Below are 72,089 nucleotides of genomic sequence, written 5' to 3'. Positions count from 1 at the left end.
TATTGGCTTTTCTTTTATGGACAAACAGCAAGCTCAGCATGAACTGTTTAAAGCTTGTTTAAAGTTGGGTTAAGATTAGGTTCAAATGTAGAGTTTTGATTAAGAAAGCAGCAATGATGGTTTCCAGTAGGTGATGAATATGAGATAGTGTGAGGACCTCTAAATGAATGGAAAGTCATCTGAATGGGTGGGAATAGTGCTGGATGTGTATGTTTGTGTGTATGTATGAGGTGATGGTGTGCACATAGGTGCTGACTGCACTGTTTCACGCCTCACCAAGGTGAACGAACACAATGAAGAGTGATTTATGCTTTGATTCGTTACAACTCAGTTTTGTGGCTTTGTCAAAGCTGAAACAACAGACGTAGCACAGGTCTGTTCTTGCCTCCTCTTTGTCTTTATCAGTTTCATAAAAAATATGTAATTTAAAAATGCTTCTGTGAGTTTATGTGCATCAAAGAGAAGTGATGCTTTTCCTACTGCGTGTTGAGCGATTGCCTGACTGGGTCTCACTGCGGTACAGAGCCCCTGCTGGCATCAGTATTAGCATCTGGGGAAACAGTGTGTGTTCAACGTGTATGAGTGTGGGTGTCCTGTAGTCTCAGACTAATGATGTTTTTGACCCGCTCTTTGTCTCGAAACAAAGAGCAGCTTGTGGCCACGCTCCTTGTGGTCACGCACATACTAATACACACTTTTGAAAAGACAGCTCTAACTGTGAGTGTGTGTGTGTCTGTCTGTGTGTATGCCTTTGACAGCTGCGTCCATGTTAAGGACTCTTCATTGAGATGCATTGCAATTATTGGCAATGTTTTCTGAAGCAGCTCTTCAAACAGGCCCCAGACCTCCTCAAATCACCTCTACTTCGGTTCGCGCTTGTTAAAGAGACGCGTGCGCATGTGTATTATTGCACAGAACATGTCTGGGGATGTAATCTACATAAGTGATGACTCAAGAGCGCAGACACATTTTGAGGTAATTATGTCTATTGGTCAATGTTGCCTGCACACACACACACACACACACACACACACACACACACACACACACACACACACACACACACACACACACACACACACACACACACACACACACACACACTCGCACTCAGTGGGGGTCGGCATATGTGCTTCAATTATCTCCCATGTCACAGTGTGCTCTCACAAACCAGAGCTGGAAATACCTCAGCAAATAGCTGTGGACAAACAGATGTGGGCAAATGTCATATTCGCACATTTAGTGAGTGATCAGCTCCAAACATAAGCCTCATTAACACATTTGCATTTGCATACTCACACACACGCTAAACAACTATGTCTGAGATGTAGATATAAAGAGGTGATTTTCTTATTGGGTGTCAAGCAGACCTTCCAGGTCCAACCTGAAACCCAAGTCAAGGTCATTGTTGTTAGCTGCTTGTATACAGTGTACAATGTACATTGTAGCAAAGCACTGCGTATATGGTGCAAGGAAAACATTAACATGTAGGTGAATTGAAATATATTCGTTTTTTAATGCTTGCCTGTTTTATAAATTTAATCAGCAAGTCAAATCATTTCAGAGCTTCCTTAGTTGTTATTCAAACACTGACTTCCATTACTGTCTTCTCAGCCAGTTCCAACAGATGTGTGTGGTAAACTCCAGCTTTCATGCAGCTTGTGCGACGTGACTTGCCAATAGCTTCTGTTTACACCTTTTCACCCAGTACTAACAAACTAATCCAACTCAAAAACAGGTCAGTCAATCGATAAACTTTTTTCCCCCAGGTTTCTTCCCATTAAAAGGGTGTTTTTCCTTCCCACTATCACCAAGTGCTTGGTTATAGAAGGTTGTCTCATTGTTGGGCTTTAGTATTGCAGGGTCTTTACCTTACAATAAAAAGAACCTTGATGTGACTGTTGCTGTGATTTCTGCTAAATAAGAAAATAAATTAATTAATCAAACTGAGCTCACAGAAGCATCTTAGGCTCCTGGAGGTTTTTCTTTATATCAGATATTAAGATGTTATCATGTTGCCTAGCAACCACATAGTAACCTACTCACAAGCTTTGTAATGTTTTTGCACCTACAACACCTGAGAAAAGCATTGTGTCATTTTAATTTCCCAACAGCGACATCTCATTTGTAGCCACAAAACCTTCATTATGCATGATTATATTATGATATCACCACGTTGCCTAGCAATCACCTAACAGCAGTTTGTAAAACTCAAATCAAGCTCATTCAACAGGACCATTTAATGTTTGTTAAATGCAAGGATTTGTAATTGAATATTAATTTGAATAATTTAGTTTATTGAGCTATTAGTTTAGAATGTACCACCACATAAGTTTATTATGATTGATGGCATGTAACGTTGCTCTGTAATAATTTATTTTTTATTTATGTTGATTACATAGCCACACACAGTCTGCTATCACCCACATCTAATACAGGAGAAATGTAGGAGGTGGCTTTACAGTTTGAGCACCTGTAGAAGATTTGACTGGTTCGATGGCAGTTTTATAAGATGATCTAAGCAAATAGTAAGAACTGTAACAAACTGAAATCATCACTTTTGATTGAAGGGGACTATGATCACAGAATCAGAACTGCATTTGGCAAATTTAAGGGTCAATGCCATGCAGTGATATGTTTTAAATGACCAGGGCATCCATAGATGTTGTTTTGCAATGTTGCAAATTTACCAAACGTAAAAATGTAAAATATTTTTAACATTCGATTGCCAAAAAAATAGAATCAGGGATTTCCTACTTGTTACAAAGCATATATTTCACAGTTTAATCAAACCAAACAAGTTGGCTTCATAGGCTAGAATCTAGCTTTACTGTTAAGCAATATACTTTATTGCTCATGCTTCTTTTGTCACGATAATTTCACTGTGTGCACAATTAATTATGCAATGAAATTATCTTGATAAGTACTACTTAAAAGATGATGCAGACTTTTGTTGGAGTTGTGTTGCATTGGGTGTGCCGGTTTGGGTTGTACAAGGGATTCTAACGCACATTTAACAATATTAAACACACACACACACACACACACACTATTTTCTTAAGGGTCTGGCAGCTAGTCGCCCATCTGGGACTGAAGATAACCCTCCGGTACCCACTGGTGTAGCAGTGTGGAGTGTATGTGTGTATATGTGTGTGTTTATATGAGCTTGTGTGCACAGCTAACCCTTTCTTTCTCTCCGTCTCTCCCTCTTTCTTTCTCTGTCGTCTGGGGTTGCAGAGGACACAATGTGTTGCTGAGCACCGGACTTCAACATCTGTGCAGAAATCTGTGTGTGTCTATATGTGTAGTCAGGGATAGCTATGGGAAAGGATTAGGACAGCTTTAAACAGGCTTTGTTTAATAAGCAGCACAACGGCTGCTCCGGGTGGGAAACCACCTACTCCCGTACACACACACATATACACACATATGCACACACACACCCATGCAGAACACTACACCCACATAGTAAAGATAAGAATATAGGCTAAAATTTGGACCACTGGTTTCTTATGGTGGAATCTGGGTTATGGTCAGTGCACTGTATTTATGTGTGCATGTGATGGTGTGTGTGTCGGTGTGTGTTTTAGTGTGTTGAGGTTCTGTTCCAGGGATTGGGGTGCCTGGCTGTGGTAATTGGGACCGATGGAGCTGAAAGCAAGGGATGAACCAGGGGATAAAGGATGGATAAAGGAAAGGATGGAACTGTGCACATTGCCCAAGGAGCTTTTTGCTGATTGGCTCAGAGTGACCGCCTCTGTGTGTATTCATGTGTATGTGTGTATGTACGTGTGCATTTTTGTGCGTATGTATCCCTGCAGATGTGCGAAGCTTAGCAATTTTCTCAGCGGACCAATTAGATGCAAGGAGTTTGGTCCCCAGGTGTGAAAGCCTCTTCCTGGTAATTCGGGAGCTTGATTAGTGGGTGTTTTAACTGTGTTTTAACCAATGTGGCTGTGGGTGTGTGAATTTGCTCGCGCCCTCTTCTGTGTGTGTGTATAGGAGAGAGATTAAAGTTGGTTTTCAGCAATTTGTGCTTACTTTTGAGGCTAAATCTTTGCGCCCGATTCTAGTCAGTGAAGTGATGCTAATTCAGCTAACGTAGCCCCAAAGAGGAGGAGATGAAACCCATCCCTCTACTTAATGCATGCAAATGGATTCCTCATTCAGAGATTTCACTATCAGAACATTGTTTCTCAACTAGGTCAGTGGAATCAGACAGGCATAGATATGGAGCTAAAGGCATAGAAGGACTTAAAGGAAGAACTGCAGCAGTGCTGTTATCCCACAGAAGCAGCATGCCAGAAACAAGCCCTCGAATAAAGGTAATAGTTAATGAAAGTGTGATGGGGCTGTGTAGGAAAGAAGAAAGAGGAGGCAATGATAGGAATGAAGAGGGCCAGATGAGAGAGGTGAGGCCTGCCTCTGAACACCACTCCTGGGAACATAAATGCTTCTTCTTCAGTAAACAGTGAATAATTCATCTAGTTACACACACACACACACACACACACACACACACACACACACACACACACACACACACACACACACACACACACACACACACACACACACACACACACACACAAAACTCAAAAATCATATTCATGTCATAGACAGGCCATTTTTACAGCAGACAGACAGCCCAAGTCAGTGTGGAGCTTTTATTATTCACTAGCTCATGAACTCTGCAGGACCCTTCACTTTTTGACTGTCTGCACGTGTGCACATGTGTGTATTTGGGCCTGGGTGTGCGTGTGCACGCGTGCACAATTTGTGTTTGTGCGTATTTGTGGCATGTAGCAGTTCCATTTCTCCACATCTGTGAGGGTGAAAAGGAGGACAGAGAAGAGAGGCACGCAACGTTCCCCTATCCGTAACCCCGAGGCGTGCTCATGCAACACGCGCATGCACGCAGAAATGGCTTCTCTGGCTTTATCCCAGAAGCAAGTATGAACTTCCATTTTGCCAGGACCTCCTGTATATATAACAGCAAAAAAAATATCGATCCAGGGTTCCACAATTTACCCACATATTTCTCACACATGAACATGTGTTCACAAACACATGGCATGCAGACACAAACAGCGCAGAGGCAGCATTGTGAAGGTGGAATTCTTTTGGACACTCAAATACTTTAATTCCAGCTAAAACTTTAATTCCTATTTGTTACATGCAGATAACTTATTGTAATTCTGCTGCAGAATAAAAAAACATTTTAAAAATATCTATTTTATTCCTAACTTCAGTCTGTGAATTGTTGTTATGCTAATGTCGAGAAAATCACCACAGCTGTGTGCTAAGGTGTCAGACTCTGTCTCTTTGCAAAGCGAATGAGGAACACTGTGAGAGACAATAAACGCTAGTGTCTTTCATTGCTTTTTGTTCAGTATTTGATCACAGGAGTATTTCACATTTTAAACTGAACCAAATATGAAGCGAGTGCCTTGACATGGTAATGAGGTACATGAGGAGGAAATGAGTTTGACTCTGAGTAAGTTCAGTCTTGTCTGTATGTGTGTGTGTGTGTGTGTGTGTGTGCGTGTTGTATAAAATGAGTGATGTGTCTGATCCTAACCTTTGCCCCAGAATGCTATGGACACCTGTCTTCCCACGCAAGATTCTCCAGGACTCTCCTGTCCAATGCAGGCCTGATTTATTAGACCCCAAGGGCTTCCTCCTGCTTGCTTTCTGTCTGTCTCATATTCTTCCTCTTTCTCCCTCTCTGACACACACTCACATATACAGACACACAGACAACCATCATGACAGACCATAGAGAGAAAAGGAGAGAAATGGCTCCTGTCATTTTTCCTCTTTTAACTGGAGCTCTGCAGCATTCTCTGTCATAGAGCCCCTGAGGGGAGGACATCCAACAAAGGGAGAACCTTTCACACTTTATTGTCTTTTACCACAGAGAGCTCATATCTCTTTTCTCACACTCTCACTCCATCTTCCTTCTTTTTCACACTTCTCTCACATTCCTTCTATTCATCATCTTTACCACTTTTCCTCAGTCTCTGTACATCTTTTTCCATATCTATATTTCATAACTTATGGTTTGACAATGCCCTTTGAGTATGCCAGCTTGTCAAAAATACTGAAAGGCCGAGGGGGGGGGGGGGGGGGAATGGGGGCAGAGCATAGAGGAAGGCAGAGACTGCAGAGCAGCTAACAAACATATTGAGTTGGAGGGAAAAGAGCTGGACCTCTGTCTCAAACCAAACAGCAGTCTGTCAGATCAGAGGGATGTTTAAAATGCTTATATACAGGTGCAGCTCGAACAGCAATCTGCACTTACAAAGCAAGAAGAACTGAAGTGTGCTCGAAGGATCACACGATAATAAACCTATGGGCTCAAATTGTGGTCATAAATATTTTGTATTTGTAAATCAGTTTTGTACTTGCAAATCAGGATTTGTATGTGTAAAAAGAATTTGTGTGTGCATAAAAAAGATTTGTATGTGTAAAAAGAATTTGTGTGTGCATAAAAAAGATTTTGTATGTGGACTTAGCCCAAAAAAATACGTGTGAAACTCTGCAAGTTGCAAGTACGAATTTTGACCCTACTTTTCTTCCTTTCATCTGATTGGCCAATGTCATGTCAATCACAAATTTAACTATCCAATCAGAGAACAGATGGGGTTGGCTATTGGAGGGGTGCTTTATGGAGCTTCAGGTCCTTGAAGGGAATAAATGCCCCTTTACATGCCAGCCCAGCGTTTTCCTTCATCACCATCACCTTTGGTTTACGTGCCTAATACAGGGACTTCCACAGCCTTTTCAACAGCGCTGCGGAGCGCGGAGGGGGCAGTGTTTTGGAAATGACAGTCGTCACTAGTGGGGATAGTTACAAAGCTTTCTTTGTTATGAATTAGCATACATGTTTTTATTGAACATTTGAAGAACTAGCAAAAAAACCAAAATCTTCTAGAGGACAAAGTCCGAGATAGAAACGACAAGGAGCAGGTGCATCTAGTACAGGTAGAGCTGCTGCAAAAACTCACAGAGCTAGTGATGTTCGATTCGTGAACGAAACGTTCAATGCTCGAGAATCACTTTACTGACTCGTGAATCATGATTCACAAGCGCAATTGACTCACTGACTCATCCCTGTTGCTGTTAGCAAACTAATTCCATTAGTAGAAATACATCTAGCTTATAATTAAAATTGTGGGGGGGAAAAGACAACAGCCAGTTTCTTAACAAAAACATTTCTGCTCTGAACTGGAAGAAAAAACCCTGAGTAGAAGCTCACATCAAGACAATAGCTCCTCGGTTCACAGTAGCATTGCTCAGCTAACATGCTAACAGCACATTTGAGTTACTCCCTCCCTCCCTTGCTGTGCTGAATCATAGAGTAAGCGAATCACTCAGGACTCACTCACCCCCTCCCTCCTGGCTCACAGCTCAAACAAGTACGAATCACTGACTCACTCACCCCCTCCCTTCCTGTGCTGAATCGTAGCATAGACCAGGGGTCAGCAACCTTTCACATCCAAAGAGCCATTTGGACCCGGTTTCCACGCAAACGAAAACACTGGGAGCCGCAAATACTTTTTGACATCTAAAATTAAGATAACACTGTATATATTGTTTTTTACCTTTATGCTTTGTGTGAACAACTAAGGTGTGTTGCTTATGAAATCCTTGAAGTGCTACAGAGAAAATTACATTTTATTTATGTAATTAACACATTTTGAACTCTTAAAGAAATATAACAAAAGGAAAGACACCCAGCTGAACTAAAATGATCCAGCAAACAAAAACTGTTGTGAGCCGCCTCCCTCATATAGCCTTTGGGCTTTTGGAGCCTTGACCTGACTTTTAAAAAATAATTGGAAAAAAAGCACTATGCTGCTAAAAGATGAAAAATAGATATTTGCAAAATTCTGCCTAAATATGTATTTTACCTGGTTAATGTGTGTGGCGGGGCGTGGTCTGCAGCGCCGCTGCAGGGGAGGCGACGCACCTGAACGGCACCCGCAATCACGCCTCGCCGCCTTAACGTCTGTGCTATCTATGCTGTTGTGTTGGTATGTGTCGGGCTGTGAGCTGAAAAGCTACAACCGGCTGTATGTGTACAGCAACTGTGTGTGAAAAGTGGTCAATAAAGAGATGCTGAAAAGCATGTTCATGCAAACAGCGTCGGGTCTGCCGTAGTATGTTTACAATGGAACTTCTGCTCCTGAACCTGTAAGCTGTCATCTGTGAGGCGTGAGCGGTGTTTGTTTTTAACATAGTTCACGGTGGAGACAGTGGCGTGTCTAGAAAATTTTTGTTGGGGGGGCCAGGTAGGGGCACAGATTTGGAGAAGGGTGGCAGATGTAATTGGCAGATAATGTTTAAAAAAAAAAGTCTACCAACCATTAACCATAATTCAATAACCCTATAAACCTAATAACCGAATGCGCTTTTAACTCTTATTAGAATGAGATTTTAACCACTACGGTGCAAAGTTTTTAGATACTGCGTTGATAAAGTACAAGAGATACAATCAGTGCTTTGTCAGTGTTTACTCAGCATTCAAGGAGAGCAATATTTGCATAGTATTTTTACTGACATATAGTGCACATATGTTTTGGGCAAAAACATTTTTGAATATTAAAATACGAACATTTGTAACAAACAATTGACAAATTAGCCAGTTCCAATGTGAAACTTTATCTGCCTATTAAAAAAAGAAGATAATCTTCTCACAAACTGGTGTTTGATTTTGAAACAGGAAAAAAGTGGGGAAACAACTGAAAAGACTAACATTTGAATAACACCTGAAAGCAAGTAAATACTTTCTATACTGCCTTATGGTAAACTTTGGTAATATTGATAAAGAACAACACTGACTGATGATGAAATACAGTCAGCTGGCATGGTGACACTGCCAGTATTAACCTGCAGGGCTGGACTGGGACAAAAAATCGGGCATTTTGACTACAGACCGGCCCACCAGGTATTAAAGCCATAAAGCCTTTGAATGAAAACAAATGCTGTTGTGACAGTGATGTACAGTCTTGTTGGTATATGTATGATTTCTATACATTTTACGTCAGATAGAAACTTTGGTTGTAAGATTTAGATAATTATTTAATAAAAGCTAGATATTTTAAATGAGAATAAGAAAGAAAAGTATTTCTTTGTGCCCCCCTCTCTCGGTTAATGCCCTACCTGGCCCCCCTGGCAAAACTTTCCTAGATCCGCCCCTGCAACGTTACCAGCTGTCAGCTACCTAAAAAAGGATCCTGGTGTTATTTGTCTCTCAGAAACAGTTCATAACTTCCCTTCAACTCATTCATGTCACCTAAAAGGTAAACCTGTTTCTCCATCACCTGTTCAGCTCTGATGATTCAGTAAGGACATCTCCTGGTTTCATCTTCTTGTTTCCCTCTCACCAGATATCCAAACCGATATCATGACCAGCAGGTTTACAGCTGTGGCTCCAGCAAACATCAGCTGATACTAGAAATTAATATTAAATAAATTCTAACAACAGCTGATCAAGCTTAAACGTGCTGCTGTTGTTTAGCGCGACATCTGCTGGTTTCCTCTTTCTGGCGCAAAGTGGGCGATAAACAAACGAGAGAAAAGCCGATCAGCTGATCATTGATCAGTTTCATGATTGAAGTAGCAACAGGAGAGGGAGGGGGGGAGAATGAGAGGAGAAGAGGCAGCTGTGCAGCATAAAGACAGAATAACTCCAGCTTTGTGCCTTTTTTTCATTATAGCGAAAGTCCGGGGACAAACTGTGTTTCTTCTCAGCTCAATACGAAACGCGTAATATTTTTTCTGAATGAGGGACCATTCCATTTTTTTAAGGAGTCGTTGGCAACTCTACTAACTAACCTTATGAATAAAATACCCAGCTGTATAAAAACTCCGTCAAGCTGGCTAGAACGCAGTATGAGTTATTGCAACTGAGGGTAAAAAGTCAGCACAACGAAAATAAACTCCACCTAAACTTGGTTTATATCTGACCCAGATAGACTGCAGGTCATAACTTCCTAACCTGAAGTTCAGTTCACCTGACACTCGGACTGGCGGCTGCCTCGGGGCTCTCCTCCTGCCTCCCCTTCCCTCATCCACCTGCTGGCCTCTGTGGAAGCTCCGCCATAGCCAGCACCAAACAACTGAGTTATTTTTACACATCGACCTGCATCTGGCCAATCCACCACCTCTCATTGTTTATGCCGTTACAAAAAAATAAATAAAAAATAAGTCACCGGGCATATGCCTGGCATGCCCGATGGCCAGTCCAGCTATGTTAACCTGCAACCAAATCTGCAGCTCCATACAGCAATGTTATGACTTAGATTATATCTTATAACTCATAACGCATTACCGTCCCCTGGCTCACAGCTCAGTGGACATTTAGATGAGAAAATATATATTTGACACATTTAAGGAAAATACTAATAAAATAAAATAAAAATTAATAAATGTTCCCTTTTGCTTTTCCTTTTTGCTCTATAAAATAATTGTTCAAAATTCTGAAAAACTGCTGTTCACAAACGCTGAACTTAACTTGCACTTTGTTCTCTCCCTGTTAAATACGGCAGCTGGCCCTTTAGTTACTAGAACACTTTGCAACAGACTGCACACAAACAGTTTCTGTGTTTGCTGATGTTTGTTGAGCTGATAAAAATGTTGCATCGGAAAAAAAAAACGTATTTCCTTAACGTTCACTCCTCTTGGGCAGGGCTAGCTAAATGCTAAAGTATCACACAACTTACAGACACCTGCACTCATTCCAGCACACTCTGATCCCCGAGTATAAACGCTATAAATTATACTGCTAACGAGCCTGTATTGAAAGTGTAATGAGTAGAAAGTACAGATATTTGTCCAGAATATGTAGGGAGTAAAAAAAAAAAAGTTGTTAGGAAAAAAAATACTCAAAGTATAGATACCTGAAAGTTATACTTGAGCACAGAAACAAAGTTTTTGTACTTCATTAATTCTCACCTCTGACATTATGCTAACACAGACCTGAATGCTCCAGAGCAGCAGCTTCCCAAAACCTCTGCTTTTTTAAGGTGGTCACACTTGCTGATGATCATTAAATCGACTCCATGTGATTAGAGGGGCCTGGCTGCTACTTACCATCTTAATTCCTGTGGAAGCAGTTAAGGTGTACTTAGCTTTCTTTTTCATGACTGTACATGTGGACTCCCTTCAGCAGTACTGCTGGTGGGTGCATGATGTGGACAGCTACTGGCAGCAGCCGAGCAAACAAGCTGTAATGTTGCTTTCAGTGCACTGCATTCAAAGCACACACTTCATGGCACCCATTCAGCGCTGCTTGAGCGAACAAGACTCACGTCATATTCTTCAGTTGCAGACTCTGTTTGTTCAGTTAACCTTTCTCTGAAAACATGAATGAGTTCAATGCACAGCACTGGCTTCAAGGCATGGCGTGATAAATGGGTTTGTTGATAGCTCTGAATGCTCCCCTAATACACACAAATTCTTGCAGGGCCACAGGTGACCTCATTTGATTTACAGTACATGTTCCCTGATGAAATGCATGCATTTATGTGCATTTTCTTCCAAACTGAAGCTGGGTTGGAGCAGCGTTTACTCCAGTAGAGTTCTTAGTGCACAGCAGGAAATCTATTGGGCAATTTGTGGACTTCGGTATTGGCTTTTTGTATTTTTTTCACATGGTTATTTAAAGTAGTTCAGTAAAATGAATAATTTATTTGCAGGGATATGGAGGAAAGCACACTGCACTGCTCGAAATTACAGGAAATAATATCCTATTTTGAAATATGAGTCATACGATTGGAATCATCACTTTAAAATCGAACAATTACTCAGCTTCAAATTTGACACATAGATGATTCACTGCTTTCATAATGCAGGCTTCCTTTATACATCCGAATTTTCTCCAAGGTGCATAAATAATTTCTAAAAGTTTTCTTTTCAAATAATTTTTTTTGTTTGTTTTGAATTTGAATTTGATAAAATCCAATTTTCATCTTTCCCTTTGTCAATCCAGTTTTTAATCTTTTGTCGGTTTTTTCATTGTCCCGATTTTAGCTGCAGTGCCATAATCTGATCATAGAGAGAACAAATGATTTCAGAAGATAAGTTGCTGAAACAGACAAAGGCAGAAAAAAACAAAACATATTCAAGATTAAAAAGCCTTGCGTGGTAATAACACAACCAAGACTTCAGCTTGTAGCTTTGCAAAAGAGACAAATTCATGTTTTTATCAATAATGTAACATAACTTTTCCATCGTCCACAATAAAATACTGCAAAACTATAAAATAAATATAGAGATCCCTTCATGCTGCTCCCAGTGTCTCCATGCATGAGTGTATACAATTCCTACTATGCACTTGCAAACCAACCACAGTTCAAGTTGTGTACGGTGTAATGTGCGCACACATCAGTGCGCACACACAGACATCCAGTAGGACCAGGGCAGGGGTTAAAAATGGCTCAGAGCGACTTTCATCTGAGGTAACCGTTTCCCTGTGGACTTCTTGCCCTTTTGCAGCCAGCACAATTTCTCTGAGAGAAGAAACTCACAGCACCATTATTTTCATGTTCCACGCAGGAGACAGAGAGCTTCAGGAAGTAAATGGCTTGACACAGCTGGTATCTTCTGGTCTGAGTTGGGGGTAGGCTAATCAATACCACCAAAGGAGATCAATCCCGCTGTGTATCTCTGAGTGGTTTTCATGCTGCGTGTATTTGTGTGTGTAATTTTGCAGGTGGTCATGGTGTTGTAGCTGTTATAAGACCTAATGAGAGACCACCTGACAACAAAGCTTAGGGTCTGCATACTGCCCAAGCAGTTTTTAGTTTTTTTTATTGTGTGCACCATGGATTCGTACGCGGGGGAATGTGAATGTGTGTTACATCGGTTTGTGTTTGCATGTGTGAGTGTGAGAGCTGTACCCAGGTGCACCGCCTGAAGGTTGGTGGGGTGAGCAGAGAATTTGTGTATCCGTGTGTCTCAGTGTGTCTGAAAAGATGACAGGGTACATCAGGGGGATTTTTTTCCCAAAACCCCAGAAGAAGGAGGTCAAATTCAAAATACAGAGTGTGAAGGAAAAAAACGAAGAAAAAGAAAACAAAGAAAGAATAAAAAAAAAATGCAGACTGGGGGCATTTTTATGCAAATACTGATCAGTAGAATAGAATAGAATAGAATAGAATAGAATTCAACTTTATTGTCATTGCACATGCACAGGTACAGGGCAACGAAATGCAGTTTGCATCCATCCAGAAGTGCTTTAGTGATATAGATATATTACAATATATATTAGCAATAATATAGAACTGACACTGGAATTTTTACCAAAATTTGTTCAATCACTAGAAAGAATAATCTGTACTGAATATTGCAGGGAGAGAACAAAAACATATAATCAGTATGTTTCTTTGTTTTAGTTTTTCTAATTCACATGGTCATAAGCTTCTCATGCTGTCATTTCTGTGTCAGTTTCCCTCTTCTTAAACCCACAGTCGTGGGTTTTTCCATTGTTTTCAAGACGTGGACTACATTTATGATTTTGAAAAGCGAAGATAATGAGATGCTGCACAAACATAAAGATACAGAGAGAAGGGAGACACCTGCAAGGCCGATTGCCTGCCCTGCTCCATTATTCTGTTTAGCCCCCTGGTGACTGGGCGTGTGTGTGGTTGTGAATGAGCTTGTAAAATAACGGGAGAACACACATGCGCACACACATGCACGTGCATCCTGCAGCTTTACAAAAACATACACTCTTGCAACCATGTGCAGACACAATGGTGTCTGAATATTTCTCAACACTCGGGCCTTGAGGACAGCAGGATAAATCATGTGTGCAGATATTTGGGTCTCAGGCCATCTGAATAAGCAATCAGCGAAAGCTGTGGGTGACGTGTGAACATGCATGTGTCCGTTTTTGCTTTGGCTTCAGTTATATTTGTGGAAATTTATGAACTGAAAGGCTAACCATGTGTTTTTTCTCAAGAAAAAGTCTGAGCGCTCGTGGTTGGTGTCATTTCTGCCCAAATACATGATAATAAGTAGTGTAATAAAATGCAACATGAAACTGTGGGCCAAATATTCAAAATGATGTATGATTTTATAAAAATACATGAACTGAAACTTCAGCTTTTATTTCAAAAAATTCGCTGCCCTCCCCAGGCAGTAAGCTCTCATTTAGTCCAGATTTTACTTTGTGATATAACATGCGTTTCAAATCTGTCTCAATTAATTAAACCGGCTTATTATCATTTTGCCCCAATGCTTCATCCTGATAAATGGTCAGTCCTCAATGCTAATTTATGTGTCTTTTTTTAAAGATGGATTTAAATGAGGAAATCAGACATGAAAATTATCCCTGATGGATGACGCCTTTTGAGCTTTGATCATGGAGCCATTTGCTCCTTTCATTAAACTGGCCTGCTTTCATCTGTCTTGACATAAACACCAAACAACTAAACAAGTTCTGAAAAATGAGACCTCAAGTCAGATTAATGATGTGGAAGTCACACATTGTTTATAGAGGCCATCAATTAGAAAAAAAAAAAGTTATTATTATTACTAAATACTTTAAAGGCGGTAAACAGTAAGACACATTATACATGTTAATTTGATTGCTGATACAAATTTAACCTTAAAATGTTCCAGTGAAACAGGAGGTGTTAGCTTTATCCTTATGTAGCTCATTCAATTTAAAGCAGTTAAATCCAGTTTTTCCAGTTTCATTGTTCAGACAATATCAACATAATCATGGGCAGACAGAATTTTAGATTGAACAACAATCTTAACGACTAGAAGAAAGGACACATTTGTTTCTGCTTCGGTTTTCATGACAGGCGTTCCCCATAGCTCTTAAAGCAAGTCAAGTATCCAGCCAGAATCTCAGTATTGTCTAAACCCAGCTTTACTGTATCAGAATGTTCATTTTTTTATTCAAATATTAATTAAACATAAAAAAATCAACAGTCAGCACTGACCTTGTTGACCGTTTTTAAGGACAGTGGGGCATTTAAATGTGTTTCGGACACCCTTCGCTCCCCACCCTTCGCTCGGCCTGGGTGGGTCTGACTGCGGGGTGCCAAAAGTGGTGTCTGTGGCCAGTGATGTGAATTGACATGCTGTTTAAAAATGGATCAGTCTAAATTATTCAGTCTGTTATTTTAGCATCAGCATTCAATGATGATGTCTCGTTGTCACGGAAACATAGTCCCATGATCCCGAGCCCACAGCTGAGTCCCCTCTGGAGGAGGGGAGAGAAAGAGATGCCCTGTAGCAGTCTCATCATTTCAACAGAAACCGAGAAGAAAACAAATAGTGTAACTATGGTGTCAGTGCCTATATGAAAAAAAATGTCTTTTCTAGAGAGTAAAAGACTATTTATATGTGCCCACTGGCAGCACAGTGCTAGTAAGGCTGACAGAAAATGGTATAAAATATTATGTGGTGTATAGCGTGAGCCACATGTAGAGGAAACACAATACCTGCCTGAAACTGATGAATACATGCAGGTGCGTCTCTGCCTCTGGCTTTTTTCCTCCTTCAGTCTCTCTCATTTAGAGCACACAACACACAGGATGGGTCCCAGGCTGCACTGGTCAAACTTTATGGATCTCCAGCGAGACATGAACACATGGAACAGTCATCTAGTTTCCAGCTGCTAGTGTGGAGCTTTTCTCAACCTCTCGCTAGGATCCTCTCTGTCTCTGCTGCATCTGGCAGCTGGCACTTCGTGCACTGGACATTTCTCAGCGAGGAAGAAATTGTAATAATTGTCAGCAAGCTCTGCATGTGTCTTCGCGCCTAAAAGTCTAAAAGTGCTTTTGTGTGTGTACAGTAAATATTTCTTTGTGTTCGGTTAGGCTGAGAAATTGCTCAGAGAACAGCTGGGGATTCAGACACTGATTCTGTCTTCCTCCTACAGTAAATGCTGGGATTTACACTCTGCCCAAAGCCCAGACACACAGCACTCTTGTGCCAAGAAGAACATGCATATGCATGCAATCATAAGCACATATTCACACAAAGGACTCTCCAACTTCCAAAGCTTGCATCACACTTTTCAGGTGATTTCATCATCTGTTAGTCATTTTTTATCCTAAGCTTTTCACCTTAAACAAACAACCATAATACGCACATTGATTTCAGAAAAAGGAAAAAGTGAGGAGCACAGTCTCTCGTGTAGAAATTGGTTTCTGTTCGAGCAGCTTTTGTTACCTGCTGTTTCAATCTGTTTCTGTTTCACTCAGCAGCATTTTAACAAGTCATACTCAAACCGTCTTCAAACAAGCGTGCAGTATTAGAGGATACTGAAGCACAAAGAGAGGGTGTGACAGCTTTCCTAAATAACACAGACAATTTACTTTAGCTGATGCATAAGCTAATGTTGTGTTCACCATTATCCCTCCCCCCAAAAAAGAAGACACCTCTGATAACAGGTCACATTTACACAAAATAAATATTTCACTCGTCATTTGAGATGCCACAAAGCACAAAACTTAATACCAGTTGGAATATGTTAATTCCCGCTGCAGCCATTTGGAGACACGCAGCCTGCTGTCTTCACAGTGTGAATCCAAATCCCACCATCCCAATCCAGCTTTCATCCCTGACTGTCAGCAGATGAGAGCTTCGTACACCTCTAGCAACTCACCCGGTGTGTGTATTTTTGTATGTTTGTGTGTACCCACCGAGGAGCTTGCTGTGCAAGCATATTCACAGCCAGAATTTCTGACAAGCCTAATGAATCTCCAGAGACCCACTACCTGCTAGCTCTCTCTTGTTCTGTCTTGTCTCCATTGTTCTCTCGCTTAGTTTTCTACCTTCTTGCACCCCCCACCCCTCCTTCCTCTTGCTGTTTGTCTGCTTAAACTGGCACTGCCTCTCTTGCTGCAGCCGGTTCTGCCTCCATCAGCTAACAAGCTCCCTTCTTCTCTTCTGAGTGTCCACCTTATACTCTCCTCATTGACTCCCACAGAAGTAAATGGCCCAAGAGAGACCTTGATGTTGATGGGGGTGTGACAAATTGCTGAATTTCTCTCTCGTCATTGCCGAATGCGATTCAAACTTCTGCCATGTGTGAGAGGGAACCTCCTTCTAGAAAAGCTTTTAATTATAAGTACCAGTGGTTTATTAGTCATGCCTCAGCTCAGCTTGTCTGCCTAAAATCCATTACCTATGCCTGAGGAGGCCTTGTTAGTTCACAATTGATTGCATAATTACACAGCATTATGATACATTGGCCTCATCGTGTGGTAATCACAGTAATTAGGGAAATAATGTCTACATGAGGTCTACATGGGCAAGGAGGCAGAAGATCCATGACTGTGGAGAACAAAAGAACCCAATCCAGTTGCTCCAACATCCACCTTAAATGTCCCTCAAAGCACAAACACGAATGTGCACACATGTATATTTACATAGACTGCTCCAAAATGTCAGTCAGGAAGTTGTGACAGCGTTGCTGATCTGTTGTCTCACTCAAACTGAGGGGAAGTGAGCGCACACAGAGCATGAGTAATGAAACGCTTCACACTCATTTGGCTTTTGCACTTCAAATGAGATTGGCACAGTGCAGCATCTAAAACACAACCATTAGATCTATAATGACTCCGCAGCCTACTCCCCATGGACTGACTACTCGCGCAGACACACACACACACACACACACACACACACACAGAACCCTTCCAACCCCCAAATAGTCTATGCATTATGCATCCCACCCATCTGCCACTTTGTGAGCACTCTATCCCAAGGGGAAGAGATGGGAGGAGAAGAGAGGGAGGCACTCACAGCTGGATAGAGGAAAGAGACCGGGCTTTTCCACCCTCTCACCCTCTCTCTCATATCTCCGTCAGGATATGAGCTGCTGGAATGTGAGGGGCTCACCTGTGTTTGGGCTACAGACAGGTATGAGCATATGGCTCGGGTGTGTGAGTGATTTATAGATGCCCATGTCTTTTCTCTCTGTACGTGTGTGTGTTGATGGAGGTTAGTGTCTACCACTCGATGATGTGCACGGCCCAGCAGTAGGTGTAAGCTGTGTGTAAACCACAAGACTCAACATATCTGAGAAGCTTCAGTGTTACACATTTATATTCATGTGTGGAAACCCATCAAAGAAACTTGGATGCGTGTGGGTGTGTGTGAGACAGGGAGAGAGATGAGTGATATGCTTGTGTGTATATGTGTGTAACGGGATCAAAGTAGTAGAACAATTATCACTATGATTAGATTCACAGGCTTTAAAATTTCCCAGTTTTTGGAAGCGCTGCGCTGGTGTGCACAAAAGCGTGTCTCTTTATCCTGAAATGATTGCTCAAGAATCACAAGGCCTCTGCTTTTTTAAGTCAATGCGAGCTGGCAAACCGACTGACAAAACAAGTTTAGCTGCAGAGCGAGCTGGAGGCGAGAGAGAGGCAGTTTAAATAGCGCGTCTTTGTCTCGCAGCTGCCAAACATTCACCCTGACCCAAACCAAACTGCAACCCCATGATCCTCATCTGCCCTATTACATCCCTCAGCTGTTTCCTCTTCACTGCTCTGCGTGTGCAAATGTGCGTGTTTTTGCCCAGAGAAAATAGAGGCTTCATTGTCACCGCGTCGTCTGATGCAGCTGTGTGGCTTCAGATGTTTTTACACAAAGGATGAAATGATAGATGAGTGAAAGGAAGAGAGAAAATGATGAAGAAAACAGAAAAAAGAATGTGTGAATTTGACAAAACTCTCTTGTTTGTTTATCTGAGGTTTATCCATGACATCTTTCTTACTCCATTTGTGGCAAGAAAAAAAATGAAAAATCACTAGAACAGGCTCGTGTCCCAGCGGAGCAGGAAAACATTTGATAACACGAGTGTTTAGAAAGTCCATATTTCGAACGCCAGTGTTTGTTTTGATCTAAAATTAATCTGGGCTAAAATGCTGATATATTGATTTGAGCTTTAATGAACACAAACTAAGCAGCAGCAGTAGTTGAGGAAATATTTACATCCCTAAGAACTTATAACTTGGTTTAAAAATATCTTTGCCATCTAAGAGTGGCATCCACAGACTTGTAATATGAAATTCATGCTATCTATTAGCGTGCTTATGCATTTTAGGACATTATTTCATTCCACATATTATATTCCCACCAGTAATTTTATTAGTTACAGTATTAGTTACAGTAGGGGGTTGGAAGATACAAAAAGGTGCTCGAAACATCCCTCAGAGATTTTGGTCCATATTTACACGATAGAGTCACACAGTTGCTGCAGATTCGTCAGCTGCACATCTGTAATAGGAATCTCTCATTACACCACATTCAAAAAGTGCTCTATTGCATAGAGATCCAGGAACTGTGTAGGCTGTTTGAGTTCAGTTAACTCACTGTCAACTTTAAGAAATCGGGTTGAAATGATTGGACCTTTTTGACATGGTCCGTTTTCCTGCTAAAAGCAGCTATCCAAAGATTGATACACTGTGGTCATAAAGAGATTAACTTGGTCAGCAGCAATACCTGGATAGGCTGCTGCATTGAAGCAATACTTGGTTTGTAGTAAGGGGGCCGAAGCGTGCCAAGAAAATGACACCACCACCACCAGTCTAAGCCATCGATATAAGGCAGAATGGATTTATTCGTTCATAAATGATAAATAATCATATGTCCATGATTACTACCATCATCACCACTTCCATTATGAGTATGAACAGTTGCAAAACAAAAGGGGTGTGGGGAGGTGAGGCATGCTTCAAATCTAAACCACATTTCAATAGTGAAGGCGTTTAAAGATAAGCTATCTTATCTTTACTTCACATTTTTAATAGATTGATCAATGCCACAATGGCGTAGTATTTTATATATACAAAATAAGGAAGTTTAAAAAAATGCTAATAAAGTAAATGTATCTTAAAGCTGTACTTATGCAGAGAAAGCACGAAGAGAGAGCGAGAGAAGGGAAGGCAGGTTTTTTATTTTGGTTTTATGCTAATGCCACTCAGTCAATACACATCGACGGACTGTGCGGGGATAAAGAGGCCGGGGCTGAGAGTGTAAGGAGAGAAGCATCAATGTGATAATCTCCCACTCTGGCCTCCATTAAAGGAATTCCCTCCCGCTGATCTGAGTTCTCTGATGACGTTACATTTCTCTTCAGCATTTTAAAAAGATAAACTTACCCCACGATAACAGTTCTTGCTTTTCTCCACTCTGACACTTTCTGCATTGAGGCACCTGAAACCACCCTCAGCCTCATTTGCCTTTTCTTTTTTTGTGAGTGGGCAGACACAGGATGGTCTGATAAGGCCAACTCAGGTAAAACACAACATGAGTTCGGCCTGGGAGAGAAACAGCTATCAAAAAGGCTATTAAAGGATTTGGTTTCTACTTGCGTTACGAGAGGCTTTGATAGCTGGATTTTATCTGCTTTGTTATCGTCTCACATCAGGAATACAAACACACACACACACCTGTGCGCTCCTCTTACCTTTACCACACATCTATGAGTCAGGAATCAGGTGTGTGGAGCTTTTGTGCGTGTGCTTTGGTGGCTGGCACAGAGAATGAGAAGGGCACAGTTTATTACAATGCTGCGTACGGTGAAGTGGTGGAATGTGATTAAGTCCAATTTTGGGCTACTTGTTCATTTTTTTGTTTTTACATAATGCTGTCTGATTGTGTTTCACAGTGTTTTCATGGCATCATTTGATCATTTCACTGTGTGATACTGTTGTTGTTTTTAATAAAAGAGTGTGATGCCCTCACACAAATTATAATACACTTGATTCCGCTTCCACATTTGACTTTATAATATCCTCCTAACCCCTTCAAAACATGTAAATATTCCAACTCATTAAAAATGCTATTCAGTTTTTCTAAACTGGCTCAGGCTGTAGAGCAGATCAACCTATGATCTCATGTTTGAATGTAAGATTCAAATTTAAATCATATGTAGATGATATGTTTGTGTAAATGGGTGAATTTATGCATGCAAGCACTTTGAGTTTCATCATTCTGATGCTGCCATGTAATGTATGTGTTTCAAGATAAAGTGCACAGCAACACCCTGCGGGTAAAGCACATAAAAATAATCGATAATATATTTATAATATACAGCTGTATTTTTGTGTGTGTGTGTGCTGAAAACATGAGATTTTCATTTTAAACTGTTGAGCTTTTGAAAATAAGGGTTTAATTTTACACTGATGGCTTTAAAAAAAGCACAAGTGTGGGAGTAATTTGATATTGTGCCTTTGATGCGTTTGCAACAATGCAAGCTGTCAAGACTTACACACTCTGGCACACTCACACATGAACACACAGGTGTATTATGGTGAGTGGTGCGAGCTGTTGAATGATAGGCTGTTTGCAGTAGAGCGGTTTAGGGGAGGTATAGGCGGAGGTGGAGAAAGGCAGAAGTGGAGATGGGAGGCAGAGGTGTGGAGGTGAAGACAAGCTGGAAGTTTGGAAACAGATGGCCTTTGTATGTAACACATGCATTCATGGACGGGTGTGTGAATGCATGTGTTACTGGACAAAGTGTGTGTGTGTGTGTGTTTGGAGGGGGGTGAGTTAATTTCGGTGTGCTCAGATCTCTGGTCTCAGCTGTGGTGTAATTGATTAAATGAATTAGTACAGAATATAGAATTAATGTTCATGAATAGGATCCTGTGTTTTGTGTGTGTGTGTGTGTGTGTGTGTGTACTTGTTTAAACATCCTTGTGAGGACCAAAAATTGGTATGCTACTACATTAGTGGGGACCAAATCCTGCTCCTCATTAATTTAAAGGCAATTTTGAGGTTCAAAATGTGATTTTAAATATTATATGGAGTCCATTTCTGGAAGATTTGAAAACAAGTGTGTGTGTGTGTGTGTGTGTGTGTGTGTGTGTGTGTGTGTGTGTGTGTGTGTGTGTGTGTGTGTGTGTGTGTGTGTGTGTGTGTGTGTGTGTGTCAGATGGGTTATTAGAATGAAATATGAAATTAGTCTTGATGAAAAGCACCAGATATGCGCACATGTAATTGAATTAACCAGTCTGTGCTCCGTGTGTCAGCATAAATGAAATGTTCACCTTGCGTGCTTCATCCTGCTGAGAGGTGCATCACAGACAGACCGGCCAGTCAGGAGGCTGTTCTACTGTCAAAAGCACTGCTTGTTTAATTTCTGTCATAATAGGTATCCAGGATGTACAGCTGGGTGGGAAATTACAGTTAAATAACATTATGGGTCTTAGCAGGATGTTGGACCAGTAGGAGCCCTAAAACAGTTTTAGCCAGGCTCTGCTGGCAGGATGAACACCAGTCTTCCAAAAGAATTCACCTTATTTGGTGTTTTGATGGTAACGAGGAGCGCTGTCTAATGTACCAAGGTATATATGGGCTATAGATGTTTTTAAGTTTTAAAATAATTTGATGGAATTATTTATTTATATATTATAGCCAGCAACTTAACAGCTAACTTAAATAGATTAGCCAACATTCTTTCTCTTTTAAGTTGCTTGTGTTCTTGGGCAGTTCAATCTAAATCTAATGTGTTATATTTTGTGAGTCATTTTTATTCTTGAAAGTGGTTAGGGCAGTTGCCTCACAGTAGTTAAGATTCTTGGTTCAAATCTGCAGACTGGCGTCCATCTGTAGGAAGTTTGCATGTTCTTCCCATGCCTGAGTGGATTCTCCCTGAATACTCTAGCTTCTGATAAAAGATGTATGTCTGCTTAACTAGTGTTTCTCCGTTAGCCCTGCAGGTCACATGTGACAGACTATGACCTCACGCTATGACAGTTTTGATGAGGGCAACTGCAACCCTGAAACGGATAAGCAGAAGAAAGTGGGTGAATGGTGGAAAAGTGCTGTTTGCTTCTAAATATAGTGGAGTAGAGGTATAAAATAGCATCACAACAGCAATACTTGAATTACCATAAAGTACCTTAAAATACTACCACTAATAAATGTCAATGTCAGTGATCATGAAACCATGTGATAACACCTCCTGCTCAAAAGTCTCTGTTTGAGGCTTCTATATCACAGGGATCTTCTGGTACTGCTAAAGTTCACTGCTGATCTGCATCCACTTGTCCCCTAAGAGTTAAGGTTCGATACAAATCAGTGCAAGGCTGTTATGAGTGATCATAACAGTCTTATCTTATGATGTAATATGTCTCTCCTGGTAAGAGTGGTCTCTTTCATAGTGACAATAACCCCATCCACCAGACATGAGGGGGGTCACTAAACGATTTGATGATGATGGAAATCAAGTCAATTAAATGCTGTTTATGTATCACACTCATCACATCTCAGTCGAAATGAGCATCTATGGGATATTTTAAACTAGCTCTCTCAACCACCATCATCAAAACATCAAATGAGAAAATATCTTTTGGAAGATCAGAGACTCAGAAATGTATGACTTCTGGACTCATCTCCAAGGTGAATTCAAGCTTTTCTTCTTACACTTTACATTGCTTTTTCCCCTTTAATTTTTTCTTTAAATATGTATGCACATACTACACATAGATGTATATGCTATTGTGTAGTATGCCAAAATTAGTTAAAAAATATTAGCATACACATACTGCAAAGCAATATGTTACAAGATCTCCTCGGTCATCTCAGACAGCCTTCCTCACCAGCAGCGTGCACGTTATAAAAATCAGACACACATTATCTGCCCTGACCACACTCACTGTAAAATCTTCAAGAGTTCTGTGTTTAGTTTAGAGACGCATTCAGAGTGGCCGTGACTGAATCCGAGTCATGCTACAGCTGCTCTGACACACAGCACATAAAGTAGCCACAGAGCAGGGTTATTTGATGAGTGCTTGCTTATACTCGCATCCATATAAACAGGTTAAAGCCAGGGTTGTCGAGTTTGGCAGAACTTAATAGATAATAGAAGATTACACCAGGAAGCCCTGCACGTATGCACAGAGAACAAACACAGAGTAGATTTGCAGACTTAGTAAAAAATTATCTAACTGTAGATGCTTCGGTGCTTGCTTTGAAATTTACCCAACTGTAAACTTTACGTGAAAAAGCAGGCTTGGCTCAGTTTCAATTTTTTTTTCTTTTTTTGTTGCTATTAAAGATCTTAAATCCACAACCTTCAGAAAGTTATTCATTTATGAATTACAGCTGGAACAATAAAGATAGCAAGGCACAAGTTACTTTGCATATATTTAGTGGCTGTCATTATCTCTGTTTACACTCCCTCCTGAACTTTCGGCAGTTTTGTTCTTTTTACTTTACAGCATTACGATGGTTTCGATGTGAACATGTTTGGACGGTGTGTTACAGACATCATCTGGGCATTGTGTTTAGTTCTGTGTCTGTCAACATATTTTTATTTTTTTTATTTTTTCCAATAAGGTAAGGAAGGATACAAACTTATTAAATCAAGTTTAATGTACGCTACATGTTTTTCCATTCAGTTTGTTTAATTCTTAGGAAGCACAAAATAAAAACTCAAGCATGGACTAAGCCACTGTGTCACTGAATACAGACTGAATAACAGCACACAAAACATCCAGCTAATTTCACTGATTAATTAATTATTAATTACAATACTGTGCAAAGGCCTTGAGTCTTTAGTTTTTGTATAATTTGGCATACCTCAGCCTTTTCTCTCGGTTTCCCTTTCTTAAGAATAGCTTCTTGACAGCCACCCTTCCACTGAAACCATATCTGATGAGACTTAAGCAAACAGTAGATGGATGGAGTGCAGGGTCAGATGCATCTGTCAGGTCTTGTATCAGGTCTTTGCTGGATTTGTTCCTGTTTCTTAAAGACATGACTTTAGATACTTTTCGTCTGCTGAAGATCATTTTTAAGGTCTTTCACTTGTGCAGTTTCATTAAAAAAAAAACCAAATTTAAGGACACACAGCACATCATGTCAACTAAAGAAATTAAAACAAATGCTGTGTTTTTGAATCAAACTGCTAGTTTCCAAGTGTCTAAAGTTACAGTGTAGACACTACACTGGTGTTAGATACCAGTTTGTGCTTGAATGATTCATAGGTCAGTGTTAAGTTGCTTAACAAACAAACAAACAAATGATCAGGTATAAGGACTATACCTGAAAATAAGTGAAAATAAGTAAAAAAGCAGAAAATGTCCAAAACAAATCAAAACTGTGAAAGATCTTTAGAAAGCCTGGAGAAGCATTGCTCAAGACCACTTTATAAAAAATCACAAAAAAGCCTGGAAAAATATAAAGACAGACTTTTGCCCAATACTGTATATCCCCGAGTTTAATAAGTGGATTTATATGATTTATGATTTCTATTATAGCCATGGGGAACACATGGGGTAGACTGGATATGACTTATGAGATTAAGAGGTGTCCTTTTGGAGTATTTCGAGTGTAGTATGGTTAATTTTCAAACACTTATTTGATGTGGGATTTCAGAAACAACAGACATACAAAATAAAAGGGAAATTGTTTGCACTTACCTGTATTTGTGCAAACTAGAAGTACTAATAATGATATAAATCCTATCAGTACTAAAATATAAAATGTGATTTTATTGTTACTCTTAAGAGGCTTATTTACCTGTGAATGAATGCCATTCTAATTACACCTTGTAAAATCCTTTAACATTTCCACAGCTACTGAATAGCCTCCCTTATTTTTGCAACATGTTTGCATTAGTATTTCTATTCCTTTTACATTTTAAACATGAGTTAAGATTTTTTTTCTGAATAACATTTTTGTTCATCGTCAAATGTTCGACTTCCTTTTGTATTTTGTTCTAATGTTCTTGCTGTTCGTGCGCAATTAAATAGTGAATTGAATAAATCAATAAGCTCATTATTATTTTTAGTTTATACAGTGCTGCTTTACCTAGACTTCATAACTTTTATCAGATTTTTATTTATTTGTTTTTGTCCTATTTTATATACTCTCTCTCTCTCTCTCTCTCTCTCTCTCTCTCTCTCTCTCTCTCTCTATCAATGTGGTATAGGCGGGTTTTCCGCCAGCAGGGTTTGGTTGATTCTCTATTGATTTGCTGGGGTGGGAGAGGAGGAGGAGGAGAAAGTGAAATGGGAGGAGAGCAGGAGAAACCTCCGCCTGGCCGGTGAGGGAGGGAGGGATATGATTGTGCGTGTTCTGGACGAGAGAGGAGAGTGATCATAATCAAGGCAAAAGTCCGGCTTGCAGCGGGAGCGCACTCTAATCACGTGGGGTTTGGATTTGTAAAGGAGAGAAAAAAGTAAAAGTGTCGACGAAGTGACTTCTGGTTGTACTTTGTATTTTCTTTCCTCTCTGTGCCTTTCCACCTCCCCCTCCGCCCTGCATTCCGCGGAGCAGCTGTGTTTTAATGCCCCTGCGCACCCGTGGAGGAGAGGAAGGAGAGAAGAGTGAAGAAGAAGGGGCAGAAGAAGTAGTGAGAAGGCCTGGACACCACCCGTCCTCGCCCTCTGGAGGTCTGTCCACTCTCCCCTCCTGGCCCTGCATGGACGGGGATGGGGAGAGCCGGATGCTGTTGCCGCGGGGCTGAGCGCCTCACCTCCCCGTCTATGGTGCGCCGCTTCCGGCCGCTTCTACTGCTGATCATCGCTCTGTGCTGCGGTGCTCACATAGGTAACTAATCACACTTGCAACACTGCAACACCCAGAATCTCTTTGGGTCACAGTAGCAACTGATCTGTAATTTATCTACTTTCATATTCAGTGATGAACTAATTACTGCGGACTCCATCAGCTATAACCATAGTAACAACATTTCTTTTCAGTCGCCATCACTTGATGGTGATTGAAACACTTTGTTAGTTATTAAGCATTTGTAATCACTGTGCGGTTGATCCTTGTGTTGGGCCCAGTGCTGCCTGACAATGGCTCTCTCTAAAGCGGCAGTGCAGCAGTCTGAGCACGGATCGAGTTTCTCCTCTCTCCTGGGCCGTCATTCTCCTGTCTGCCTCTTAATGGCTCATGGAGGAGGGGGAGAGAAGGCAGGAGCGAGCTACCTCTCCTCTTGTCCATATAAACCAATTCTTTTAGTGCACTCGTTTACAGAAAAAACAAACAAACAAAACAAAACAATCTATTCCACCGCTGCACATCATAAAATGTAAAAGGAAGTTGTGCTGTGATTTAAATCTGGCCAAACCTAAATAAACATGTAATGTTGAGCTGATGCTGATTAATAATGTCTATTGTAAGAAATAGGATCAGATAATCTAATTTAAGAACATATTCTTGAATGTCCAACATATTTCTCTTTATATTTGTGGATATTTATCTTTTAAAACCCCTACAATCATCCAAGGCTTGTTAGAAAAACAACAAAAAAAAAAAACCCCAATGAATTTAATAAATGAAGAGCCTGTTAACTGGACGTTAACAAGGTGTCTGCAAGGATTTCTGACACTAAACTCAAATGTGACAGTTTTGACATACTTCTGTTTTCTGTGGCTTTGCAGAGCTCTTTACTTTTTTGTGAAACTGTTTGCTGGTCTGGTTTTCTGTCTCGTAAAGATACAGAAGCATTTTACATTTGGTGCAAAAAGGCAGCAAAAAAAAAAAAAAAAAAAAAATCAAATCTGGCTGAGTCTGAGTGTTTTTGTCTGTGCAGGGGGTCGGCTGTCTGTAGAGCAGTCACACCTCCAGTAATTAGTTTAACACAGCGCAGGCAGTCGGACAAAATGGGAACACAGAGAGAGACCCACTTCACATTAAAGACCCTCTTGGCACCTATGTTGCACGTGCGTCACCTGGAAAGAATGTGTTTTTTTGTTTGTTGTTTTTTTAGTTTGTCCAGCCAAACAGAATGTTTTATTTGTTAAAACTTGTACATGTTTTGGGGTATTTAGATACATTTCTTTGTTGTAAGCCCCATGTGTCTGTTTAGGCAGGGAGGAAGGAGGGTCTGAATTGTTGACTATTGTTCACAGTGTCTGGCCGACGACAGAGAGAGTGAGCTCCTGTAAAGCTTTGCAGCTTAAAGCTATGGAAAGGGTGTTTGTGTGATTTGAGCTCAGCGTGTGAGAGAGTGCACACAACAAGGTGATCAATAAGCACTTCTGGAGCTATTCCCTTGGTTGAGAAATGATCCCAGTAGATCCTTTCCTGATCTCCAGAGATCAAAGGAGTTGAAGGCAGCGAGATTGGGAGGAAAAAAAAAAAAAAATGCTAAACCGAGCCATTGAGATTCAGCTGGTTGATCTTATGACCTCTGTCTGATGGTAGAGAAGGTGCCTCAGGAAGAGAGGCCGTAAGGAGGTGAGGCTGGCCAGGGAATGAGGCTACAAAGGAAAAAAAAGAGAGAAAACTGAAGATATGAGAGAGAAGAAGATTTGAGTCCTGTGGGATTATATTGAACGCGAGGAAGACAGAGGATAAGGAGCAATGTTGAAGGCAATTTTAAACACACGAGGAGTTGTGTATTCTCCTCTTAATAGTATTTGCCAGCCACCGCAGTATTCATCACCTCGGCTTCACTTGGCAAAAAATATGCTAATTTAGAGAAACTGTTTACAAAGGAGATCACATGAATGTTTTCAGAAGCAAATAAGAAAATTGTGCTTTAACATGTAACGTGTAAATATTACAGACGTTATTAAGCATCATATGGAAATCCTAGTTTTTATTTCCGAGAGGTCAGAGTGCAGGGTCAGCATGGGAGCGACACAGTGGTGTAAACTTCAACAGAAGCTTTCCGTCAGTAAGGTTTTGCAGATCGATGGTTTAATGCCAGAGCCCTGCAGTCAGAGGGTCAGCTTGCTTCTCGCTAAGTTATCCTTCGGAGAAAATATTAGTGAATAAGTGCTTTTTGTGCAGCAGCTCATGATCCTGATAACTTCTGAAAGAGAACAAACTGCTCTGATTAGATTGGGAGTCGCATTTGGGTACTGCAGGCTAGATTGGAGGGAAAGAAGGAGGCTGTTGGTGCACCAGTCAAAGACACAATGTGTCCTCAGTACTCAGACCTGTCTGTGCAGCGGTGGTTGGCATAGGAGGCAGCCTGTGTGTGTGTGTGTCTGTGGGTTGGTGTCAGTATTTAACAGTTAGGAGAAAGATTCTAAAGCGCAGTGTGAGTGAGGGTCCGTACCTGCACCCCGAATAGCAAAATTCAGAGCATTACTGCCCCCATTTGGTGGCATCACACTCCTTCATGCTCTAAAATCAGATAAATCGACAGAGAATAGCGGACGTGTGCTGCCAGCTGGTTAAGTGATGGAGTAACGTTTGAGTGATCGTTTCTGTAAAAACTCTTGCACTTTCGGCCTTTTCTTGGCCATTAAGAGACCATCATCTAAAGATCACCGACTGTGTGTGGTTAACGGAAGTACAAGCAGCATTCTTTCTAAGATAGCTATTGCTGTGTGTGTGTGTGTGTGTGTGTGTGTGTGTGTGTGTGTGTGTGTGTGTGTGTGTGTGTGTGTGTGTGTGTGTGTGTGTGTGTGTGTGTGTGTGTGTGTGTGTGTGTGTAGCTGCTCATACACTGCAGAGCCTCTCTCTCTCTGGCCTAATCTAATTGGAGCACGTTGTGACTAATGCATTAGGTCTGGTCTCTAATCTCTTTCTCGCTCTATCTTTCTCTCTCTCTCTCCGATGATCTATGATATAAAAGGCGACTTTGACCCTCGTTACATTTAGAAACGCAGAAAAAGATAAAACATCAGGGAAATCTGTTTCTGATGGCTACACGAGGTGCATTTTTGATTATGTTTTTCCTCTGCAGAAGCCACCCAGGATCACTAACACAATTATTCAGCACCTTGCTGACGAAGATTATTAGCTTCAAAAAGTCACTGTGTTGTGTTTGTATTCACAGCACAGCTGCTTTGCCCTGTTCCCTTTGTCTATAATGCTCTATATGCTGTGTGCTCCTTGGCTGTATGGGCACTTTTATCTCACTGCTTGTGGTAAAACATGCTTCGTCTTCCCTCTCTCCGGTTGCTCTTTGGTTTATTACACTTCAGGTTTATTACGCTCACAGAGCGGCACTGATGATTGATCCAGACTTTCAATCAACAGCTGGTTCTTTTTCTAGTTTTATTAGGTTTTTATTAGACTGTAAAAAGACTCATATCACTGCGTGCTTAAAATCAAAGCTTTCTTCACACGTAACCTTGGTAGTCTTGTGTGATTTCACAACCTTTTCACTTCCACTGAGACATAACTGTGTCTAGTTCATGCCTAAATTATCAGACATGTGTGTATTATATATTAGTATTCCAGACTCTATCTGTGTGTCCTCTTCAGGTCAGTGCCAGGTGGCCACACCTCAGTGTCGTATCCAGAAGTGCACCACCGACTTTGTCTCCCTGACCTCCCACCTGAACCCTGCGGTGGATGGCTTTCACACTGAATTTTGCAAGGCTTTGCGTGCGTACTCGGCCTGCACTCAGAGGACAGCAAAGGCCTGCCGTGGAAACCTGGTCTTCCACTCGGCTGTTCTGGGCATCTCAGACCTAATGAGCCAGAGAAACTGCTCCAGAGACGGCCCCACTTCTCCCACACACCCTGAGATTCCCTTTGAGCCATGCAACTATCACAGCCGCACTCAGCACGCCCACACGCAATCCCATGCACACGCTCACTCACACTCACACACTCACAGCCACAGCCACTCTCGGGCTGAGTACCTGTTTTGTGGGCTCTTTGGTGACCCCCACCTGAGGACATTCAAGGACAGCTTCCAGACTTGTAAAGTGGAGGGAGCATGGCCTCTTATTGATAACGACTACCTTTCAGTGCAGGTCACTAATGTTCCTGTGGTTCCTGGCTCCAGTGCAACAGCAACCAATAAGGTAAGGAACCGGAAACTGGCTTTTGGGCTCTTATTTTTCCATTTTTGAAGCTGAAACACTCTTACAAGTGCAAGCAGGGTTAACAGTCTAGTTATATATCTCTTGTTTGGGTTTCCATAATGACGTCCAAGTTACTTTTATGCACGTCAGAATAAGAAATCTTATCAAAGTCAAACTGGAAAACATGCTCTCCTTGACTCTCATGCTGAGTGTTTCTCGCTCCCATAGACTCACAGGTGTAAGGCAAACAGCCTCAATCTTGTGACTCTTAACTCTTGTGACTGAAGCAGTGTTAGAAACCTAACTTGGTTAATGTCTGCGTACAGCCTGACCTTTAATAACATGAAATGAGATGTGTGAAAGGACCCACTGTTTACTTATGTGTGTGTCTGCAAGCACTTGTGCGTGTGTCTCATAAGTTCACGAGTGGCACTCCTTGCGCTCTGCTTACGGCACTGTGTGTCTTAGAGGACACAGTGCAGAAGACGCTCACTCACAAGCACACACGCAGGCACACACCACTAAATGGATGACGAACCACACAAGGTGATCTTTGTGGTGTTAAAGAAGCAATGTTGTTTCCCCGCGATCATCTGCACTTTCTAGCACAGTCGATAGCTTTAATTATTAAAGGACATACACACCCGTGCATACACTTAGTCACGCACACACTCGCAGAAACACACACACATTAAGCAAATAGTACAGCTGCTACACTTTGGAGCTGTAGGTTTGACCTTGTGTCAGAGGTGGGGCAAGTTATTAGTCACGATTATTAAGGACACAGACACGCACACATACACACTCTTTCACACACATTAACGGCCCTCCAGGCTTAATGGCCTGCCAGGTCTCATTCCTCACGGCTGTCATATGAACAAAGCAGCCATTCACCGGAACTATGATGCTAGTGCTAACCGTAATGCTCACACCACACCCTGCATCTACCACTTCCAGCTTCCACTCACCACTGGATCCCTATGTGTGTGTGTGTGTGTGTGTGTGTGTGTGTGTGTGTGTGTGTGTGTGTGTGTGTGTGTTTCTGCCAGCCTGTGTGTTCGTGTGCGTGCATGTGTAAGCATGTTTGCATAGCTGTGTCAAATTACAACTTGTTAAAAAGTCATTAAGTCATTTCTCAAATGTAGCCTGATGAGAGTTGGTGACCTGTGCAGTGGGTGAGTGTTGATATTTGTGAAAAACAGACAGATGGAAATTTCTTCTGCTTGTCATGAGATTTTTTTTTCTTGATTCAATTATTAACAGTTTAGTGCATAAAATGAACTAAACTGAATAAATTGACTCTTTTTATTTTAGGAACCCCAGGATGCTCAGTTACAACACAAAAAAGGGAAATGTATCAAACATTTGTTTAAAAGGTTTAAACTAACCAGATAGTTGGAATTGCAGCTTATTATTATTTTATGATTTATTAGGATTTTCTGTCTTCCTGATCAACCAAAGTGCAGCTATATTCATATTTTCTGTTTTGTTCAACTAGCAGTCTGCTTGCTAAAGATATTTCATTGACAGGGTCCAAAAACCACTGAAATTCATTAGGAAATTATTAAATTAGTTGGTGATTAATTTACTTTCAATTTACTTGCTCTATTCATCTTTTTGATTACAATTGTTTCTATCATGTAAAATGAAATTAATGAAATGTCTCAATAACTGTAAACTGAACACATTTGAAGTGTTCCTCTAAGTTACCTGATGCTCTGCTGCTTTATAGATCACCATCATCTTCAAACCCTACGAGGGCTGTACGGACCAGAGGGTCTACCAGGCCGTCACGGACAACCTTCCGGCTGCCTTTGATGATGGAACCGTGAGCAGTGGCGACCCCATGCACAATTCTGCTGGTGCAGACGGAGCAAGCAGGAAGGTCCGGGCTCTGTGGATCTCCGAGCGCAGCCCAGGGCGCCACGTGGAGCTGCACGCTGGCTACATCGGCGTGACTGTAATTGTTCGCCAACTGGGGCGCTACTTGACCCTGGCGGTGCGGATCCCAGAGGAGCTGGCTCAGGCCTACGATGCCACCCAGGACCTGCAGCTCTGCCTGAACGGCTGCCCCAGCGCAGAGCGCATCGACCAGGCGGGGCATCTTCCCCTGCCCGTCTCCCCTCCTGCGCTTGGCCTGCAGCTTCAGCAGCTACGTCGGCCAAGCTACTCCTCACAGACACAAACATCCGCCTACGGCTCCACGCAGGTCTCTGGTGTGGAGGGGGCGAGGGAGCGGTGCAGGGAGCAACTGGAGGTAGAGGACATTTACTTCCACTCCTGTGTGTTTGACCTCCTGACCACCGGGGATGCTAACTTCACAGTGGCAGCATACAGTGCGCAGAAGGATATGGAGAGTCTCCATCCACACCGGGACAGCTGGAGGATCTACCCCCGTAGTTTTGCCACCTCCTCTTTACACTTTGATTCTCAAAATTTCAAACGGCTTGCCCTGCTCCTGCCATGTTTTCTGAGCACTGTGTTGATGTAATAGCGGGAGTCTTTGTGTGCGCCTGCATGTGTGTAGGTCTGGGTATGTGTGTGCACTACAAATAAATGGTTTGGAAGTTTTTTGCTGAGCACTGATACTTAACACTGGCACCTGTTTCTTGCAGTGAGGAACCAGCAGCCTGAGCAGTTATTAGGACTTTAATTTTCTTTAAAGGTGAAAGACCTCCCAGTGGACGCAGGACATGCTGGTGTCACTAACTATAAGAGAATCAGCTCTCTGGAGGTAAAAAATGCAAAATAAAATAAACAAGACGTCACGACGGCTTCTACAATCTGTCTTCAACTTTGGATAGAACGCACCTGACAATGACACAAATGTCTCTGTGTGTTTAAATTGACTGTAAATAGTTCATTTTGTCTTCAGTGCACTGTGTAATGGAGTCAAGTTTGTTTTTGTGCCATTTGATGTGATTTTTTTTGAATACCTCAGATGAGGAGGTTTGTTTTAACAAATGCACTTTATTTTAATTTTTTCCACAAATCCACATCAGTGTTTTTTTGTTTTCTTTCACTTCATGTCCTCCATTAAAACTAGCTCAAACTTTGGAGCTCTGTGATTTGGTTTTGGATCCTTTCACAGTAAAAGTAAGTAGAACAATAGGAGATGTCATTTATTTTTAAGTGCAACAAGTACTAGCTGATTTGCTTCAGCATTTTATTTTAAGTAATGTGAGCTGTTCTGTTGAATGTATTTTGAAACTCGTCACAGCGAATGCCATCAGTACTACTTTGTTTTTCTCATGCCTGACTTTGACTGCTTGTGTGAGTCTGTGTGTTTGTGGGTGCTTCAGTGTTTTTCTTTTAATGTGTCAAAGTGTTTTCATTTCAGCTGATTTGCATTAGAAGAAGTCCCGCCTTTTTGCTAAGACGCTGTGACTTTACAGGCTCGTGTTTTTTACTCGGTCTACTTTTTTTTATTATTCGTATCATTTGAGCCAAAGACAGATTTTATTTTTTTTTGTTTCTTGTGCAGCGAAAATCAAAACTCAACACCAAACCAGCACCCTCCACCCTCTCGGATTCTTTTTCTCCCTAGTTTTTAAACTTACTACTGTAGATTGGTTTTGTTGGAACTGACAAGCTGCTCCTTGTTGGGATACATGTAAAATACTGGAGAGAAAGCAGTGCAAATTACTGAAGAAACCTTATCACGCTAGGCTGTGTTTTCTGCATCAGCGTTGTGTTTTAAGAATTTGATACCTGGTAGAAGTTTCTACCTTTAAAAAAAGCCTGTGAGCCTTTTGAACATGTAACATTCTCTGTAATTACGCCAAATTTGTTTGACGATATTGGTTCATCTCAGTTTTTTTTGTTGTTTTTTTGGCATTGTGGTCTCTTACAACATGTGTGAGTGAAGAGTGACTGATCAATGTTGAAATACTTAACTTATTTATGAACGTAGTGCCCCGTAGAGGAAGTTAAGCTCCATATTCTTGCTGTTAAATAATAATTTAAAAAATGTCAGATGTGATTGTACTGCCACCTAGTGGTAATCTGTTGATATGTCAGTGTGTTACTCAAGGCTCTCAAAAAAAGGAAAAAAAAGGAAATAAACTGTGTGAGTGTTTTATTTAAAAAAGCGAACAAACATGAAAGTCAACACAGTTCGATTTTACTGTCTATTAATTTTACATTCACAGGAATATAAAAAGAAAAATGAATATACTAATAAAGTAAAACAGTATTAATGAGTAAACAAACAAACAAACAAAAAATGAACAAACTTTGAGCTGAAATTCACCCACAGGAGTTTAGAGTTAAATAAGAGCGAGACTGTACACACACACCTTCCCACAGAAGCATTAAGCCATCTGTCTGTGGTTAGCTTTTGATCAGATAACAGGTTTGGCCTCACAAACACGATCTGTTTTCAACTGCCAAAGGCAGCGACACCTGGATGTCTCTGTGAAAAGGCTGAAAAAGGCGCGTCTTTAAGCGTTACAGCATACTCCTGTCATCCTGGCAATGGATCATTTCCCGTTTAATCCGTCAAACCATGTCCTTAAAATCAACCACGAGTGGGAACATACTCATTATCTTCCAGTGAAGAAAACTCCTCTATGAAGACTTCAGACCAGAAACAGTTATCCTCTCTAGGTTAGTTTCCTTGTCAAGGTCATATGTTGCATGAGAAACCCATTTCCATCGATCTGAAAAGTCAAATACTCCGTTCAGACTTACATAATTAAATAAAATCAAATGAATTACACTCATAGAAATACATGAAGATTTACATACGTATAATAATCAATGACATGCAAAGGTACATCTGTGTACTGCATGATGGTACTTACCACTTAATAACAACATAAATGGTCATCAGAGTGTCAAAGGCGAGGATCTTCATGAGAAGCAGCCTCATAACCAGGATAACCACTGTGTTTGTCCACACATCAATGCCTGAGAGCAAACCATGCAGACCAGTATAAGATATCCTCGTGTGTCAATTTATTGATTTTTTTTTTTTTTTTTCATTTTTGAGCAACAACAAATTACCTTTAATTTTTTCTTCTTCATGGCACAGTTTGTCTTGATGATCTGAAAAGATAAAATGTGAAATTCCAGCTCCAAATTTACAGATATGGTCACATGAACTCATCTTTACCTGATGAGGTGATGCGGCGTCTCCTCTTGCTTTTTGAGTGTCTCTTGCGACTTACTGAGCAACTGTATGATGGCCAGTCTCTGGTTGTCACAGTGATAACAGCCACCACATTGGGGACATTGTGCTTCCTGGTTAAAGCGATGCTGTATGGCGTGGTGGGCATGTGACCCTCTGACGCTGAGCTCCAGCTGACCTCCAAGTGCCCTCTCCTGAAGTCATTCACAATGCACACCAGCAGGGTCCAACCAAGCCTCTCCCCTGACAGGTGAACTGGAGGTGCCAGTGAAGCCAGCACATCGCCCTCTACCCCTCCTGATTCAGGTGGAGCACAGAAGATCAAATAAAAAAAAAAATCAAAAACAGAGGTAAGTTGTGTGCGAATCTTTGCAGTGATGAATTATTCTCGTTGCTGAGCTCTTATCACACATATATGTTTTATAATCAAAGTGGTGATATGTTTATATGTACTACATGTATTTCTGAATTTGATGTAGTAACTCCAGGAGCTAAAATTAATGTATGCCACCAGAGATGAAGGATATTTCCTACCTGCTATTTTCTGTGTGAATAATTAAACTAACTTTTATTGACTTGCAACAGTTACAGAGGAGAGCTCTTAAAACCAAACTCCTAGAAATCCTTCTTTAAAGTCAGTGTTGTGGACATTTATGATTCATGTGATCATTTAAGACTAATTATTCTTTCATATTGATTCAAAAGATATATTTTAAAATATATTTAAACTTCTTACCTGTCCACAAATAGATGATAGGAAGGTAGAAGAGACCCCTGGATGGCTCAGTCATGTCAGCTTCAGTTAGAGTGACTTTTGTGATTACTGATCGTTCTGTGCGTTAGTGTATGTGTTTGTGTGGCTTGTGTATGTGTGTGCTAAATGGGGGCATGCCATTTGGCTTTGGCAGGAGCATTGCATTGTGGGGGACTCACATGTCTCATTGTTGTGACCTTATACTAACAATGGAACCCCTTTGCCCCCACCCAAATGCCTGCACAAAACCCAAACACATGCACACACAGACACAGGGACAGAGAGAAAGAGACAGGAGGACTGTGTGAGCTTTGGATATGTAAAGCACTATCTGCATTTACAGAGAAAGGACAAAACAGAGGACAAAACGGAGGACAAAACAGAGGACAGGACAGAGAACGGGACAGAGTATTTTGGACAGCAGCAGAGAGTAGCTGCAGTAACTGGAGAGACACACCTGCTCGCAGCTGTTAGATCTGAGGTGAGAAACTGATAATATCACCAAACCCAGAACATTAGACAAAACTCTTGTAGGTTACACCTGCACACACACACACACACACACACACACACACACACACACACACACACACACACACACACACACACACACACACACACACACACACACATATGCATGCACACACGCACACAAAGAGTTTTGTGTCATCACTAGTGGGTGGAAACTTAAAAGGGAAAGTGAAAGTTACAGCAGGGCCTTAAAGGAAGCATGATGAAGCTAAAATGACTGAGGTAACGCATTTTGACATTTCTTTAAAACTTTACATCTGAAGCAGACTTTAGACGGGGCTTTTTTAGCACACTCCAACATTTAAACGCTCTTCCACCGTCTGGTGCATTTCTGGTGAGCTCAGAGGTTGCAGCAAGCAGCCTTACCTTTTCACTATGGTACAGCACAACTAATGTCTCGGTAACCCGATTTGAACTGCAGCTCCTGCAGCTGTTGTCACCTTACAGTTATAGCTGTGTCCTTATTTTGTTTTGTCCACATGGAAAGTCATGTGGCTTTTTTGTCACATGTTGGATTCTCTTTCAGGACGAGACATGTTGTAGCCTAACATCCAGCAGCGTGGTTCAGTATAACACCATTACTGTAAGCCCTTTCTCTAATTGCTGCTTCGCTGTGCGAGGAAGAGAAATTAACATCAGACCAGGGGTTCCAAGTGAAGTCACTTTAAGTCCTGCAGTGTTGAAAAATCTTTTTTTGGTAGTAGAAATAGGTAAAAACCACAGAATTCATCAATTAAAGTTTGTCCAAATTTTACAGCATGCACCTTTGAAACCATTTGCCATATTTGGAAGGAGGACTTTCTTAGACCTCTACAGATAAGAAGAAGAATAAAGGGTTCGTCCCAGAGACTCATCTGGTCATGATCTTTCATTTGTGTCTTTCAGGTTTAAGGAAAGAAGTCCCAAGAGCTTGCTGTTCTTGCTTTTGCTTCCTCAATATCATCATCTGACAGTCACTTCAGCTCCCTCTTATTTTTTCCCTGTGTTCAGGATATGATAGAGTGATATTAACACTATCTGTCAGCCTGTCACGTCAGAGTTTGGCATCTTTCTAATAGGTTGTAGAAATTCATTTAGTCTGCAATGGTCTCTGCCAGGCTGTTGGTGCTGTCCCTCTTTAGCGCGTCTCTGGTTGGGTCTCAGCCCACAGAGAGTTCACAACAGGTTTCAAGCCCTCCTGCTCATCCTGCAGGGGAACCATCTCTGAGTATCGATAACCTGTCCTTCCCCTGGAGTCGCCTTCGCCTACCAAAGTAAGTTCTGCACTCGCTTTTAAATATTGTATTAAAATAAATCAATCAATAACAAGAAAGCTGATGGATATTTGTCAATGTCTTAATTTATCTCAGGTACATCATTCCTCTTCACTATCACCTCCTCCTGCACCCCAACCTCACAAGTCTAAGTTTCACTGGCTCAGTGCAGATTCAGATTGATGTGCAGAACAATACAAACTGGGTCGTATTACACAGCAAGGGTCTTCAGATCTCCAAAGCCACCATATTAGACCAGAACCTCACTCATCTATCAGAACAGGTAGTTGTGAATGCACATCAGCTCTTTTGTCATTGTGGCCTACATCAGACCCATCAATCTCCTTCTGTTCCAGGTCCTCCCAGTTCTTCATAACCCTTCCCATGAGCAGATAGGCATTTTTTCTCCCAGAGTGCTCAGCAGTGGGCAGAAGTATTTCCTGTATATCGAGTTTGGAGCAGAACTTGCAGAAGGTTTCTATGGCTTCTATAAGAGCACCTACAGAACCAGTACAGGAGAGACCAGGTGAGACCAGGTGTACTATTCCACAGCATGGACTGTAAGCTATCTTACACATACCTACAAGTGTCTTTTCTAAAAATCTGATAATATCTATTCTTAGAACCTTGGCTTCAACTCATTTTGAGCCTACGAGTGCTCGAATGGCATTCCCTTGTTTCGATGAGCCAAGCTTCAAAGCCAATTTCTCTGTACGAATTAGGAGACGTCCCGAGTACATTTCTCTGTCCAACATGCCAGTAGTAAGTGTTGCATATGTGCCAGTTGTCACAAATGTTCAAATGAAAACAAAACAAAACAAAAGCACTTCATTTGAGTTTTTGTGGTTTTCAGATCAAAACAGTTGAAGTCAGCGGTGACTTGCTTGAGGACCAGTTTGCTCCAAGTGTACAGATGAGTACTTACCTCGTGGCGTTTGTCATTTGTGACTTTAAGTCTGTCACTGGAACAACATCCTCTGGGGTGCAGGTGTGGTCTACATGATAATGTCTCGTATGAAATGCCTTCATTTCTTCCTTACTTTCTCAGTCTAAGTGCCTGTTTCTTGTGTTTTCACTGCAGGTTTCCATCTATGCAGCCCCAGAGAAGTGGCAACAAACCCACTATGCCCTGGAGGTTGCTGTTAAAATGCTAGACTTCTATGAGGAGTTTTTCAACATTCGCTATCCTTTACCCAAACAAGGTAATTATTATTATTATTTTTTGCTTTGAGAACAAAGCCAGAAATATAAACTATAAGTATCCTGATCCATGTGCTCTTCTTTCAGATCTGATAGCCATTCCAGACTTCCAGTCTGGTGCTATGGAAAACTGGGGTCTGACCACCTACAGAGAGACCAGTCTTCTCTACGACCCCCTCACATCCTCTGTTTCTGATAAACTCTGGGTTACAATGGTCATTGGCCATGAGCTCGCCCATCAGGTGGGAGTATGACAGTGTATGCATACAGTAATGACATGTAGGTTTAAATGCTGTCAGGCAATCACTTTATTACAGAAAGAGTCAAAATTATAATTCTTGCTGGCAGTGGTTTGGCAACCTGGTGACCATGGAGTGGTGGAACGATATCTGGCTGAATGAAGGATTTGCCAGATACATGGAGTACATTTCTGTGGAAGCCACTTACCCGGACCTCAAAGTGGTATGTGCTTTAATCATTGATTGACAGATTAATATTAAACCTGAGAAAGAAGATTAATATTCATATTGTGTGCTCACTCTTGCAGGAGGAATATCTGCTGCACACCTGCTTTGCAGCTGTGGGTCACGATTCATTGAACTCCTCTCGGCCAATATCTAGCCCAGCAGAGAACCCCACTCAGATCAAAGAGATGTTTGACACAGTCTCTTATGACAAAGTATGTCTTTGTCTTTGCATGTTTCAAAATGTTTCTTTGACAGAAAATCTTTTCAAAACCTTTTTTTTCCATTTTCTTGATGTAAACACTCCTTTGAGCCTCCAGGACTTGTCCCGACCTTTTCTCTCTTTCTTACCAGGGCGCTTGTGTCCTGCACATGCTGCGACACTTTCTGACAGATGAAGTGTTTCAGAGAGGGATTGTGCGATACCTCCGCAAGTACAGCTACAAAAATGCACACAATCAGGATCTGTGGGACAGTCTGGCCAACGTAAGAACCCAAATTACGCTAACTGTGTCAAAAGGCACCGTTTTCTTTTGTGTAAATTATGAGAGATGGTCAAAGTAACACGCAGCCTGACAGAGATATATTTTACATTATTTGGCTTTTTTCCCCATATGTGGTCCAAACTATTTTAGTAGATCATGAAACTAAAAAGGCGACATAAGAGTTTGATTACAGGTAGATAGAACAAATATTCATTGAAAGCTTCTGCTTGTCCTTTTATTTCTGAAATACTCACCTTTTTATGATAGTTTGTCATCTTGACGTTATCATGAAAGAGCAGATCGTGACAGATCCACAGTTATGTTATGTTAACACAACACTTGACATACAAACAGTAACTTTTAAGAAAGTAACTCCAAATTGAATTGAGAAAATAACTTTAAACTTTGGGTTACTGACTTGAAATTTTGGGATGAGAATCCAGAATTTCAATATATAAAAGGATTTTTTTTTCTAGTTGCAGAGACAAGCTTAAAGGTTTCAGTATAAAAAGATTTGTAGTCTTAACCATAATCGCTGAGAAGAGGCAGGATGAAGTAGAGGAGAGGAGGGAATACTGGGACCCAGAGTACGTGACTCTGTCTCAGATTTTTGTTGACTAATAATACACTACCCTTATAATGGTTTCTGTAACAGCTGGGACTCCATCAGATGATAGTCTTTCAGACTGACTGAAAAAAAAAGAATGCATTGCCTTTCCAGGCAAAAATAACAAGAGACAAAAAAAGCAATCACAGTGTACACTGTAATGGATTATCAATGTCAAGCAAATTTAAAATCCCATTATAACAATCACATCCAAAATTTAAATGAAATACATGTCAGGATATGCTAGAGAGAGGTCCCAAATTTACAAGGAAGGCAAAATAAACAAAAAAAAGCTGAGATACAGAAAGTCTAATTCGCTAGAAAAAAAAACAAGGTAGGAATCAAAAAGCAGCTCAAGAAAGACCAGAAACAAGAGGTAGAAAAATTAAGGACAAACAATCTGACAGGTGATGATATTAAACACAACTAAATAGGGCGAAACAGTCTGGCATGGCAGAAAAATAATAGGAAGTAAATCCAGAAAATGTGAAACTTCCAGAATAAAACAGTTGTTAACCAAGAAGGCTAATAACTAATGAAACATTAAAACTAACTAAACATGAACACTCACACAGAGTCTGGAACAAGATCAGGGACAACAAAACCCGCAGTCTTAAGCAGTTGAAATAAAGGCAACTGTTTGTGAAAATTAAGTCTAATTGCTTTCATCTTAAAGACTATCAAGCGTTGGATGACTGAGCACCTACTGAGACAACAAAACCCATATATATATATAACAAGAACCATGACTGTAGTGTATTATAACCCGTGTTGGGATTGTCACTCAAAAAAGTAATTTAATAAACATTGCTTGTTACTTTGTTACTTTATTTAATTACTCACAGAAGAAAGTAATTTGTTACACTACTCGTTACATTACATTATTTTCATGTTTCTCTGTAAAATTACCTGAAATGCATTGTCACATAATTACTGGTTAGCAATATAATTCTTAGGCTACAGTCCCACACACCAAGACAAATCCCTATCCTAATGAGTATACACACAAGAGCTTTCTTTTAGTTTTCCTGAATGAACACAAAAAACGACAACCCAAAGCAAAGCTGAAAACCATCCGAAAGAGTTCATAAAGCGAATGCCAAGATGAATTTACTGTAGCGACATTTACCGGTACAAGTAGCAACAGAGGTTACAATGTTACAAGCCTTTCTGTTCATTACTGTTTTTGTTACCTGTGGAAGTTCCGGCTCTGGCTGCTGGACTGGGGTCAGCATGCATTCGGTTTTAACATCGCTCTGGGTTCCAAAGAGCCGAAGGTCTGTTAGCACTATAAAGCAGTTCTTTCTGTCTTGGACGCAGTTGATATTTCACCATTGCACTCTTGTCCTTTCTTTGAATAAAAATAAAAGTAATGTCAATTTCTCCTCGCTCAAAAGCCGTAGACCTACTCCAAAATGTTCCTCATCCTGCACACAAATTTAAATCAGCTGATTGTAGAAAAATTCAAAGACAGCATAAAATCATCCCTTTCATTCTGTTTTTCAGACCTGCTCAGAGGAGGACTTCATCTCAGGGAAACACTGTTACAGCAGTAGCCAGGCCTCCAAAAATGCAGTGAGCAAACATTTAAAAATAAACTCACTGGGTCGTCTTCGCTGCTTACCTCATATAAATGTCACATAGTTTATAAGATTGTGGTTGCATGTTAATTTCAGTGGACTGTCTCCTACAGTACCTGTTTGCTGGGGAACATTTGAACCTAACAGCCATGATGAACACGTGGACTCTGCAGAAAGGTATCCCTCTGGTAACTGTGACGAGGAAGGGGGCTCGTCTGCTGCTTAGACAGGACAGATTCCTGAAGACAGTGCTGCCCTCTGACCCTCAGTGGTCCACTTTACAGAAGGGGTAAATACGCACATGCCTTTCTAAAATTTTCTACTATTTAACACATTGTTATGTTACTCTACATGTAACTCCTCTATGTATTACTACCATGACTTCTGTTTAAGATGAAGGATTTGTATCTTTTGTGAGTATAAATTTCTTTTTTGTATAGTTTCCTTTGGCATATTCCTCTGACATATAAGACAGACAGTTCCAGCACCATCCACAGACACCTGATGACATCACCTACAGGTAAGAGGGGAATATAAAATTGAATAAAGCTTTTCTTTGCCATTATCTTGGTCTTTGCTCCAACTTTTACTGTATATGTTTTATTCAGATAGTATACATATAGGAGAGGAAGCCAGCTGGGTTAAGGTAAACTCTGATATGACAGGCTATTACATGGTTCATTATGAGGATGGTGGCTGGGATGTGATGACTAAACTGCTGAGTGAAAACCACACTGCTCTGAGCTACAAAGACAGAACTCATTTGATACACAACGCCTTTCAGTTGGTCACGTAAGTATATGTTTGTGTGTGTAACTGTTTGTGGTTTACGTGAGCTAGCAAGAGGTTTCTGTATAAGAAAACAGCTTTGATTACTAAAAGTAAAATAGAAAACAATAATCTTCTCTTTATATTTATTTCTTCTAAAGCGCTGGTCATCTGCCGCTCAATAAAGCCTTAGACTTAATCGGTTATCTGCTACTGGAAACGCACACAGTGCCTCTCCTCCAAGGACTGGGATATCTAGAAGCTTTTTACCATCTGGTTGAGAAAAGAGATGAGTCAGTTTTAACACATAACCTGGGGGTAAGAACGCAGGACACAGTTTGATTTTTTTATGTCATTATGGCATTAGTTTAATGTGAGTTGTTGTTTCTGTTGTCCTGTGTTTCTACAGGCATACATCTTGCGATTTTTCCGTGCCATCATCGACCAGCAGACGTGGAGTGACAGCGGCACTGTATCAGAGCGCCGTCTTAGGACTGAGGTCCTGTCACTGGCTTGTCACCTGGATGACCCTCCCTGTGTGAAGCGGGCACGTCAGCACTTCAGCGACTGGCTCCAGTCCAACGGAACCCTCAAGTATATCTAAACTACACTTCAACACTCATTCACAGTCAGCAACCACATATATGATTCACATAAACAACTGCTCTTTCCTGTGCTAAGAGAGCTCATATAATCTGATATGTCACCATATCCCTAATATGCACGTCTGTGTTTGTGTTTACTTCAGCCTGCCCACTGATGTGGCAGAGACTGTGTATTCAGTTGGAGCTCAGGATGACCACGGCTGGGCCTCGCTCTTACACACATACAAGATTTCCCTCTCTGAGGCACAAAAGCACAAGATCCTGTATGCTTTGGCCAGCAGCAAAGACACCAGCAAACTTGAAGGGTATTTTGTCTTCATGCTGTTGTTGGAAAATATAGCAGAAATGCTGCCACCTTGTGGTAAATATGGAGGCATGTATGGATTAGTAACCTCAAAGTCTGAGCCTACTTATTGAAGTGTATGGTAAGCTGAAATTGAATTTTAGTTAGTAGTCTTTGTGTTCATGTTTGTGTTTTTGTTACAGCCTGCTGGAGCTGGGTTTGGAGGGAAAGGTGATTCGATCCCAGGATCTGTCCACTCTCATACTGATGGTAGCCAGAAATCCGAAAGGACATTACCTTGCATGGGACTTTGTGAAAAAGAACTGGGACACACTAGTTCAGAAGTCAGTATAACAGAGACTGTCCTAAAAGCGTGCCATATAAATGCAGTTTTTAATGCTATTTTTAACTATAGCATATTCAGTGAAATCTTTTTCCCCCCTCAAACTGGCCTTGTGATCTAGATTTGCGTTGTAGTGTTTAAAAGTACCATATCATACAAGCACCACAGTCTGGATATTCAGATATATTTGTCTTGACCTTCTTGTCTGTTGTCTTTCTGGTCTCCAGGTTCCAGCTGGGCTCATTTTGCATTAGAAACATCATCATTGGCACCACAAGTCAGTTTTCCTCTCCAGAAGAACTCACTGAGGTAAATAACATGGTTTATATTCCACAAAGAAGTTTAGATATATTGATATTCTGAGAGGTCAAATAACTAATATGTGCTAGCCTTGTTGCAGTTATAATTGAACGAGTAGATTTCTTTGAACTTTTTTGTCTGTTTTCGCTTAAATAGTTGTGTTTTTGCCCCCAGGTGCAGTCATTCTTTGAGTCCATCAAAGAACAGGCTTCTCAGCTGAGAGCTACTCAGATTGCCCTGGACAATGTACTGAAAAATGTCCGCTGGGTTCAGAGGAACCTGGAGACGCTGAGAAAATGGCTGAATGAGCAGATGCAGTGAAAGACAGCAGGGACAAAGGTGGTGGCTTTAACATACCACAGAGGGACTATCTCACAGGTTTTTTTTTATTTGTTTTTTATTCAGAAATGTATATGCTTGAAATCACTGAAGGGTTGACAGACTTGTAAATACAAAACATGTGAATTTCAGGGAATTTGTTGATTAAAACAAGAACTAAAAATTACTGGCAGCTAAGTGGTAATGGTTTGTATAAGAATAAGTTTTGTGTTATTTTTAGTGTGTGTGAAACAAAGAGATTCATTCCAAAGAGGCAAGAAACACAGCATAAATGGATGCTTCACCATCAGGGGCGGAGCCCATGGGTGGCCAGGGGTGGCAACGGCTACAACAGACCAAAGTCTGACTACTCACTGCAACCAGTGATGAAGTCATTAGGGAGCCACAAATATAATCAGAATTCACACTGAGTTGGGACTATATATTTTTTTAGTTTTTCACTACAGTTGTTCTCACACAAACAGACTTTGACATCAGCCACACGCAAGTAAAATTTGAGAAGCTGGTAAAAAACAAACAACGAAAAAAGCAATGTCAGCATCAGAAGGGGCAAGTCTGCAGAATTTGAGAAAGATGGGTCACATGACAGTAAACCAAAAGAGGAAAAGAGTTAAACAAGTTTGTCAAATTTAGTAAATACATAAATAAACTGGAAAAATATAGCTAAGATCGGACTCTTATTAAAAGCAAACAGTAGTTAAATTATGTTTTAAGGAATGGAGTTCTTCCTGACCCTCCAATGCACTGCACAGTTCCTGGCTTTACCATATTCTTTATGTGCCTGAACAAGAACAATGAGCAGAAGCCAGTTATCTAAAGGAGTCATATAATGAAACAGAAGCCTTGTTACACATTCACAAACATCAGAATCAAAACAAACGGGTTTGAAGTTAAACACGAACAGTTAAATGAGTACTTACAAAAATCAAATTATTAAACACAACAGTTAATGCACAGCTATGCTCCTCAGTATTCAAATCAAATGCAATGACTTGTTTGCTTTAAGCTGTAATTTTTTATATATATCAACAACATAAAAAGAAATCAACTTTGTAAATTTTCAAGATTTTTTATTATGCCCTCGTGTGGAAAGAAAACATTACAGCCATGTCATGAAAAAGCAATTAAATGAAGATTGTTTTCCCCACATTTTCACACATGAGAAAAAGAATGCACAACAGTGCCACCACAGTGTAAGTAATAGTTTCACCCTGACCACATCTATACAAATGGCCAGATTCCAACACGGTTCACTACATGGACAATAAAAGAGTTTGTTGTACTTCCTGTATCTGCGTTTTTGTTGCATAAACTGAAACATATCCTTTATGTCTTGAGTGTAGATTGTGTACGCCTATATTATGTTAGGGTCTTGGTATAAATACTTAATGCCTATCATTAGGGTTTAGGCTGTAAATGAAAGTAAAACAATTTAAATAGCATGACAACAAAAACAAGGGAGAGAATAAAGGAGTAGGAAGAAGTATAAGCTTATTATTCCCACCACATCGCCACTGTTTAGTATAATCATCATTGTAACTTCCTATTTAAGTTCTGTCCTATCATAAATCTTTATTTGTTGTTATTATACTAAAACAACAAAAAAACACACATAGTCCAAAACGTGGAGCTTGTTAATGATCTGAAGGCAGTTGGGACCACAGTCACAGAGAACACTTTCTGTAACACACTACACTGTAATGGACTGAAATCTTGCAGTGCCTGCAAGGTCTCCCTGCTCAAGAGGGCACAGTACAGGCCGTCTTAAGTTTGCCAGTGAACATCTAAATGATCCAGAGAAGATTTGGGGTCATTTCTGCTAAGTGTACAGGACAACTTAACTACAATGAAGGGTTGATGGACGGCACTGTAAAATCTGGATGAAAACCTCCTTCCCTAAGCCGGAATACTAAAGATGGGTCTTGGATGATAAAAACAAAACAAAACATACCACCAAGTCCACAAAGGAGTGGCTAAAGAAGAAGCAAATTATGATCATGCTGTTGCCTAGACAGTCTCTAGACCTCAGTCCTACAGAAAATCTGTGGAGGGAGCTGAAAAACAGCAACCAAGAACCCTAAAGGAGAGGGAACAAACCTGCTGACCAACTCCAAAAAACATCTTACTGCTGTGCTTGTCAAGAAGGGTTTGTTTTGCTTGGGATCAAATAGTCCCCTCAATGACATGAAAATCAACCTATAACTTTTATCTGTTTTTCTTGATTATAGTTTGATATTATGTCTCTCGCGATTAAAATGAAACTATCATAAAATCTAGGCACTGGTCATCTCTTTGGAAGTCAACAGGGAATGGAATAATTATTTCCCCCACTTTACACAAACATGCATACACATCCAAAATAGAATATAAAAACGCTGTATTTACCATATACACGAACGTCGTCCTCTCAGGAGAACCAAAAAACCTATTTTGGTAGGGGCGCAAGCATCCGTCGTGCACGTGGCCCCGCCTCCCGGTGGGAACATCCAATCAGATGTGAGTATTGTAATTTGACGGGAGGTCGTCAACAACTGATCGGAGAGGAGGAAAAGTGTCATTTGCTCGTGTGTTTGTTGTTTGTCGAGCGTTTTAGCGAGCAAGAGTAGTTCATGTGTTTTTAGCTCAAGGTGTATTAGTTAACGACAACCGCCCCTTACTCGCTTTTTAACTTGAATAAACAGCTATGGGCGATAAAGTTATGGAAAGCGGCTAACGTTAGCTAACTGAATGTATTTCAGTCGGTTACAATTGTCAGAAGTTGGCTAGTTTCAGGCTAGCTACTACGTAGTTAGCTACCGCTAGTGTAGTGTCAGGGAGCCTGCGGTGGGTTGTTGCCAGCGATAAAATCATTTCGGCTGTCTAGCGTCTTTGAGAGTGCAGAGGTTTCCCAATTTTTTTGTTTTGGACGGGACAAGATCTTTTGAGATATCTTACCATGGATTTGTTTGACAGTAACAGTTCAGGTAAGTAGACACGGGCAGAGGGTACAGTAAAAGAGCAAGCTAACAGCAGCAGGCCAGCTAATAACTGTCGGGACATTTGGCTGGGAGTGACATTCACCCGAGGACACATGCTGCGATTGACTTTTTAAAAACTGTATTAAAGCAGCTTTGTCTTTGCTGCGTAATTTCCTTAATTTTACTCTCAATCGATCTTGTTGATTGTTGATAGTCCTACCGTGACATGACACTTACATTTGCATACGAGTTTCATTTCCCCATAAGCATCAATCAGTGGGCTGCTTAAATATTTTAACTGAAATAAAGATAGTGAAACACATTTCTAACAGCTTAAGAACAGAGGTTGTGTTAACACAGCACCCTGTTACGTTTCAAGTTATCTGTAACAGCATAGCAGCACTGTTCGCTCGATATAAGTGTGCTTGGTTTGATAGCTGCTGTGTTTTCTCCTGACGTGGAGCGCCGATAAGTCACGCTCCCAGCCGCTCATGTTGTTTATAACCTCTGTTATGGTCCCAGGACGTGCATTGTTTTATTAGAGCAAACAAAAGAGAGGGCTGTGTACACACTATAACAGCTCAGAGGAAAGTAGCAGCAGCAGCAAAATCACTGTAGTTTGACTTCCTGTTTTTGTGTATCTTTGCGTGCATGTAAGGAGGTTTGATTGTGACTTGGTGATTTTCTGAGACCAAACTTGTATTTCGTAATCACATTTTCATCAGATAATGATGTTAAAACGTTTACATATTCTCCCTTCCTATAAACTTTAAAGAGTGAGCCATTTTGCAGTGTGTTTTCTGTGTTTTATTACTTGGGGACACACCTGCCAAACACAGGCACATATTTAGCTGTAGTTCTGTGAGTCTGCTGTTGGGTTTGTACTTGTTTTGCATAAACAGGAAAACCCCAGTTTGCCGATAGACTGCTTTAGTGTATTTACACACAGACCTGTGGGTGTTTTACATTTATCCTGCTTAATCATAACCATCACCATAACCACTTCTCTCTTCTGAGAATGTCATTTTGCTCATATGAAATATCTGTTTAACGTGTTTAGTCACTGCTATTCTTATAAACCCTTGTAGACCTTCCACTTTGCCCATTGCTTAGCTCCTAACCTATTTATAGATATTCATCATGCAGCAGTGTGGTCCAGACAGGGAGACTGTGTCGACCCACGCTGTCATATCAGAAACACTGTACTGAGCACACAAGGAGCAAAATAATTCACCTCTGACATTTCTGGTCTGCTGACTTTCTTTGGGAGTTAAAGCTCATCTTTGTTTGCTGTAGTTGTTTTTGAGTGAACACTTTAAGTGTTCAGTGTCTTTCTGTGCTTTCCACTTACAGCCATGAAATGGAAAGTGAAAACTGTTTAGGCTGTAAAACCATGAATGGACTGTGGGGCTGAAACTGCAGAGTTGCACAGTTCATCATTTTAATACTTTAGTTATTGAATTAGGAAGTTGAACATGCCTCTGATTGTTTCAGGAATTACTGTGGGGAAAGTCTGGCTTCCAGGCAGTGACTTAAAGTTTGTAAAACAAGGCCTTCTCTTGTCATAAAGCTGCATATGCAGGTTAGTTTGAGGAAATGCACGCCTTTAAAAACTGCATGTGACATGGTCTAGTGATGAGTAGTCTTTGCTTTAGCGTTTTCCTATTTGGGGACTTTTTTCACTTCTTTTCCCTGTGGAGAAGAAGTTATTCCAGGTTTGTAATGTCTGCAGTTTAGTCTTTCAACAACCTGATAAACCTGTTCTGTGTAGATAAAAGAAGCAGGAAATACTGAAGAAGGTGTTCTAACGGGAAATTGCAAAAACTCTGTGAGCACTTTATGAAACGTGGCTTTGTGTTGAAAGCGCATTCAGTGACAACATTGCTCTTTGTGCCAGATAGTCTCTTCTGCTACTCTGTAATTCTACATCTTAATTCTGTTACATCTCTCTCCTTTCAATCATTTCCCTTTTTTTTTTTTAGCAGCATCTGTCTGATTTCTCTTCCTCTTTGTGCTACAGAGCGTGCCAGCCTGCCGAGGAACATGATTGAGAACAGCATGTTTGAAGAAGAGCCCGATGTTGTGGATTTAGCCAAAGACTCCACAGCCTTTCCGGTATGCCAGTATGTCAGGGTTGATAATGTGAGCGAATTGGGGCAAATAGTTGTAAGCTGCTTCTGTCTGACAATGCTATCTCTTCATCATGGTAATACTTCATATGCAGTTTTAGTTTTCAGTCACCGCAGTGATGCTGCATCATACAGCCTTATAGATAAAGTCTTTACACTTTCTCATTCTCTAATAGTCACCAAATCCTCTCTTAAAGCTCCTCGATCCTTTTGCAGCTGCAGAAAGGACAGCTACAATCATTATTAAAACACATCTTCTTTCATTACCTGTTATCTGGACTCTTCTCTTACCTGATTATTGTTTTTATCATTCATTTCTCTGCACTCAGTCTCGTCACCCCCTCTACATATGACATTTTACCCCGTGCTAACTAACTTACATGGAAAGTCTATACAATGAATAGGAATCTGCATGATTTAACCAGAGGATAATAGAACCTACTGGATATGCTCTCTCCAGACGTTTCCTGCTCTTGATCCAGATGAAGTGACATATGAACCCCGTAGTTCACGGTTACTTGTGCGAGGCCTGGGGGAAAACGACATGGATGACGATGAGGAGGACTGCGAGTCTTCAGCACGTTTGTTGGGCATGTCTTTTATGAACCGAAGCTCTGCTCACAGATCCAACTCTTCTCCTTACACCAGACAGGCACCACCAAGGTAAAGTAGGGTTCATCATATGGAATAATGTGCAGCAAGTTTACTTAAAAAATTATTTTTTCTCTGTGGCATATAGGGCTTCATAAATACTTTAGTATTATTATATGATCTGAGTATTTTTGGAAAACAAATTTTGACTTAGTGAGTCGGAAGATAAAAGTACAGCATGTACAACAACATTGGTAGTCCCTGTTTGCCCAGCAGAGTTGTTAGTACTGTTGAAAAACAAATATATATTTATGAAGAGACATGCTGTTAGGAGTCCTGTCAGAAAACTTGTGGCTACAATTCCAATTTTGTTTTAAAACTATATTATGTCATTGTGCCAAGAATGAAATGACAGCAATGACAACACAGGCTAAGATGGTCTAAGTTTGAGTTGTGCTTCCGGATCAAAAAAGTAACCATTAAATATAGCAAAGTCATAGTTAAAATAATTGTGCAGGTTAACCTCAAAGTACTGTTATTGACTACATAAGGTAAATGTTAAAAAAAGCTGTATGCAGATACCACATCCTGTCACATAATAAAAAACTTTCGCATGTGAAGGCTTCAACTTTCACCGGCAAACTGTCTCATACTGAAAGATGATCATTTTTATACTCGCTGTCTAAATGCCGGTTATGAAAGCTCGCATTAACCAAAACTTGACAATCAAGTTAGCAGAGAGATCCTCTTCATATTTAAAATGAGTTAGTGTAAGTAATGTTAATCTCGTTTTGATTTCAGGTCATGTTCACGACCCTCATCACGTACCATAGTTGTATGTGTGTTATTCCTCGTGATAGTGGCCTCAGTGACCATGGTATTCTACTTCCTACCTGGCTGCACCTTTACTAAAGTAAGGAAAATATTAATTAGTCTTCAAGAATATCAATTTCAGAGCAAAAACATTTTATTTTTCTCCATGCTCAGTCACACATTCATTGCTCACTCCAACTCTCTATCCTCTGCAGGCAGGTTGTCTTAAGCCAAACAAGACCAATCCCATTGAGCCAGTCTACCCCATCTCCACAAATGGTGAATTGTTTCCATGGGCACAGCTCCGACTCCCTCAAAGCATAAAACCTCTCAGCTATGACCTCACCCTGAACCCCGACCTCGACAAAATGACCTTCACGGGCAGAACTGTTATCAGCATGTCTATACTTCACAGCACAAACCGCATTGTATTCCATGGTGCTAATCTCAACATTACCAAAGCAACCTTCAAAGTGGGTTTGAAGAGAATTTTTTGTGTTCTGATGAATAAATTTACTTTTTTTTTTTTTGTCTGCTAGTCTGTGACTAACACTTTCTCTCTTCCAGTTGGGTGATGGGCAGGCCAGTGATGTGACTGTACTGGAATACAAACCCAGACAGCAGTTAGCTGTTAATTTCTCAGAGGAGCTGAAAGCAGGCCAGTACTGTGTTTTGACAATGGAATATTCTGCCAACTTCTCAAACGCATATGATGGTTTCTACAAGAGCTTCTACATTGATAAGGATGGAAACAAAAGGTACCCCTTGCTCATTGGCTGTTTATTAGCAGGCTACTTACCACAAGCTTTTAAGGTGGCGGTAATTAAGGCATTACTTAAAAAGTTCTTATTTGTTCCAGCTGTTGTAACTAATTATAGACTGTTTTTAATCTTCCTTTTAGTTCAAAGAATCTTGAAAGACTAGTTAACTAGACTAGTTAATCAGTCAAGATTGAGAGTGCATCATAGCACTGAAACAGTATTAGTGAAGGTTATGAAACATCTTCTAATGGCCTTTGGCAATGAACTCATATCTGCGTTTGTCCTGTTAGACCTCAGTACAGTGTTTGCTACCACTGACCACAAGATTTTACTACAGATATTAGAACATACTGTTTGTATTAGATGAACTGTGCTGCAATGGTCTGAGTCATATCTGTTGGATAGATTTCCAATTAGTTAGTCGTGGAGTTCTGTGCTGGGACCAATACTTTTTACTTTATACTTGCTTCATTTAGGCAACCTTATAACAAAACACTGCATACAGTTTTATTGCTATGCAGATGATGCACAGCGTTATTTATCCATGAAGCCAGGTCATGCAAATCAACTAGTTAAATTAAAGGGATGTCATAAACACATAAAGGCCTAAATTACTTCTAAATTCAGATGTAACTGAGGTTATTGTACTCAGCCCTAAAAATCTAACAGGATATTTACTTCAGATGGCCTCATAGTGTTACCTTTAGTAACACTGTGAGTCATCTTGGAGTCATTTTGACCAGGATATGTCCTTCAGCGTGCACATCAAGCAAATATATAGGACTGCCTTCATTCATGTGGACAAGATCTTTAAAATTAGAATCATCCTGTCAGAATGATGCTGAAAAACTAGTTTATGCATTTATTACTTCTTGCTGGACTGTTGTAATGCATTGTTATCAGGCTGTCCTTAAAAGTCCACGAAAACCCTTCATTTGATTCTAAATGCTGCTGTGAGACTAGAAAGAAAGACCGTATTTCTCTTATTGGCACCAGAATTTAATTTAAAATTTTTCTCCTTATATACAAAACCTTGAATAATCAGGTCCCACCTTATCTTTAAGACCTCTTAGGACCATATCACCTCATTAGAGCACTTTGCTCTCAGATTCAAGGTTTAATTTTGGTTCCTACAGTTTTTAAAAGTAGAATCGGAGGCTTCATCGATCAGGTCCGTGTATTTTGGAACCAGCACCCAGTTTGGACTTGAAGAGACAGACGGCTTCTCCCACTCTACTTTTACGTTTTAAGATTAGGTTCAAAGCTTTCTTTTTTGATAAAGATTACAGTCAAGCCTGGGTCTAATGACCCTGACTCATACTGTACTAAGCGTAGGCTATTGGGGGCTTCCCATGATGCACTGACAAGTTCATCTTCACTCATTTCTTTTCACTCCCTGTGTGTTTATACACTACTAGTGCATTTAATCATTAGTACTTATAAAACTCCTGCCTTTTCTCTTATAGTTTTCCTTTTGACCTGTTTCTCTCTGCTGTCTACCCTTTCCCTTCACTCTCAACTGGCAGATAGTTGTCATTTCCCGAGCCTGGTTCTGCTGGAGGTTTCTTCCTGTTAAAAGGGTTTTTTTCTTTCCTACTGTTGTCACGTGTTTGCTCACACGGGGATGTCTTGTTGGAGTTTTTTTCTAATACTGTAGGGTCTTACACTTAAAATATACTTCACATTAAGGCGACTATTGTTGTGAATTGGTGCTATATAGGAACAATTGAATTGGTTCTGCCATAAGTACAGACTATGGAGTCAGCTCATCTCATCGCCACAGTCTAACAAATGAGTGCTTTAAAAATAACAAACACAGAAAGAAAATGTTTTATGGAGTTTAAACATTTCCAGCATGGTCATGTTCACCCCCTCTTTTCCCCAGGGTCCTAGCAGCAACACAGTTTGAGCCGCTGTCGGCCAGGAAAGCCTTCCCTTGTTTTGATGAACCAGCTTTCAAAGCGACATTCCTGATTAAAATCAGCAGAAAAAAAACCTACATGACTCTTTCAAACATGCCCAAGGTAATTTAAAATGAATGAGTTTTGCATTATGATACTAATGGTTGAAACATTCTACTCAGTGTTTTATAAGGCTTCATTCATATGTGGTTGAATTATTTTTATTCACTTGTTCATTTGTTATTTTTGGCAGTATCCGACTAGATTTAAATGTATGAAAACTGACACAAGGTTTGAATTACATTTGGTTACAGTAGCATGAGAGTTTAACATCCTAATAGAGGTTTGGCTTTTGAAGAAGTGATTCTTCTTTTTTTGTACAGATGCTGAATGGTGACAATTTTAAATTAATGCCAGCTGTTACATACCGGCTTGGATGTACAAAATGAAATATGCTTTCTTCTGAGGAGGCTTACATGATGGGTTTGTCCACTGTATTATAGAGTTCACAGAGTTTCGATTTTTTAAGATACTGTCAGTTGCAGTAAACTTACAATTGTGCTTTGTCACTATGTAACCACAGTTTACAAAGCATAATTATAATAATATCCTGTCCTGAAGACTTTGTAATTCTTGTAACCACTATGGCTTCTCAGGTCACGGTGGGGGTACAGTCAATACTACCAGATGGTGTGCTGCACTGCTGTATTCATCCACAATAAGTCAACAATACTGATTTATTGCAGAGGACTTCAATACATCCTTGTTTTGTGTATTTCAGGCAAAATCCACAAATCTCTCCAATGGCCTTGTGCAGGATGAGTTTGAAAAGACCAGTGTTAACATGAGCACTTACCTGGTGGCCTTCATCGTTGCTGACTTCACCCCTAACACCAAAAATGTTTCAGAAACCCAGGTAGGTCTAGCAGAGAAATATTTTTCTGTTTCAGTTCAGCCTCTGCAAATATTTTTTTTTTAATGTATTTTTCAGTGAGGCTGTGCTGTTGTTGATAAACTATATATATGTGTATACATATAAATACCTTTTATTGTTTGTGTTAGGTGTCAGTCTACTCTGTACCAGAGAAAAATGGGCACACTGAGTATGCTCTGACCATAACCTCTAAACTGCTGGAGTTTTACAATAACTTCTTTGACATTAATTACCCTCTCAAAAAACTAGGTGAGTAAACCAATGGATATTTAATTATACACACTCTGTGCTCTATCCTTGTGTAACTGTTCTCCCCCTGTCCCGTTTTTACACAACCCCATATGCTGTCTTTCTCTGGTGTCAGACTTGGTAGCTATTCCTGACTTCCTGGCAGGAGCCATGGAGAACTGGGGGCTAATCACTTTTCGGGAACCCACTTTGTTAGTGGGCAAAGAGTCTTCTCTCCTGGAAAAACAAGTGGTGGCTTCTGTCATAGCACATGAGCTTGCTCATCAGGTACTTTTGTTTGTGTTTGTATCTGTGAAAAGAAACAGTGAATATGTTCACATGTCCAATGTTTTTTTGTTTTTTTTTTTGTTTTACAGTGGTTTGGAAACCTGGTGACTATGACATGGTGGAATGACCTGTGGCTCAACGAAGGCTTTGCCACTTACATGGAGTACATGTCACTGCAGGAAGTGTCGCCCGACCTGGAAACTGTACGTTCTGCCGTGTAGCTTGCCAAATTATTTGTCATAGTTTTAAATCAGATAATGTTATGTGCTCCTACATATGCAGTATGTCCTGTTTGTTTGCAGGGTAATTTATTCCTCTCAGTGCGGTTCAGAGCCCTAGACAAAGATGCACTAAACTCCTCGCACGCTGTGTCGACAGACGTTAATACAACAGAACAAGTAGAGGAGATGTTTGACTCTGTCTCTTATGAAAAGGTAAACTCTGACTTATAAGTACATCACATGCTGTTCATTAATTCACTTAACTTTGATTTCTAGCTGTTCATTTAAGGAAATAGTGACCCTCACATGAATTCTTGATAGTTTATTGCTAGTTTATTATTCTTTGTCTTCCAGGGTGCATCCATTCTTCTAATGCTGAATGCTTCCTTCCCCGGAGATCAACAGTTCAGAAAGGGTATCATTGAATATCTCAAACAGTTCAGTGGATTAAATACAGACACTGATGACCTCTGGAACAGCCTCACACAGGTATTAGTGGTGTGTTTTTTATGTTCATGCATATGTGTGTTTTTACTGACACAGTGGCTGGTTATTTTTTCCCCTTTGTGAAGTGGGATTGTGGCAAAATGTAGCCTTGGTAAAATTTACCATAGAGCTTGACCAATACAGTATTTTTAAGACCAATACCAATATTTGTTGATTTAAAAATCAATTTTTTTTTCTTTCTGTCGCACAACACCTATTTATTTACTCATTTACACTCTCCCTAAATCTGCATGGATCAGCTGGTTGTTGTGTTAAAAGATGTGCATGACTAATTGACTAGAAGTTCAAACGTTGCTGCTAGAAATAAGAGTTGGCTATATGTAGCATTCTTATTTTTTTAAATGGAAGATATTGTCAAAGATGTTACACAACCGCTGGGCACTGTCAGACTGCAGCCTTTACAGTTGGCTGCACACACCTCTCTGTGTGTCCGTGAAAGGAAATTGTAAATGAACGAGGGAAAAGTAAAACAGATGGCTGCCAGAGTGCTGCCTGCGCTTATCTGTAGTACTTTATAGTAAAGCATGAGCAGCCGTAGGTTGGTTTTGCCAGAATAAACTGGAGTAAACTGGAGTGTAGAAGCTAGACAGGAAGAAACTGAGGCTACTGCTGCTAGTTCTGCTATGGCTAGCCAAAGGCTGTAAGTTAATCTGATATTGTGCATATTTACAACATTATACAGAATGTAAAGTGCCGCACCTTTAAGCAACATTTAAAACATGATTGTCTAATAAGAAATATGATTAATGGGTTCATATAGCCCTTAAAATACAAATGAAATATTTGTAAGAAGGTTCTGACCTTTGGGCTCGTTGAGTAAACAAAGTTTTTCTCTCTCATTTAAACGGCTAGAAAATTAGTCACCAGGATGTATCCTAGTTCCAAACACCCATGTTACCAAAAAGGAAGATGCATAGTGCCCTCTGGTGAACAAACTATGTAACACCAACACTCATAACCTGGTTAAAGAGTGTTTCTCCTGTCCCTGCTTTACTTTTTTTTTTTTTTACTTGTCATCTATCAACATTATACTTGCTGATATCAAACTAGTAAATAGATAATGCCTGATGGGCTCTAATCTACTGTAGCAGCAACTACAAGTGCTTTATCTGTACTACACTGTTTACGTCTTTGCATATAAGGAAAGATTTTGTTAGTGGATAGCATTGCAACTATGCAAGATACAGATGATTACATATGAGTCCTGAGTAGGCTCTTATAAGGCCTTTTGAAAATAGTCCTGTTAAATATAGATATGTTATATTACCTTGTTTTCTAACTTGGTAAATAGTCTCATAATGGAGATTATTTAGAACTTCTTTTTTTAAATAGATATTTTTATTCTGTTTACTCTTTGCTGAGGTATTGCAGTCAATCTATAATTCAAATGTAGCTAATATGCTCTACATAGAATGTTCCCTTGCTTGTTCTCTTGCTTATTCCCTTTTGATGGCAGAGCACAAGACAGATGCAAAGACTATATAATTGTGACAAGAGTGTTTCAACCTAATGACCTCAGTTAAAGTTGATGCTTTCATTTGCTTAGTCATCTTATTGTCTGCCACAATGCTAACAACTTGATCAACAAGTCTCTCATAGTTTAGAGTTTATCTTTGATCTGTTCATCAAAGAGATCTTTTTGGATAGATTCTGTGAGTAGTGTACACTTTGTTGCCATTTGGATACTAGAAATTGTAATTGTTTGCACAAATTTTGAGAATATAGCTGCAAAATATGAGTCCCCTTCTACACTAATTCTCATGTGTGGAGAAAAAATGAAAGCGTGACATTTGGCTGCACACACAGATCAAATATTCCCCTTCCTATCCTCAGACCGATAAGTCCACGCACCACATGAATGTATCGCAGATGATGACATCGTGGACATCACAGAAAGGCTTCCCACTGGTCACTGTGAACCTCATGGGAAACCAGGTGACACTCGCACAGGAGCACTTCTTGCTCACATCTGACAATACCACGCATACGTCAAGGTGGGTTACACATTACCACACAGACAGACAGACACACATAAATCATAAGGACACCACCGTGCTAACTGTAGTGTGCACTCTGTTTAGCTTGTGGCATATTCCAGTGACGTACGTGAACGACAGCTGTAGTTTGGCCCCTGAGTGCAGACAGGTTTTCACTCTGAAAAATAAATCAGGTAAAAGACTAAAATAGAAACCTATTCTAATTGTCCTTGGCTGAGCTGCTCTCGAATGAAAAGTTTTAAGTGTATTCATGTGTTTATTTGTTTTGTTTTGGGGTTTGTTTGTTTTTTTTGTATTTTCAGACACATTTAAGCTGTCAAAAAATGTAACTTGGCTGAAGTTGAACTACAAAAATACAGGCTTCTACATAGTGGACTACGGAAAGGATGGCTGGTCTGCTCTTGCTCAAGCTTTGTTCTCAAATGTCGGCGTTCTTACACACGAGGACCGTGCTTCACTTATACATAACATCTTTGCTCTCTCCAGGTATCAAAGTCTTTTAATTGCATTTAGTGATGAAAGTCTTTTTTAAATTTCTTCTGCTTCATTTTGATGCTCTGCTGTTCCTCGTTTGTCCCGTGTCGTCACTAGATTGGGACGTGTGTCCTTCCTGCAGGTCATAAATCTACTGAAATATGTCTCAGCGGACACTGAGACTTCTCCTGTGACAGAGGCCCTTTTACAGCTCAATAATATCTACCGACAGCTTGAAAAAAGACAGGAGTCTAATCTTGCATCCCGCATGAAGGTATTGAACTCACACCCAAGAAATTAGATTTTCAGTAAAGACAGAATTTTTAAAGTTTTGCTTCTGACTCCAAAACAATGGATTTTAAATCAAACTGCCAAGATGTGATTGAAGTGCAGACTTGAATCTTTAATTCAGGGGGTTTAATAAAAAACTTTACATTAGCTGTATCTAGGGTAGTTTTCAATACCTGGCTAAAAGTCCTTTGCAGTCCTGCCTGAAGTCTAGGACTCACAGGTATCCCCAGTTGGTGTGTTTTCTCCCTTAAGATGTTCTGCTAAGCCTTTACTGCAGCCACCTTCAGCCGCTGCTTATTTGTGGGTCTCTCTGTCTTCTTTTTCAGTTTGACTGAAAAGTTGCTCTATTTGATTGAGATCAGGTGAATGTCTTGGCCATTGAAGAATGCCTCGTTTTTCTTGGACTGATTTTGCAATGTACTTTGGTTTGTCATCCATTTATACTGTTAAGAGTTTTCTGATCAGTTTTGCCGCATTTCTCTGGATCTGAGCAGAGAGTATAGCCCTGTACACTTTACAATTCCTCCTGCTTCTTCTAGCAGCAGTGACTTCAACAGTAAACACGATTGACACAATTGTTACATTTCACAAAACGGCCAGTATGACGTTCTTTAATTTCACTATTAATCTACATCTTTTAACATTACTTCTTCTTTTTTTCTTTTTTTTTTACGTCATATTACGTGATAAAACTTTAATTTGCTAAAAAAAAATCTGACTTTGATTTGACACTTAACACATAACGTATCTTTGATAAGGTCAGAGCAAGTCTTTTTCCTAGTTCATCTGCGTTTTGGCTTTATCATGCTAATGAATGTGTTTTGTTTTGGGGTTTGTTTTGTTTGTTTGTTTTTTGACAGAATTTTATTATGAGCAAATTTCGTAATCTGACGGCCAAACAAACATGGGAAGAAGAAGAGAATGTGTCCAAACAGGAGCTGCGCTCTGCTCTGCTGGAGATGGCCTGTAATCTGAATGATGAAAACTGCACCCAGCAGGCCACGTCCCTGTTCAAAAAGTACATGGAGTCAAATGGTACCCTCAGGTACGTCCAGAGCACAACAAACATTTCATTGTCTTACTCTGCTTCGTTTCAAGCTGGTAACACGGTGAACAGTATTAGTCAAACATCATTTTAGAAATAGAGATTGACAGACCACGTGACTTTTGCGCATTGTATTGTGGGTAGGAGTGGCAACAAAATCAAAACACTGCATCAAGAGCTAGTATTTCCAGCATCATTAATTCTGCGGTTTTAATCCCTACTTGCATTTTATTTGCCCCCAAAACTGTTGTGTACAAAACGACGGTGAGTGTATGCACTCACAAAATGTTTAAAAACTTCAGATCCCTACAACAAGCCCAGGTCCAGTTTACTTTGGTGATTTGGACTATTCCATTTCACAGCTGTTGTTACATTTTTTTCTTTATCTCCTGGCCAACGCAATCTATTTGTCATTTCAGGTTGTAGTATTACACAACATTTTCAGATCTAATAGAAATAAAATAAGAATTCATTCAATTCAATGTCTCTATTTATAACTGGCATTATTGTTTCATTCTATTATAGAATCTTACAGGAAAGACGCAACATTGTATTCCATCATGCTTTATTAGCTGCTTCGGTGAAAAACAAATCAACAATGCCAAAAAACCATATTAAAACAACATATTGGAAAACAGTTATTCATCACTTGATTGCTTCAATACAACACTTGGGCACATATATGTGGGACTTTTCATGGCTGTTTTGAGCTCTCTCTCTCTTAACCGATCAAATCCCGCTGTGGTAGCAGCTTTAAAATCAGTATGACCCAGGTTGATAGAGGGTGCCCAGTCTGTATTCCAGCATTTTGTAGGCTGGTTTTCCTACAAAACACAACAAACATTGGCCCGCAAAGCCACAGTGAACAAAGCAGCATAGCGTAACGAATTCATTTCAAATCAATATAAGACTTATTTGTAACCTACATCAACAATCATGTTAAACAGAAGACTTACCTTTATGGAAATGCTTGGAGCAGACTAACATGTGAACTGGAGTGTTCTGGGACATTATATTTGGTCTTCGAATGGCTGCAATCCAGGTCATCCGTCGGCTCTTTGTTACTTCGGAAACATGGCTTAAACAATTTCTCTTCCACAACGTAATCCGATAACAACTGATCTCTTTACCGGTCGGCTTCCCGTGGCTGGTATGCGACCGGCTATTGCAGTTAATAATACAACAGCATCTTGCCATTCTTTCTGTTTCTTTTTATCACTGTGTGACTGTTTTCATGTGAAAGCCTGCGTGTGCTAGTACCGCTTGCCACTCGTACCCATAATCCTTTGCGGTTTTACGCCACATTTTCAATCTCTATGGAAGGTGATGGGACCTAATGGAATCAGAAAATTAGAATTGAGTAGCAAAAGTAAAAGTCTGTTTCTTTTGTATTTATTGTCATAGGATTCCCGGTGATCTGCAGCAGACTGTATTTACAGTGGCTGGCCGGTCTGATGAAACCTGGGACGCTCTTTTCAACATATATGTACATGCCACGTACGATTCAGAGAAGCGGAAAATGCTAAAGGGCCTAGCATCCACTCAGAACCCACAACGTTTAGTACAGTAAGTTGTTTTTTTTTTTTTTTTTTGCATTTGTTAATTATGCGCTATTTTAACAAAGTCCGTTTCCCCGCCCATTAATTTCATCTGCAACTCAAAGTCCTGCGATGCCATTAAAATGACTTCACTTGATTCCACCAGAGCAAAAGTTTGACATACTCAAGGTCTCACAGTTACTCACCTTGTCAGTGCTGTAGTTATATTACTGGCATAAGCAATCTTGATGTTTACTGACTCAGCAGGTGGAAAACTGTTATTAAATTACTTCAAACTTGTTCTGCGTTTGGGGCATCATTATACTGTAATGTATAATGGTGCCCCACACATCTAAACAAACTGATCTTCAATAAGTTGATTAGACTGCATTTTGGGGATGCTAGATTATGTTAGAATGTAGCTGATGTCTTTTTCAGTAAGTCCATCCATTTATTTCCATCCATGCGGGTGTGAATAAACAGCAGCCTACGCAGAGAAGCACAGACCTTGCTCCACCAGCTCTTCTGGTGTAAACTCAGTTGCTCCCAGATGTAATCTCTCCAGCATGTCCTTGGTCTGCCCCAGGGGCTCTTACTGGTAGAACAGGCACAAAACATCTCATCCAAAAGGGGCCCAGAAGGGATCCTAGTCACCTCTGCTGGGATCTTTCAAAACAGAGGAGTAGCAGCTCTACACTGAGTCCTGTCTCCATGGAAGAGCCCAGACAGCCTTCAAAGAAAGATCATTTCTGCTGCTTGCATCGGTCTTATTCTTTTGGTCACTACTCAGAGCTTGTGATCATAAGTGAGAGCAGGGACATAGATCATAGATTGATGTGACTGGTGAATTGCAACATCTGCTAGACACTGCCCTGTCTCTCTGTACATCTGCATTTATTTATCATGGATATTTAACAAGTCGTGAAAATGTTGTTATTAAAAGGTTGAGATTTGTATATTAGAAGTTATTTGTTTTAAAACCTGTTAATATAATAGTTATAAACCTTTGAGATGTACAGCAGTGGTGTCAAACGTGTGTCAAACACCAAAGGGTCCAATTCGACCCACTGGATGGCTTTACAGTAAAGTCATTAACTCCCCTGAATTTTCAATAGGATGTATTGTTAAGCCTTTTGTGATAATACCAGCATTAGTATACAGGAGTGAAAGTATAAAAAATGTTTCTAGATTTCAACAAGAAGTCAGCAAATGAAGATTTTGTGCATTTTCACATTGATCTGGGAATTGTAATGACCACAGACTTCCCAGTTATTTTGAAGTAATGCTATGTTCTGTTTTCTGGCACATTTTTAAGGGAGAGCGGCAAAGAGCATTACACTTTGGTTTATGGCTTCAGTTTTTTAAAATTCTCCTCTATCTCAACTTAAAGCTTTAAAAATGTACTTCTTTATACTAAAGATTGTTTGATCCCCACGCTGTGTAGTTACAATCAGGGTCCTTTTGACATGTTTGGTTTCTTTCTAGGATTCTGTCGTTTGGTCTGAGGGGAAGTCTCATTCAGACTCAGGAGTTGCCTTTGGTTATCAGCACTATGTGTCAGAGCTTTGCTGGTTGTTTGTTTGCCTGGGACTTCATACAAGAGAACTGGGACCGCCTCATAGAGAAGTAAGTTAGTCTCAGAGTTTCCCTTTGTATAGCATTTTGAGATCATTTCACCTGAAAATTCAACGATTTTGTCTTTTGGGCTGCAGGTTCCCTATTGGCTCCTTTGCCATCCAGACAATCATCAAATCTGTTACCTCCCAGTCCTCCACAGAGGCACAACTTAATAAAGTATGTCCTTAAGTCATTTCTTATGAGAATGCATTTGTTTGACTCTCAGTGTACTTGTTTCGTGAGCTGAGCTTGTGTGTTTTGATGTCTTATAGGTGCAGGCTTTCTTCTCTGGTCTGAAGGAGCGTGGCTCTCAGATGAGGAGCGTGCAGGAAGCTTTGGAAACCATAAAGCTGAATCAGCGTTGGATGGACAGGAACCTGCCTACACTCCGAAAATGGCTGTAACACGGATGCTCCAACAAGTCTCCACCCCAGTAACAAGCAACTGGGCTGTTTCTTTGAGACAACAACAGTATTTGCACTATCTTAGGACTGTGTCCTTTACCTCCCCTCATCCAGACCAGAGCGCTAATCAGTGGTTGTGCTCTAGCTGGTTGGACAGGTTGTTTTAATTTTTGAGATTGGTCCTGTAAGTTGTACATGATAGCTCAGGGTGGATCTGATTGTGTGTGTGTGATTGTGACAGGGGGTCGTCAGATGCAATACACACTCCTCATGTTTTATGCTGTTGACCAAACCTCTTCCGCAGTTCTCATCTAAACCTCACGCCTGAGCAGACAATCATGCTTTCACCCACACTCCTTTGGCCCAACCACCTCTCAGGCACCTTTCATCGTGAGCTGTAAAACGGCCACTTTAAAATAAACTCAATAGTATGATTAATGTCAATATTACTGTGTATGTGAAGATGCAGCTGTCAGGGATTTCTCAGCAATGATGAATTTAAATTAATGTTACTTGATAGATAGGATTATCCTTAGAGTTAAAGTAACCACGTGTCTTTTTGTTGGAAGAATATCTACCTGTCAGCCTGTACTAATTATTCATGCGATCCCAAGTGTTTGCTATACTAGTCATGGTTGGGCTACAAGATTTGTTCGTTGATGAGTAGATGCCAGTGTGTTGGTATTGAATGAATGTACTGACAAAAATATCCCACTGTGTACTGTAGATGATGTACAAAAAATAGTGCAGGTTTAAAATGATAGCCATTGTGTCTTAGGTGAGAGCAGGCAGTGCACTGGAGCTAAACATTCATTTCTTCCTTCCTTTCTATCTCTCCCCCAAACTTTAATCCCAGCCAAGCTTTAATCAACAATTTTTTAATTTTTTTTTTTCTTTTTAAATTTGGATCACTTTCCTGCAATGAAGTCACTTTACAGACTCACTCTTTGGCTTTTTCCGCTTGTAAAGTTGTAATTATAGTGTAGATATGCTCAACCCCAAAGCCTTTTCCCTTGCCGTTTTGGATGTACCATTTTAAACATCTAAACTTTAAACATTTTAATAATTAGCTTTCGTGTGTGTGTGTGTGTGTGTGTGTGTGTGTGTGTGTGTGTGTGTGTGTGTGTGTGTGTGTGTGTGTGTGTGTGTGTGTGTGTGTGTGTGTGTGTAACTGTACACATCTACCTGATCAGGAGTCTTGGTTAAAGTGTTTTACTGCATCTCTTGATTTGAGACAACACCTGGAGGTCATTTGCTCATGAATGTTGTGTTTTAAGGGCTAATGTGCATATTTAAGTATCCAAAGTATACAGAAGAACAATCCATGTTGATAGTTTGCTCAGTAAGCTGTTACTTGTCAGCCAAAAATAGGAATGTTTAAAGTTGGTCCAGTGTTAACCACCTCTGTATGTTCACTATTTATTGTCTTGAGATAGCTCCTCCAGTTTTGCAACAAGATGTTATTTAAGTACAGCTGTACCCTCAGCCAAAGCGGTACTTATTCACTCTATTGCTTGCCATGATTGGCAGGTGAAATGTGATCATCATTACATTCAGGAGGCCTGCATCTCTTTTTTGGTGGTCATAATATTGTTTGTTCCATTGATGTAAAAAAAAAACAAAACAAAAAAAAAAAAAAAAACCCAATGTCCAAAACAGTAGTACAGACTGTTGTTACAAAGGCATCTGTGCACAGTTACTGGTAATGGTGGCCTTTTTTTTATTTCGGAGAATGCAACTATTCCTGTGAACAGGTGAGAACGATGGTGTACGGCACTGTGAAGAACTGAGATGGTACCGATTTGGTTACACTTTACCAGTAAAGTTTCCCCCTTTATTTATTCCATTATATCTATAATGACTTTACAGAAATATTTTGGAATCCTTGCATTTTTATCCTCCTGATGATTTTGGCTCATTTTCCTTAGAAAGGCCTTACTATCTTGTTACATTAGCCGGAGAGTTTGATTTTCATGTCTCATTTTCTGTCAGAGTCCTGGCAATCATAGTATGTGATGATAGGGCTACTGTAGAGGACCACATGTGCAGTAAAGCCAGTCAGACTGTCTTTGTTTTTGTTGCACATTAATGAAATGCTGTAGATGCTTTTATCATTTTGTTGCTCTTCATTTGAATAAAAATATAAATAATAAAGGTTTTTTTTTTTCTTCCTCCAAAAGGTTTGTATAGTTTATATACTGCTTAAAAACGTTTAAGAAACACTTTGAAAACACATCAGATCTCAGTGGTTAAAAAGAAAAGCATGCTGGATATCTATGCAGATATGGACCGGGTAATGTGTTAGTAATAAAAGGATACCAAATCATTACATAAAGTCAAACAACCAAAACCAAATGATACTCAGAAGTTTTTATGACAATCAAAGGATTTCATCCTGAAACCTAATGGCAGACAGGGTGCTGGTGCCTAGCCTGCAGAGGTCTGTGCATCCTTCTGTGAATACGCCTCTTCAGACCATCACTGACAGCCGTAGTGAATTTAATTAAAGTAACTCTATGAAATAAGCTTGCACCATTGAGTCTTACGTACATGGCTTAGGTAAAAGAGAATCTCTCAGTTTAGGGTTATGTAGGGACAGATCCGAATAGAATATAAAATCGCACTAAAGCTCGCTCAGTATTAAGAAAAGTATAAGATCTGTTTACAGTCAAACTTAAAGTCTGCCCGGCGACCAGGAAGGGTTTGTGGATGAGCAGAACATTGATCTAATTGGTTTCTGAGTCAGTGCATGTTCTCTGATGTGCAGACGAATGGCAGTATGAAAACAGCAGGCACTAGAGCAGCCTGGAAACCTGGAAGCTTTAAACAACCGGAAGTCATCAATGATACTTCTCCGCTGCACCACCAGAGGCCATCATAGCTCTGCTGTAAATGTTTCTACCTGCCCTAATTCATGCTCTTACAGTCCGAGATTGATTGATACTGATACTGACTATGTTTGGATGTATTCATGTAAAACCCAGATGCCCGATCCTTACAGTGGGAAGGTAAAACAGGACTGTTTGGTTGTTTGGCTCCATATATAAAATAACTGGCATAAATCCAGCCATTCAAACTTCAGTTGTCATTTTTATTTTAAATCAAGCATTCTTCGAGAACTTGGTGTACCTTGCATATCGATATACTGTGTGATACCGATTGAACTGAATAGGTCCCAAACTCGCAAATTATAGGTATGTTTTTGATTTTAGGGTAGTATAAAGAACACGTGAAATGCGGGTTTGACAGTGTACCCAGTTTGATAGGATTGAGGTTAATCAGGTCACATGACTGTAAAATCTGCATACCTACAGTGCTTGTGTTGAAGCTACTAGTGTTCCAGTTTGTTCTCTATACAGCAGTACTCATACCACAAATGAAAAGAAGCTTAAGTGTTTTAAACAAAACAGCTATCACTGCAAAGTTTTAGATTTGAAGTATTTCTGTGTTATACAGTCATGGTTAAAAATAAAATGCAGCTTCTGTCATTTTTGTGGTTTTATATATCAGAACATAATGAAAAATGATCCATCCATTACCAGGTCTAACAGTTAGACAAATGCAACTTCAGGTGAACACATGTCACACACTGTGTCATTATTTCCATCCATCCAACAAGCCCAAAGACACAAAAACTAAGTGCACCCAGTTGTTTAGTGGCTTGTAAAACCATTTTTGGCAGCGATTACATGTAGTAATTGTTTTCTGTATGACTTTGTCAGTGTCTCACATTATTGTGCAGGATTTTTGGCCCACTCTTCTACACAACGTTGCTTCATTCATTGAGGTTTGCGAGCTTTGACTGGCTCATGGTGTTGTTGGAATTGAGCTGTCAGACACATGACCAAACATTTGACTCTAGAATATTTTTGTATACTGAGGAGTTTATGGTCAACTGCAAAGTGCCTAGATCCTGAGGCTGGAGAATAAGCCCAAATCATCATTCCTCCACCACCGTGCTGATATTTAGTATGAGGTTTTTGTGCTGACACGCTGTGTTTGGGTTCACCAACATTTCTGCGGTGCATGTAGGAAAAACCTCTCCAAGTTGGTCACCTCTATAGGAGGGAAATTGTTCCAGAAGTCTCGTTGTTTTTTTCTTATGCAACTCTGTGAACCTACGTCATGCTGTCATGTCCTTTTTTAGACAAAAGAAGCTTTGTCATGGCAACCCTTTTAAACAAGTCAGACTCGTTCAGTCTTTTTCTAATTGCACAGTCATGAACTTTAACATTTAACATACGAAGTAAGGCCTGTAGAATGTGAGATGTAGTTGCTCTGAGCATTGTAAGGCCTGACGCTAGGGTGAATTTGCTGGAACACCACTGCTGGGAAGGCTGCAAATTGTCTTGAATGTTTTTCACTTGTGAAAAATCTTTCTTTTATATATATATATATATATATATATATATATGGAAATGGCCTTGTAACCCTCCCCAGATTGATGGGCAGCAACAATTGTTTCACTAAGTTCACTTCTGATCTCTTTCTGGGCGTTGTGTTAACACACATCTGAAAAAGCTTTTATAGAGGCAGTTGATACGCTCAACCTAGATGCTTTTTACCCTCCCGATGTCTATGGAAGCACTGAGGTTGCACTTATTTGTTTCACACACTGCTTTTGCATTTTGGCTTATTAAATTATGTAAAAATTTAAGACCCAGGTGGGCCAGGTGACTTTTTTTTTTGTTGATGTTTTGATACATAAAGTGCAATCAAAGCAACATATGCACAGATGCAGACCAAAGATGACTATCAGGTCACATGACCACATATGTTTCATTTATTTAAAAGGTTATCTGATCTTTCAAAAGCACAGCAACCTTGTGACCAATGACGCCCAACTGAGGACAAGGAGAGGCTGATGCAGTCACCGGATCAGCGTTACACAAGTTCAATCAGCACTTCGAAACATTACATAACTCACGAGAAAACATTAGATAAACTCTGATCTCTTGTATGATCTATGAATGCGGAAATGTGAGTGACGTGTGCAACACAACGAACTGATCAGAAGTCTATCAAGCAGACACGTTCAAACTATTGCTAATTATCCAAACTTCTGTTCTTTAATACCTGCATCTATTTGTTTTTCTTCTCAGTTGCTCTTTTCTGAAGAATTTGTGACTGCTACTGTTTTTATGTTTAACAAGTGAGCCTTATCCTCTCACAAATATCTCTTTATTGTCATTGTATATGTACAATGAATTTGTGAGTGTTCCACAGCAACTGTGCAGGAATAAAATATAAATAGTAATACAGAAGGAATAAATAGCAAACCACAGGAATATATACAAAATTATATGTATATGTACAAAACAATAGGAATATACACAAAACAAGGGGAATATACACAAAACAATAGAAAAGGCACACATTAAAAGGAAAGGGTTGCGAAGTGCTTGGAATTAGTGCGAAGAAATGACTTGATCTGAATGGACACATGCAGGTGGTGCAGGTGCTGCTGTGCCTTCTTTACCAGGGCCATGGTGTTGCCATGATGCCATGAGGAGTTCTTTCATTTTGCGGACGTTTAGCTTCAGGCCATTTTCTGAGCACCAGCAGGACAAATTCTCTACCTCCACCTTGTATGCTGTCTCATCTCCATCAGAGATGGGCCCAACTACGATGGTGTCATCGGCATACTTGAAGGTGGTGTTGGTTGGTTGGATTGGTGTACAGTCATATGTGTGCAGGGCAAACTGCAGGGGGCTGAGAATGCAGCCCTGTGAGGATCCAGTGCTGAGTGACAGTTGGTGAGGAAATCAAAGCAGCAGAGATGCTGAAAGTTGCTGAAAGCTTTTGAGAATGTAAAATGTCATCAACCGGGGATGCAGGTGCTGCAGGTCCTCATTCAGTGAGACAATGGCAAAGACTCGTCATCTAATGTGGGTGTTTGTCTAAACTGCCATTTTTGGTGTCAGATCACTGCTGAATAATGGCGATATGTTGTTTTTCATGAAGAACTGTACATGTGAAGCTTTATGTTGGTATCTGGGGACTTTCATTGACAATTATGTAACTATGCCGCTCTTCATATCAGTCTAAATTGATGTGTTTCTAAATGGCAAATTAGCACATTTAATAAGGTAGAGTAACAGAGACAAAACTATTTTAGATTTCACTCAGTCACTAGGTAGAGCTTGCTAGTACTGGATTGAACCCCATTTTCAGATTCAGATAACTTTATTAATCCCAAAGAAAGGCAATTTGCTTGGAGGTTACCTGCACAACTTACTCACACAATCTAGAGTCCTTAGACACCAAGCAATAACTACTGTAGCATGTCAAGGCAAAGCTCAACAAACAATAATGTTTAAAAAAGAATAAAAATTAACAATACAATAATTAAATAGAATAACAAAAACTAAAATTGAACAAAGAAGGTGTTATAGCCGAGGGAATGAAGGAGTTTTAGCATTTCTTTGTTCTACACTAGAGTACAAGGAAGCAGTGATCTGAGAGCAGCTTCCTGAACTCAGATGACACACATGGTCAGGATGCAATAATAATGTGTTTTTATGAGAAGGTGTTAGCAGATGCTGTGGGAGGTTTTACCCTGAACAGGCAGATGAAATAAAATGTTAAAAGCCTTTCAATAAACTGCACAATAAAAATGACAGAACTGCTTTAATCAAAGATAGCATAGATTCAACAGGGAGCATTCCTTTTAAGACTTTGGCCCATATTAAGATGATACCATCACATAGTTGCTGCAGATTGGTCAGCTGCACATTCATAATGGGAATATCCTGTTCCACCACATCCCTAAGGTGCTCAGTTGGAATGATATAATCAGCCATCAGGAGATTGGTGAACTGTAGGGCTATGGGTTTAAAAACAATCCTCATTTGGTATCCAAAAGGGATCCAATTTGTGCCAAGAAACGATGGCACAAATTGTGTGAATGTGTGTGTGAATGGGTGAATGACTGGATGTAGTGTAAAGCGCTTTGGGGTCCTTAGGAACTGAGTAAAGCGCTATACAAATGCAGGCCATTTACCATCGCACCACCATCAGCAGCCTGAACTGTTGATACAAAGCAGCATGGATTCATGCTTTCATGTTGTTTACACTAAATTGTGACCCTGCCAGCTGAATGTTGCAACAGCAACACCTGGTGTGGTCTTCTGCTGCTCTAGCCCATCTGCTTCAGAATTTGACATTCAGAGATGCTCTTCTGCGTACTTGGTTTTATCTGACTTACTTTTTCCTTCTGATCAGCTCAAACCAGTCTTGCCATTCATCTCTGACCTCTGGCATAAAAATATTTTTATGCAGAGAACTGCCACTCAGTGTATATTTTCTCTTTTTTTAGGCCATTCTCTGTAAAACCCACAGGTGGCTGGGTAGATCAGCACTTTCTGAATTACTGAATTACAGTCTGGCAGCAACAACTATGCCATGTTCAAAGTCACTTAAATCACCTTTCTTCTTCTTTTTGTTGCTTATTTTGAACATCGGCAGATCATCTTGACCATGTCTAAATGCCTGCATGCAGATGCTGCTACATAATCGGGTGACTAGATATTTTCTTCAAATTGCAGCTGAACAGGCGTACCTAATAATGTGGTGTAAAGATTCTGTTTTGGTAAGCAAATACATTTTTGTGCATGCCATGTTAACAGTACATTAAAATAAAAAGATTTTAATGTTCAGATCATGCCGTGCAATTACACTGACAAACACTCATTTGTCATCTAAAAGACACCCGGAAATGTTGTGGAAATATTCAGTAGATCAGATGAGCAAGAGCAGTCATTTCAGATCACAGTAATCATGTTCCACATCAGATAAAATTATGTAATTACAAAGTCACGAGGGCTGTTTTTCAAAACCCGCATCACAAACACGCTCAGTCACCTCTAGATAGTTTCACTTTATGTAGAGTAACTCATTCCAGTAGTAGTTACTTTTGCAAAATCTTTAGACAAAAGCGAAGAAAAAAATGACAAACAAACAACTGTTAAAATACTACGCCGATTGAGACTGCACAAGATTTTTTTTAAAGTGACAGTGCGATCACGCCATGAT

General features: G+C 40.2%; 3 protein-coding genes across 3 annotated transcripts; 2 read left to right on the top strand and 1 right to left on the bottom strand.

Moving 5' to 3' along the window:
• Window positions 1-26,014: 26,014 nt before the first annotated feature.
• rgmb (repulsive guidance molecule BMP co-receptor b) lies at window positions 26,015-34,744 on the top strand. Its single transcript, XM_080893481.1, has 3 exons — window positions 26,015-26,544; window positions 30,169-30,716; window positions 32,449-34,744. Exons 1-3 carry the CDS (start codon window positions 26,427-26,429, stop codon window positions 33,205-33,207), a joined length of 1,425 nt encoding a protein of 474 aa, XP_080749607.1. The 5' UTR covers window positions 26,015-26,426; the 3' UTR covers window positions 33,208-34,744.
• Window positions 34,745-34,858: 114 nt separating this feature from the next.
• On the bottom strand, window positions 34,859-36,706 carry LOC308403764 (uncharacterized protein). The gene is made up of 5 exons (XM_080893485.1): window positions 36,584-36,706; window positions 35,833-36,144; window positions 35,724-35,765; window positions 35,522-35,627; window positions 34,859-35,377 (listed from the first exon to the last, which is right to left on the bottom strand). Coding segments are annotated over exons 1-5 (516 nt in total). The 5' UTR covers window positions 36,639-36,706; the 3' UTR covers window positions 34,859-35,376.
• A 145-nt stretch (window positions 36,707-36,851) lies between these two features.
• Window positions 36,852-65,223, top strand: LOC308403931 (leucyl-cystinyl aminopeptidase-like). The gene is made up of 43 exons (XM_080893721.1): window positions 36,852-37,082; window positions 38,018-38,385; window positions 38,482-38,668; window positions 38,742-38,911; window positions 39,009-39,147; window positions 39,239-39,373; window positions 39,467-39,587; window positions 39,673-39,827; window positions 39,934-40,047; window positions 40,133-40,264; window positions 40,404-40,535; window positions 42,648-42,716; window positions 42,835-43,010; window positions 43,162-43,241; window positions 43,330-43,513; window positions 43,651-43,807; window positions 43,899-44,083; window positions 44,238-44,399; window positions 44,581-44,721; window positions 44,948-45,029; window positions 45,195-45,337; window positions 48,240-48,322; window positions 50,337-50,431; window positions 50,906-51,108; window positions 51,838-51,949; window positions 52,065-52,322; window positions 52,417-52,607; window positions 54,496-54,634; window positions 55,293-55,427; window positions 55,574-55,694; window positions 55,810-55,961; window positions 56,051-56,164; window positions 56,264-56,395; window positions 56,537-56,671; window positions 58,523-58,683; window positions 58,771-58,859; window positions 58,989-59,172; window positions 59,278-59,434; window positions 60,312-60,496; window positions 61,901-62,062; window positions 63,520-63,660; window positions 63,747-63,828; window positions 63,924-65,223. Exons 2-43 carry the CDS (start codon window positions 38,216-38,218, stop codon window positions 64,053-64,055), a joined length of 5,997 nt encoding a protein of 1,998 aa, XP_080749847.1. The 5' UTR covers window positions 36,852-37,082; window positions 38,018-38,215; the 3' UTR covers window positions 64,056-65,223.
• The last annotated feature ends 6,866 nt before the right edge of the window (window positions 65,224-72,089 follow it).

Source organism: Rhamphochromis sp. 'chilingali', assembly GCF_963969265.1.
Source record: "Rhamphochromis sp. 'chilingali' genome assembly, chromosome: 10".
Taxonomy (NCBI): Eukaryota; Metazoa; Chordata; class Actinopteri; order Cichliformes; family Cichlidae; genus Rhamphochromis; species Rhamphochromis sp. 'chilingali'.
Note: the sequence above shows the minus strand (reverse complement) of the source record. Positions and strands in the feature narration are given on the sequence as shown.

Coding starts and splice junctions, on each gene's coding strand:
- rgmb (XM_080893481.1), top strand. CDS start 26,427: ATGGGGAGAGCCGGATGCTGTTGCCGCGGGGCTGAGCGCCTCACCTCC. Junction 26,545..30,168: donor GTGCTGCGGTGCTCACATAG/GTAACTAATCAC, acceptor TGTCCTCTTCAG/GTCAGTGCCAGGTGGCCACA. Junction 30,717..32,448: donor GTGCAACAGCAACCAATAAG/GTAAGGAACCGG, acceptor GCTGCTTTATAG/ATCACCATCATCTTCAAACC.
- LOC308403764 (XM_080893485.1), bottom strand. CDS start 36,638: ATGACTGAGCCATCCAGGGGTCTCTTCTACCTTCCTATCATCTATTTG. Junction 35,766..35,832: donor ACGCCGCATCACCTCATCAG/GTAAAGATGAGT, acceptor TTATCTTTTCAG/ATCATCAAGACAAACTGTGC. Junction 35,628..35,723: donor TGAAGAAGAAAAAATTAAAG/GTAATTTGTTGT, acceptor GTTTGCTCTCAG/GCATTGATGTGTGGACAAAC.
- LOC308403931 (XM_080893721.1), top strand. CDS start 38,216: ATGGTCTCTGCCAGGCTGTTGGTGCTGTCCCTCTTTAGCGCGTCTCTG. Junction 42,717..42,834: donor GCCAGGCCTCCAAAAATGCA/GTGAGCAAACAT, acceptor TGTCTCCTACAG/TACCTGTTTGCTGGGGAACA. Junction 45,030..45,194: donor CTCCAGAAGAACTCACTGAG/GTAAATAACATG, acceptor TTTTGCCCCCAG/GTGCAGTCATTCTTTGAGTC.